At 45.8% G+C, this 72,089-nt stretch overlaps 1 gene segment (V, D, J or C); it reads right to left on the reverse strand.

The window, feature by feature from the left end:
- Positions 1-2,862: 2,862 nt before the first annotated feature.
- Positions 2,863-43,662, reverse strand: LOC145337327 (Ig alpha chain C region-like). The segment is given in 8 exon segments: positions 2,863-2,907; positions 5,241-5,299; positions 5,441-5,560; positions 6,812-7,084; positions 7,177-7,515; positions 42,261-42,590; positions 42,681-43,007; positions 43,608-43,662. Coding segments are annotated over 8 exon segments (1,548 nt in total).
- Between the last annotated feature and the right edge of the window lie 28,427 nt (positions 43,663-72,089).

Raw genomic sequence — 72,089 nt, forward strand, 5'->3', positions numbered from 1 at the left:
TGTACTTAAACACACTCACAAACATACTCACATACTGGCACACACACTCATGCATTTATGCACACTCATGCACACACTTATACACACTCAGACAAAAACACACATGCACTCGCGCACACACAGACAAATTCATACACTGACACAGACTCACACTTACATAACAAGCTGATACACACACTTACTCACACTTTCTCACACATAAACACACTCTCTCGTACACTGACACACACCCAAACACTGATACTTGTAGTCTGCCAAATGTCACGTGAAATCCCCCAGTTTATTCATTGAGATCTCGAGTCTAAAACGATTAAAGTTTGGGTAAGCACATTTGAAACATTACTTGCGTACATTTTCCACATTCCCTTCAGTTCCAAACACCAAACTTCTGGAATGATATTCCTGCGCATATCAGAGGAGATGAATATCAGTCAAAGTGGAAAGTTTGGGGGTGTCGGTGTTGAGTTGCCATTGTTCTCCCGAGATCAGAGAAACTTGAGTGGAGATGTGAAAGAGATGTGAAACATCATGGAAGCTGTGTCGGAGGGAGGGAATATTTCATCGTAAAATACCCAACATAAGGATATCGAGCAGCTAATATTTTACTATAAGGGTTCAGAATGAAATGGGCTTTTAAATAATATAGTAATTGCATTTTCAAAATGAATAATAATAAGAATAATAATAAAACTGCCAGTATTAAATGGTCTAAATCAAGGACTGATTGTGTCAGTAAGTTAGCTAAAACATAAACACATGGGCAGCACGGTAGCACGGTGGTTAGCACTGCTGCTTCACAGCTCCAGCCACCTGGGATCGACTCCTGGCTCGGATCACTGTCTGTGTGGGGTTTGCACATTCTCCTCGTGTGTGCGTGGGTTTCCTCCCACAGTCCAAAGATGAGCAGGTTAGGTTGATTGGCCATGATAAAAATGCCCCTTAGTCTCCTGAGATGTGTAGATTAGAGGGATTAGTGGGTAAAATATGTAGGGATAAGGGGGCCGGACCTGGATGGGATTGTGTTTGGTGCAGATTCGATGGGCCGAAGGGCCTCTTTCTGAACTGTAGGGTTCTATGATAAAACTCTGCTACAAATGTAACTTAAACTTTGTGATCATTATGAAATCGTGCATTGATTAAAGGGATAAAAAATGTAATTTTGCATTGGGTACAAGGAGTGCAACCTGGGAATCCTGCCAGATGATCGGACCCTCATCCAGCAGATGAACTAGTTTTGACTTCCCCACAAAACGCTGAGCAAGTTGTACCAGATTATGTGGGACATGGATAAGGTGCAGCCATTCCCCTTAGTTGAAGACCGTTTACGAGGGGACATAGGTTCAAGGTGAGGGGCAGGAGCTTTAGGGGGGATGTAAGGAGAAGTACTTTACCCAGAGGGAGGTGATGGTCTGCAATGTGTTGGCTGGGAGGTAGATGGCCTCACATCCTTTAAGAAGTATTTGCATAAGCACTTGGCACGTGACAACATTGAAGGCTATGGGCCTGGTGCTGGTAGATGGGATTATTGGGAGTTCGGGTCACGGTGCAGACTCAATGGGCCGAGGGGCCCCTTCTGCATTCTATGATTCTATGAATATAAGCAATGCAGCAAATGGCTCCAAAACCAATTTGCAATTTTTGTGCAGAATGATTTATTTGGACCAGTGAAAAGTGGTGTTAATTTGAACATGCGTCCTCCCATTTGTACCAGAAATTACCCAAGGTTCTTCATTACTTCAGAAACTAGCAATTGGAGGGCAGTTAAGAGTCAACCACATTGCTGTGGCTGTGAAGTCACATGTCGGCCAGGCCGGGTAAGGAGGCAGATTTCCTTCCCTAATGGATATTGGTGAACCACGTGTTATTTTTCAACAATGGCCATCAGTAGATTCTTAATTCCGGAGTTGTTTTTTTTTAAATTTTGTGCATATCTAACCATCTGCCGTGGTGGGATATGAACTCTTCTCCCCATTAGTTAACTTGCCAAATTACGAGTCCAGCGGTAATACCATCAGGCAGCAAGGTGCAAACATTTACTGATAATTAAGGAAAAGAATCAACATTAAAATGGTGATCTGGTGAAAGAGGAATAATTCTCAAGGGCGTTGGGAGACAGCTGAGAGTTTAGACTAAATTGCAAGTTCAAACAAAGGACACTGGCTTGATGGGCAGAATGGCCTGTTTCTGTGCTGGAAATGGCCATAGTTCTGAGCCTCGAGTCCAGGAAATCCACTTACCCGTGTTAGCGGACGGGAATATGGATTGTAGATAATGTTCTTTTAGGATTAAATATACCCGTGTCCAAAAGCAGGGTATATCCAGTTAAGGCTCGGGACATACTTAATCTTGCGGATTTCATATTCATACAGCGGAAATCCCAAAGCAGTTGCTAACATGCCTTATCAGTCCTTAATCCCATTTCCAGCACACACACTCACATTAAAAATGTCTGTGTAAATTCGCTGAAGAGCCACCGGAAACATATTTGTTCGAAACCTTTATAGAAACCGGAATCACACAGCTTACATTTGGTATTCAAAACCTTCTTCTATATTTAGGTAACTCGGACACAGATACATTTTGATGCACAGTTACAGTAGAAAATGCAGAATAGAATTCTAAAACCGCGATGAGAAATTAGAAGCATGGAGAGGTGAAATTGCCCTGCACCCGATATTCCGTCGTAGGATGGTGGACATTAAGAGGAAGTTCATTTTCCGCTTTGGTCGCCATCATAATATTGAGTCGCCAATCTGCCCGGATTTGCACTTTCGGAATTCCCCGTGCAAAAAGAAAAATGTTTCCACAACACTGGAAATCCAGGAAACACGCGGTGAATTCTCTCTTTTCTTTTCTCTCGAGTTAAAGTTTTGGATCCTCGTTAAAGGCCAGGCGAGCGTAAAGTGTCTGTGGATGAAAAATGATCTGTCAGCGTAATACACACCCTTATTATAGTGATAGGTGAGGCCATTGAGTCCCCCCCCCCCACCAACACTATTCAATCGGTCCATGGCTGAAAGTTAGCTCAACTCACAGTCACCCACCAATATTGAATAATCCTTCATCTATTCCCTAATAGAAATCTAACTGTCGCAACTTTGAGAGTTCCAGTTGCCCAATGCTCTACATAGCTTTTTAGTGACAAGAATTCCGCCCCGAGTTCTGTGAAGAAGTGCTTTGACTTATTATTGTCATATGTGTTACTATTCATTAACAAAGTATCGGTTCTTGCCCAGAATACAGACAAAGATCATAGATTCCATTCGGCCCATCGAGTCTGCACCGAACACAATCCCACCCATATCCCTACACATTATACCCACTAATCCCTCTAGCCTACACATCCCTGGACACAAAGGGGCAATTTCTTAGCCCGACCAATCAACCTAACCCGCACATCTTTGGAGTGTGGGAGGAAATTGGAGTACCCGGAGGAAACCCACGCAGAGACGAGAAGAATGTGCAAACTCCACACAGACAGTGACCCGATTCGGGAATCGAACCCAGGGTGCTGGAGCTGTGAAGCAGCAGTGCTAACCACTGTACTACTGTGTCGCCCAAGTGTACCGTGTACCATGCATAGAGAATGAAAGGAGAGGGTGCAGATTATAGTGTTACAGTGGTAGATAGGGGGCAGAGAAAGTTCAACTTGATGTGGGGCAGGTCAATTCTAATGTCTGGTGACAGCAGGGAATAAGCTGTTCTTGCGTGGGTTGGTGCGTGACCTCAGACTTATGTATCTTTCTCCCAAAGGAGGAAGGTGGGAAAAAAAAACATGTCCAGGGTGCGTGGGGTCCTTGATAATGCTGGCTGTTTCTATATAGACACATGGAAGATACCAGCAGGGGGAGGCCATCTGGCCCTTCGAGTCTGCTCCACCATTCGTTACAATCATGGCCAATCGTCCAGCCCAATCGCCTAATCCTGCTTTCTCCCCACAACCTTCACCCCAAGTGCTATGTCCAACCGCGTCTTGAATACATTCAATGTTTTGGCATCGACTACTTCCTGTGGGGATGAATCCCACAGACTCACCGGGTGGAGAAATTTCTACTCCCCTCCGTCCTAAATGATCTACCCCCGATCCTCAAACTGTGACTCCTTGGTTCTGGACTCCCCCCAACTTCGGGAATATCCTCCCTGCATCTACCCTAACTAGTCCTGTTAGAATTTTATAAGTCTCCGTGAAATCCCCCCTCATTCGTCTGAACTCCAGCGAAAACAATCTTAACCTGGTCAATCTCTCCTCATACATCAGTCCCGCCGTCCCTGGAATGAGCCTGGTAAACCTTCGCTGCACTCCCTCGAGAGCAAGAACATCCTTCCAAAGTGAATGCACTTGGTATGTCTCCTGCTCTGTCCAAGACCACAAGAACTGATCCAGTCCCATCACTCAAGCCAGCCTCCCATCCATTGACTCTGTCTACACTTCCCGCTGCCTCGGGGAAAAGCAGCCGGCGTAATCAAGGACCCCCCACACACCCCGGACATTCCTTCTTCCATCTTCTTCCATCGGAAAAAAAATACGAAAGTCTGAGGTCACGTGCCAACCGACTCAAGAACAGCTTCTTCCCTGCTGCTGTCAGACTTTTGAATGCGACCTCGCACTAAGTTGATCTTTCTCTACACCCTCGCTATGACTGTAACAGTACATTCTGCACCGTCTCCTTTCCTTCTCTATGAACCGAATGTCTTCTCTGTAGAATGCGGAAGAAACAATGCTTTTCACTGTATCCCAATACATGTGACAATAATAAATCAAACCTATGTACTTTATGAACAGTATGCTTTGTTTGCATAGAGCGCAAGAAACAATACTTTTCACTGTATCCCAATACACGTGACAATGATAAATCAAATCTATGTCCTCTATGAACTGTATGCTTTGTCTGTATAGGGCGCAAGAAACAATACTTTTCAGTGTATCCCAATCCCTGTGACAGTAATAAATCAAACCTATGTTCTCTATAAACGGTATGCTTCGTCTGTATAGCGCGCGAGAAACAATACTTTTCACTGTATCCCTATACATGTGACAATAATAAATCAATTCAAATATCCCAGGAATGATTTAAACAAAAAAGCTAATTGGCCTTGAAATTTTCTCTGTCGGTGGAAGCCGCCAGGCTTGTTGAGGTTTTCCAGAACTTTCTGTGTTGGTTATGAATTCTAAACCGCGGATTAGTAATTAATGAAAAGTATCTGTGTGGTTTATAATAATTATAATTCCATCTATTCACCTCTTTATTGTGTTTGTGTTCTCTGGATTCTGTCAGATCCTCATCACTGTTCCCGGTTCCTGTTGGAAAGAGGGATTTAAACTGAAATTTAAAATGGATTCATCTCACACCGAACCCGCGCAGAAGTGTCAATAACTCAGTGATAAATGGGTGGATTGAGAGCGCCGCGGAGTAACAGCGCCCCCCCCAACAATCGCTACCTCTCTGCCGGTTCCTGCAGATCCTTCTTCCGGCCACAAGGACCAATCCCAGAAGGAGAAGCGCCGCGGCCGACAAACCCCCGGAAAACACTAAATGACAGGTGGGCGAGAACGGAGAATCTGCAAAAAAGAATTAGACTTTCACTTAACGGAAATCAAATGTGGAAATAATTAAACAAGCGAAGGATTTTGTTCAATCTAACTGTCCGATTTGACTGGAAAATGGCAAAAGTGTTTGCACACTTTCCCATCATGCAATAGAGTAGCACTTTTACAATAGAACACAAGGCGAGGTAGAAAGAGATAGTGACAGAGAGACTGAGCACTTTTTGAACAGGGCACACAGAGAAATGGAGGGAAAGAGTGAAAGATTCAGGGAGAGAGTAACCATATAATCCCACAGTGCAGAAGATCATTCGGGCCATCGAGTCTTCACCACTCTATTCCCGTCACCTCACATATTTACTCTGCTAATCCTCCTGACACTCGACTCAATTTAGCATGGCCAATCAACCTAACCCGTACATTTTGGGCACTAAAGTGCAATTTAGCATGGCCAATCCACTTAACCCGCATATCTTTGGAAACTAAAGGGCAATTTGTCATAGCTAATCTAACTGACCTACAAATCTTCGACACAAAGGGGCAATTTACCATGGCTGATCCACCTAACCTACACTTCCTTTGACACTGAGGGGAAATTTAGCATGGCCAATCCACTCAATCTGCACATTTTCGGACACTAAGGGACAATTTAGAATGGACAATCCGCCTAACCTACACATCTTTGGAATTTAGGGGAAAACAGGAGCACCCGCGGGAAAGCCGGTGGAACTGAATGGGATTGAAATACAGGGAGGCGAAGGGATCATTGCTGTGCTGTGATAGTGTGCGACACTGGGGATATAATCACACATTTCAATTTTACACACTGACACATTGGTCCCTCACCTTCAGGAATGTAATGGTGTCTGAGCCAGATGCAAGAAGTGGGAGACGGGAAGAGGCCATTCGGCCTGTCTCGTCTATTCTGCCATCTAACATCACCATGCCTCACCGTGCACATAAAGCTCACTTGCCCGCCCTTTATCTTCCTCATTCATCTATCCGTTCTCACAAATGTGTCTCAGTGATTGAACATCCACGGTTCTTTACGGTTGCGTAGAAGAGTTAAAATATCAGAAAATGAAACTGGGGGGATTATGATAGGGCAGTGGTGATTTAGATCTCCATGGAGGTGCCCGCAGAGACATTTGTAATTTACAAAGTTGGACTGCTTTTAGTAAAATGTCCCGTTATTATAAAATGGATTGAAAAGTAGTCATTGTGAATAGTTACCTCTCTGAGATGAGACACTGTCACTGAGAATACTTTCACTGGAGTTGACCTGAAGGGCGCAAGTGCAGCGAGCGCCGCTTCTCCAAGTTTCCGCCGAGAGGCTGATGTAACTCCTGACGGTGTAGGTCCCGTCCGGCTCCAGTGTCCCCGAATCGGTCTGTCCCTCGGTATCCTGCCCCGAAACATTCCAGCGGACGGGAAAGGGATCGGGAGACACGCCTCTGACCAAACACAACAACGGGACACTTTCCATGGCGGGAATCTCATCCAGCGGCGGGGTGAGGAGGAATATGGAGGGAGAACCCGCTAAAATGGAACAGAACACTCATTAATTGGCGGAAGAGGACATTTTAATTGCTTTGAGATACCCATTGCAATAGAATAATAATGGAATTTACCTGTAATTACTAACTTGGAGCCATTGCCGAATATTTGGGCCATGTTCTGGTAGTGGCGCTTTGCACAGTAATACATCCCAGAATCATTTACTCGGGAATCTTCAATGATTAGTGAATAAAGACGCCCATTTTCAGAAATCTGGCTGGAAAATCTCCCCTCAGCTCGTCTGTGCTGGGACGCTCTGTAAATGAAATCCATGCCGTTTCTCTCCCTCTGTCTGTACCAGAAGACAGAGCCAGTAGCTTGACCCTGGATGTGGCAGCTGAGATTAACAGGACTCCCCGCAGGGAGCGTCTGAACCGGCGGAGACTGGGACACGGTGACCTGAGACACTGCGACTGGGAAAGAGAAAGAGAGAGAACAACAGTCACCTCAGGTTATGGAGCATTCCCCGAATCCCTACAGTGCAGAAAGAGGCCATTTGGCCCACCGTATCTGCGCCGATCCCAATCCCTCCCATTCCCTCAAACCCACATATTTACACTGCTAATCCCCTGATACGAAGGGGGAATTTAGCGTGGCCATTCAAACTAACCCGCGCATCTTTGGACTTTGGGAGGAAAGAGGAGCACCCGGAGAAAACCCACTCAGACACGGGGAGAACGTGCAACTCTGCAAACCCAAGCCGGGAATCCAAACCTGGCGCTGTGATGTGACAGTGTTCACCCACTGTGCCGCTGAGATGTTCCAGCACTTTCTATTTCCGCTTCGTTTCTTCTTCTCGTCCGTTGACGTTGGGCGCTAAAGTCTGTTCAGAAATTTATAACTGACTCTGAAGTTCTTCTTGAAAAGCTTTCTTCCCAAAGTGACCAGTATTGTTAAGGGAGCCCATTCACACGTCATATCCCAGGAGAAATGGCGGATCAGATTCATTCCATTCTAATCATTGTTATGAATCGAAGTTGCATTTTCTCAGCAACATTTTATTCATTGCTAAGTTAAACTTGCTCGCTAAACACACCTTATAGCACTGCTGATGCCCGGGGTGGGGGACCGTTCGGCCCTTCCAATTTGAGTTGAACCTGTGAAAGATTTCGCTCATATTATTGAATTTCCCCGTTCAAATTTGTATCCAATCCCTCCATTTTGAAAATTCCATTCCCCCCGTTTGAAAGTTGCTGTTGGATCGCCTTCCTCCGCCCTTTCAGGCAGAGCCTTCCAGATCACAACAGCTCAGATAGGTTAAAAAAGTCCCCTAATCTCCCTGTCTTTTACCAAATCCATGTTCCCTTGGTTCCAGGAACTCCGACCAATGGAAACAGTTTCTTCGCTCTATCCAAATCCTTCTCCACTCTATCTCAATACAATGAGGATATCTCACCCTGGAAGAGATGGAACAATGCACAGATACCCAGGAAACTCATTGTCCTTGAGTGAGACCGTGAGACTCTGTGCCCCCAATCCAAATTTCGCTGAGAAATCGCTCCTGTTCTCTCTGTGTGGGGGAGGTGTGGAATATACGCACTGTACACATGAATAAAAACAGGACAGGGGTTTGAAAATAGAACCGAGGTAGAGAGCTCTCTGCGGTTTTCCTGTTTACTACAGGTCCAGGTACTGGCGAGCATTCGGCATGTTCTCCAAAATGCCTGAAAGATCTCACTGACATCAGCTACACCAGACATGGAGTGCAGAGCACGGTTCTTCCCAATCTGGTAAGGATTCCCAGGTAGTGGAAAAGGTGCAGTTCACATTTCAGAACGAATGTTACCAGGAATGAGAGCGAGCAATTGTCAGTGAGTCTTGAAGAGGTTGGAGCTCTTTGTCTCTGAAAAAAGCAATTGAAAATTGAGGGCTGATCCACCGAAACATTTGCAATTGTGAAATGGTTCAGCAAGGCAGAAGTAGGATGTCAAAATCTTGCAGGATGAGTTTGTCGCCAAGCAGGAATTCAGGACAATTCTTGGAAGAATGGGGAGAATATGGAACTCGGTTGCGTACGGAATGCTTTTGATTTGATTTGATTTGATTTATTATTGTCACATGTATTGGGGTACAGTGAAAAGTATTATTTCTTGCGCACTATACAAAGCACACCGTTCATAGAGTACATAGATTTGATTTATTATTGTCACATGTATTGGGATACAGTGAAAAGTATTATTTCTTGCGCGCTATACAGACAAAGCATACCGTTCATCGAGAAGGAAAGGAGAATGTAGTGTCAAAATCATAGCCAGGCTGAAGAGAAAGTTCAACTTAATGCAAGGTGGGCTCATTTTTCGTTGTATAGTCATACATGTGACAATAATAAATCAAACCAAATCAAAATAAAATGTGCCGGTTTAAGATAAACGCACTATTAAAATCGTTCTGATTATGGCGTTAGTTGCCCCATTTTCCTCCTCAAGTCCGCTTGAGACAAATGATAAAGATATATTTTAACTGGGCAGCTGGATAGACACGAAGGAGAGAAAGGAGGAGAAGGATATGTCGATGGGGTGATAGAAAGAAGGAATGGGGGCACCTCTGGAACATTAACAACAGCTGAATGGTACCAATCTGTTCTGTGCTTTTCATGTTAGAAAAGTATGAAATCGAAGCTTCCCTTTTATCCTCTGATATGTGAGCAGTTTGTGCTGCCTCTATGCTTTACATGGGTTGTAACAGGACATGGCCCACACTATTTCAGAGAGATGACATTCGCCTAGCGTAATGTCGAGCCTGGCCCGAGCAGAGGATGTTCCCAAGTTCTTGGTAGCCGGTGATATGTCTTTGCAACTGCACTTCCTTTTGAAATGTAGGAGATTCAGTCAAGTTTACACGAAACAGGAGGGTGAAAACTGACAATTCATAAATCCTTGATTAGTTAACTTATAGAACCATAAACTCCAATAATGCAGCATAAGGGCCATTCAGCCCATTGAGCCAGCACCACCAGCAAATGCACCCAAGGCGCTATCGCTGTGACCCCACATAATTAACCTGCTAATTCCCCTGACACTAACAGACAATTTAGCTCGGCCAATCCACCTAACCTGCACATCTTTAGCCACTAAAATGCAATTTAGCACGGACAATCCGGCATCCTGCGCATCTTTGGATAGTTAGGGACAATTTAGCGTGACCAATCCACGTAACCTGCACACCTTTGGACACTGAGGGACAACTGAGCATGGCCAATCAGAAAACAGGCACATATTTGGCCACTAAGGGACAATTTTGCATGACCAACCCAGAATATCTGTACATCTTTGGACACTAAGCCTAATAGAGGTGTACAAGAGCATAAGAACGTAAGAAATAGGAGCAGGAGTAGGTCATCTAGCCCTTCGAGCCTGCCCCGCCATTCAGTAAGCTCATGGCTGATCTGAATTGGATCAGTTCCACTTTCCCGGTCTCTCCCCATAACCCTTAATTCCCTTGTCTATCAGAAACTTATCTACCCGTGATTTAAATATATTCAGCGAGGTAGCCTCCACCACTTCAATGGGCAGAAAATTCCAGAGACTCACCACGCTTTGAGTGAAGAGGTTCCTCCTCAACTCCGATCTAAACTGCCCCCCCTTATCTTGAGGCTGTGCCCTCTAGTCCTGCTATCCTTTCTAAGCGGGAAGAATCTCTCTACCTCTACCTTATCCATCCCCTTCATTATCTTATACGTCTCTAAAAGATCCCCCGCAGCCTTCTGAACTCCAACGAGTACAAACTCAGTCTAATCAATCTCTCCTCATGGGTTAACCCCCTCATCTCCGGTATCAGCCTAGTGAACCTTCTCTGCACTCCCTCCAAGGCCAAAATATCCTTCCCCAAATGCAGCGACCAAAACTGCACACAGTACTCCAGCTGCGGCCTCACCAGTACCCTGTACAGTTGCAACGAGACCTCCCTGCTTTTCTATTCTATCCCCCTCGCTATAAAGGCCAACATTCCATTCGCCTTCCTGACCACCTGCTGCACCTGCAGACTGGGTTTTTGCGATTCGTGCACAAGGACCCCCAGGTCCCTCTGCACCGTAGCATGCTGCAGCTTTTCACCCTTTAGATAATAATCCCTCCTACTATTATTTCTGCCAAAGTGAATAACCTCACACTTGCTAACTGTATACTCCATCTGCCAGGTCCTCGCCCATTCGCTCAGCCTATCCAGATCCCTCTGCAGACTTTCCACACCCTCCACACAATTTGCTTTTCCACTCATCTTCGTGTCATCAGCAAATTTCGTTACCCTACACTCAGCCCCCTCCTCCAGATCATCTGGTAAATAGCTGAGGCCCCAGCACCGATCCCTGCGGCACTCCACTAGTCAGCAACCGCCAACCAGAATAGCACCCATTGATTCCAATATAAAATTACGTATAAAATTGTGTATAAAATTATGAAGGGCACAGATAGGGTGAACAGTGGGAAGCTTTTTCCCAGGTCGGGGCTGACGAGCACAAGGGGTCACAAGTTCAAGGTGAGGGGGGCAAGGTACAACACAGATGCCAGGGGGACGTATTTTACACAGAGGGTGGTGGGGGCCTGGAATCCGCTGCCAAGCAAGGTGGTTGAGGCGGACACGCTGGGATCGTCTAAGACTTATCTAGACAGCCACATGAACAGACTGGGAATAGAGGGATACAAACGAATGGTCTAGCTGGGCGCATGAGCGGCGCAGGCTTGGAGGGCCGAAGGGCCTGTTCCTGTGCTGTACTGTTCTTTGTTCTAAGGGGCAATTAAGCATGGTCAATCCACCTAACCAGCACATTGTTGGACATTGACATTTAAACTTACAGCGTTCTAATTTACAGATCCTGTCCCAGACACCTCAATCGCCATTTTTATTAATTCCTGTTGTTTCTTTTGCCAAACCCTCTTAAACCAATGTCATGCAACTCTCGATATTTTGCCCTTTTCTACAAATATGTATTCGTTCTTTTTTTACAGAAATGACAAATGGTGTCAGAACACAGAAACAGACAAGGCTCTAAACTCAAAACTAAATAAAAGTAACGCGATTTGTTCTATTTAAGCTAATCTACGTCCTTTACCTTAATATAGGCTATTTTAAGAAAGGGAGAGTAAGAATGTTTATTTATCATTGCGCTTCTAGAAAGCCAGCACACCCTGAACTGTGTGAAAAAACTTCCTTTATACTGACAAACAGGCCTATTTAAATAGCAGTTGCCTGGTTACTTGTTCTCTACCATCCAAGACCATCTCTACACATGCTCAGTCATGGCACTTGCTGTCGACTGTATGTTGGTCAGTTGACATTCCTGATTAACCATCCCTGATTAATCTGTGCACTTGGACACACTACATTTCGTCCCCAACTCCTAATAATCTATCATTGATCCCTTGAACGATAGGGTTGTCCTGTGACGAGAGGCTCGGGAAATTATGTTAACTTCTCTGTGGAACTCTATAGAAAAATGAGACTTCAACTCATTGAAACACAATATTTTGAAGGATGGTGACATGCCAGATCCGAAAGAGTTTGATTCCATTGGCAGGAAAATATGTCACACAGTGACATAACCTCAGGGTAAAGAAATTGCCATTTCAGAATGAGAGGAGAAGAATTCTCTGCCCCGAGAAGATCTTTGGGCTCTACCCAAGTGACCTTTCGATATTCAGTCACTCATAACCCGGTCCCTGGTGCTGTGAGGCAGCGGTGCTGTCCACTGAGCCACCCTGCCGCTCAGGAACTTAGTCAATGTGGTAAAAGTCAACGGTGATTGGCAGAAGCAGGACCAATGAATTTAATGTTGTTACTGGAAAATAGGGGCTCAGATTATGGATCAAACACCTAGGCCCAAAATTCAAATGCTAAAGATCAAAACACATTGTGTAAAAAGTATTTTGAGTAGGAGCTATTCACTCTGTTATGAAACAAGAAACTAGTTAGTATTTTAAACTCATGCATATTAGAGGAACATTTCTTTCAGATGTCCCAGTTAGACATCCCGTTAGGATCAGCCGCTTTAGTGAAACACAGCTCTAATTAGAACACGGTTTTCCGTGATGCTTACTGCAAAACGTCAACATGCACCACCCTAACAGAAGGAAAACACTTAGAAACTGCCGGTGGATGAAATCGTTCATTTTTGGGAGACTCTCATTCGACACTTGAACCAAAGAGATTATTAAAACAACAAAGTCAATGTTCTAGTTTCTCTACAAGACTCTGTAGCAATTATTCCGCCAGGGAACGTTCAAAAGAATGAGGAGGAACAGAGCTGGGAGACCAGAGCTAGATACATATATGTTAAGGTGAAGACCCGAATTAGCGCCCCAACAGGTTCGGAGGTGAACACAGAGGGTGCTCCTGCCAGAGTGATTGAAATGCTCTGCAAAAAATAGCTCTGACCTTTAAAGTCAAGGAAAAGAGTCATGAGATTTTGCAGCAGAGAGCGGGGCTTGGCAGCAGATAGAGACAGACAGAGAGGCGTTGGCTGTGGCCACGCTTGCATGGTCTGACCTTAAGAAAGACGCCTCGCTCACAGCCCTTTCGGGGAGTGTGGAAAGCAGAGCACAACAGAAATCGCTGGTCGAGATTCTGACCACGTAGAGGCAGAAAGTTGTCCGAGGCTACAGCTCAGTGTGGTTTTTCGTTTGTTTACAGTTGAGGTGCTACACCTACCCAACTGCCTCCAGCGATCAGAAGCTGAGATACAATGTTCAACCGCAGACAGTTGGGCATTCGAGATAGATTTAGCTGCACAGAGAACCTGCTGGTTTACAATTAAGCCATGTTACAGGAAACTATTCAAAATAAAATTGGCCACTGTTTGCAAGCATTGCTAGGGTTGAGTACAATTAGCAGAAACCCCCTCTGATTCACAACAGACACTCATCTCATCTGCAGCTCAGAGGAACTGCAGTCTGTACATTCTACACTCAAGCAGCAAATCACTGAGATTTCCAACACAATTTCAATCAAATCACATATAATTCATAGAATATTTTCACTTCTCTTTATGAGGCAGCTTGCAGAGGGTGGGTCATTATAGAATTATCAAATTCTAAAGTGCAGAATGATGCCATTCGAACGATCGGGTCAGCACCCATCACAATTCCACGCAGGCCCGATCCCCATAACCCATGCATTTACCCTAGCTAGTGCCTCTGATACTAAGGGGTAATTTCATTTGGCCATCCACAACCTGCACATGTTTGGACACTAAGGGGCAATTTAACATAGCCAATCCACCCAACCTGCACATCTCCGGACAATAAGGAAAAATTTAGCATGGCCAATCCACCAAACATGCACATCTTTAGACACTGAGGGACAGTTTAGCATGGGCAGTACACCCAACCTGCGCATCATTGGACACTAAGGGGCAATTTAACATGGCTAATCCATCTAACCTGCACATCTTTGGGCACTAAGGGACAATTTAGCATGACCAATCCCCCTGACCTGCACATCTTTGGACACTAAGGGGCAATTCAGCGTGGCCAATCCACCTAACCTACACATCTTTGGACACTAAGGGGCAATTTAGCATGGCCAATCCACCTAACCTACACATCTTTGGACACTAGTGGGCAATTTAGCATGTCCAATCCACCTAATCTGTACATCTTTGGACGCTAAGGGACAATTTAGCACGAGCAATCCCCCTGACCTGCACATCTTTGGACACTAAGGGGCAATTTAACATGGCCAATCCACCTAACCTGCACATCTTTGGACACTAAGGGGCAATTTAGCATGGCCAATCCACCTAACCTACACATCTTTGGACACTAGTGGACAATTTAGCATGTCCAATCCACCTAATCTGTACATCTTTGGACGCTAAGGGACAATTTAGCATGACCAATCCACCCAACCTGCACATCGTTGGACACTAAAGGACAATTTAGCATGGCCAATCCACCTAACCTGCGCATCTTTGGACACTAAGGGACAATTTTGCATGGTCAATCCACCCAACCTGCACATCTTTGGACACTAGGCGACAATTTGGCATGGCCAATCTACCCTAACCGGCGCATGTTTGGACGCTAGGGGGAAATTTAACATGGCCAATCCACCTAACCGACACATCTTTGGACACTGGTGGGCAATTTAGCATGTCCAATCTACCTAATCTGTACATCTTTGGACACTAAGGGACAACTTAGCGTGGCCTATCCACCTAACCTACACATCTTTGGACGCTAAGAGACAATTTACCATGGTCAATCCACCCTAATCTACACATCTTTGGACACTAAGGGACAATTTACCATGGTCAATCCACCCTAACCTGCACATCTGTGGACACTAAGGGACAAATTAGCATGGCCAGTCCACCCAACCTGCACATCTTTGGGCACTAAGGGACAATTTAGCATGGTCAATCCACCTAACATGCGCATCTTTGGACATCATCATTTTCGAAAGAACAATGCACTCTATCCTTGCCAAGGAAGTTCACATCCCGCGAATGAATTGAAATTGAATGAATTGAATGAATTGAAATAGAAAACATTTCACCACACAATTACTGTACTGTAACACTCCCTGAAGACATGCTGCCTGTTCATCGCTGTGACGCACAGTTGGTGACCGCACTGTGTCAAATGAATGTGGAATTCACCAGCACACCGCACCAAACCTGTGTCATACTTTCCATTGCACAGCCCGTCAGAATTTCCACTGTATCTGAAAGGTAGAAAACTCTCTGGGTTTGAGATCAGGTCAACCTGCGGCCATTAACCCTACAGAAACAAACTGGTCACAAAACAAGTTGAAATTGCGCGGAAAGATATCCAAAGAATGATTATCTGCAAGACTCATTTTCTTGCTGTTGCAGGTTTATGGTCAGTAAAAGAGAGTAAAAATTATCAGCTAGAATAATTGTTCGGACAGTAAAAACTGAGACCCCATGTTCAGATGGAGGGAATTATCCTGTTCAGGTGAGTTTGCTTTGTTTTCCTCACATAAATGTTCAGTAAAGGTTCACTCCTGCCCTTTAGGGAAGGACATTTCCCTCCCCCATCTGGTTTGCCCGACATGTGGAATCCAGAGCCACAGTAATGTGATTGATTTTTAAAAGCCCTCCAAAAGCAGCGAGAGATGGGCAATAAATGCTGGCCGAGCCAGTGTCCCCAAAATGAACACACAACAAAACTTGTGATGGCTTCATTTTACTTCCACATCGTAAAATGTGTCTTTATTTGAACCCTACACATCAGAGCCATTGGTTCACTGCACTGTGTTTTCGAAGACGTCATGTTTTCGAAGAGCCAATTTTTCCCTAAATCCTTCGCTCCTTTTCTTAATTTTCCTCCCTAACTTCCCTTTATTTCAGAGGGCATTTGATCGTAAACCACGTGGCTGTGGGAATAGAGACACATGTAGGCAAGACCAGGTGGGAGAACGATAGATTTCCTTCCCGAAACCAGTTGGATTTTACGACAATCCACAATGGTTTAATGGTCATCATTAGACTTTTGAACCCTGATTTTTATTGAACCCAAGATCCCAGTTGAGGCATGGGGAACTTGGCTATGTGTTTGTGCTCGGCGATTGTGGGTTTTCATCTGTCTTGAAGACTGCCTTGGAGAACGCTTACCCGTCACTATAACTCTCTCCACACGCATTGTCTGTACCTGCAAAGACTTGATTGGACACAGGTTGAAGGTTCTGGGGAGTAGGAACAGGGGAGATTTCTGGGGAAAGTTTTTCACTCAGGGTGGTGAGTGAGTGGAATCGGCTGCCGGTGGTGGTGGTAGAGGCGAACTCGTTGGGGTCTCTTAAGAGACTTCTGGATGAGTACATGGGATTTAATGGGATTGAGGGTTATAGATAGGCCTGCTAGGTATGGATATGATCGACGCAACTTGTGGGCCGAAGGGCCTGTTTGTGCTGCAGTGTTCTATGTTCTATGATTACCTGTAAAGACTCGCATTCCAACCATTAACTTGCAATTGTGTCTGTGTCTATGTAGGCCGTGCTTGTAAACCCACCTTCCCGATCACCTGAGAAAGGAGCAGTGCTCCAAAAGCTCATGATTCCAAATCAACCTGCTGGACTTCAACCTGGTGTGTGAGATTTCTTACTGTCCCCTCATGCAATAATGAAAATTCATTTCCATGACAGCGCTGTTATAATTATATTATGCAACTCCCAGAATGGTAGGATGCAATCTTTATGGAGTTTTGCAATTTTTTCTGTTTTATAATTCAGATGTCAAAAGATATGCAGGTTAGGTTGATTGGCCACGCTAAGAAATTGCGCCTTAGCGTCCAGGGTTGCGTAGGTTAGAGGATTAGTGGATATAACATGAAGGGATATGGGGGTAAGGCCTGGGTGGGATTGTGCTTGGTGCAGACTCGATGGGCCGAAGGGCCTGTAGGGTTCTATGATTCTATGTTACTAATTCAAAATTTGTGAAGCTTTGCAAGAAAGTTTCCAGTTAGCGATAAAAGGTTTCTCTGCCCCTGGTTACACTGCATAGGAGACACATCTGTCAAATTGTTTCCTCTTCAATCAAGAGAAACAATCAAATTTGGTACAAATAGAACATTTATAGTTTCAAATATTATGTAAGTTCCGTCTCCCAGACATTGACAAACAAAATGTGTTGTCGATTTAATGGGGCTCTCATTTGACTGTCCCATTCTTGCTAATTGATTATATAATAAATATCAATAAGAGCATAAGAAATAGGAGCAGGAGTAGGCCATCTAGCCCTTCGAGCCTGCCCCGCCATTCAATAAGATCATGGCTGATCTGAAGTGGATCAGTTCCACTTTCCCGCTTCCTCCCCATAACCCTTCATTCCCCTGTCTATCAAAATCCTGTCTTCCCGTGACTTAAATATATTCATCGAGGTAGCCTCCGCCACTTCAACAGGCAGAGAATTCCAGAGATTCACCACCCTTTGAGTGAAGAAGTTCCTCCTCAACTCCGATCTAAACTGCACCCCACCCCCCGCCGCTTATCTTGAGACTGTGCCCTCTCGTCCTGCTATCCTTTCTAAGCGGGAAGAATCTCTCTACCTCTACCCTATCCATCCCTTTCATTATCTTATATGCCTCTATAACATCCCCCCTCATCCTTCTAAACTCCAACGAGTACAGATCCAGTCTACTTCGTCTCTCTTCATAGTCCAACCCCCTCATCTCCGGTATCAGCCTCGTGAACCTTCTCTGCACTCCCTCCAAGGCCAATTATCCTTCCGCGAGTGCGGCGACCAAAACTGCACACAGTACTCCAGCTGCGGCCTCACCTGTACCCTGTACAGTTGCAGCAAGACCTCCCTGCTTTTCTATTCTATCCCCCTCGCTATAAAGACCAGCATCCCATTCGCCTTCTTGATCTTCCAAACCCACGACCACTGCCATATAGAAGGACAAGGGCAGCTTATACAGGAGATCATCTGCATGTTCCCCTTCGAGCCACTCACCATCCTGACTTGGAAATATATTGGCCGTCACTGGGCCAAAATCCTGGAATTCTCTACCTAACGACCTTTTTGTCAACCCACAGTAGGTTCACCGAAGTCTTTCAAAAGGCCAACTCGCTTCATTGGGGCAACTGAGGATGGGGAAAGTATTCTGACCAGCCAGCGGCCCCCATATCCCAGGAATGAATCAAAAAAAGTGAACATTTCGGGTTCATATGAATCTTGTGCTGAATTTGAACTGCTGTGTTGAGTTTTCTGAAACACATCTCAGTTTAGCATGAAGATACTGGGGTTAAAAAGGGGTAGATTGCGAGAACACGTTACACAGAGTAATCTTATTCCTTCCAGCGGATAAGATTATGAGATGGTCTAATCGCCGTGTTTCAGTTTGAAAAATAATTCGATGGGTTGATGGGGGGAAAACAGTTTCCTTTGACCGGGGGGTGGTGGGGGGGAGGTCGGGAGTGGGGGCTGAATGGGGTCCATAACATGGGGTCAGAAATTTTAAGTTACCGCCAGAGTGTTTAGGGGTGATGTCAGGATGCACTCCCCCAGTGTGGACTGGTACTCTGGATCACTGTCCCCCGGAAAGCTCGAGATGCAGGGATAAACCCTACAAATTAGTGCAGAGAGGATACCCAATCCTTCACACTGGTAGAGAATCCCACCCTCCCACCTCCTCTAACCTAATTATAAGTGTGGGGGAAGTTTTTTTTATATATTTTTATTTTTCTGCTGGTAATTGTTTCAGGGATGGCAGTTCAGGCAGTAAGCTGCATCTCCTGTGGGATGTATGTGGTGAGGGGCTCTAGTAGTGTTTCAGGTGATTTTACTTGTAGGAAGTGTGTTAGATTGCAGCTTCTGGAGGAGCGTGTAAAGGAGCTGGAGGTGGAATTAGAGGAACTCCGCATAATTTGGGAGGCGGAGGAGGACATCGATAGGAGTTATAAGAAGGTAGTCACTCCTAGAAATGAGTCTTGGGTCACTGCCAGGAAGAGGGGAAAGAAGCAATTGGGGGGACAATCCCCTGGGGCTGTTCCCCTCCAAAATAGGTTTTCGGTCCTGGAGGCTACAGTTGAGGAGGAATCAACTGGGGATAACCGAAGGGAGCAGGTCTCTGGGGGTGAGCCTAGAGTGAAAGCTCAGGTGGTTAGGGGATGTAAAAGATTGGGCCTCGTGACTGGGGACTCTACAGTTAAGGGGACGGAAAGGAGAGTCGGAAGTAATGGTAGGGACTCAGGGCTGGTGTGTTGCCTACCAGGGGCTGGGGTCCGGGATGTATCGGAAAGGGTATTCGGGACTCTTAGGGGAGAGGGAGATCAACCCCAAGTTATAGTTCATGTGGGGACGCATGACATAGGGAGGTTAAGGGAAGGGGATATTAAGCAGAGATTTATGGAGTTGAGGTGGAAACTAAAGGCCAAGTCAGAGAGAGTGGTTATCTCCGGACTCTTGCCTGTGCCACGGGATAGTTTAGAGAGGAAATGTAAATGTAAATGCGTATAGTTTGGGGGCGTTTAAGAGATCTCTGGATAGGTTTATGGACGAAAAGGGATTGGTATAGGCTAGTGGGTCATTGTTTTTGTAACTGGTCGGCGCAACATCGTGGGCCGAAGGGCCTGTTCTGCGCTGTTATATGTTCTATGTTCTATGAATAGAGAGAGGGAAAGTTTGAACTCGTGGCTGAGGGGATGGTGCAGGAGGGAGGGGTTCAGGTACTTGAGCAATTGGGGCTCGTTCTGGGGAAGGTGGGACCTCGATAAGAGTGATGGTCTACACCTGAATCAGAGGGGGACCAATATCCTGGGGGGTAAATTTGCTAAGGCTATGCAGGGAGGTTTAAACTGATTCGGAGGGGGGGGGGGTGGGATCCTGAATAGAGGGGGTGAAAGTGAGGGGAGCATAGATGGGGACTGCAATGCACGGCATCGTGGGGCTGGGGCGGAGCAGGGTTTGAAATGCGTATACTTCAATGCGAGGAGTATTCGCAATAAAGTGGATGAACTTGCAGCGTGGATCAGTACCTAGGACTTTGATGTTGTGGCCATTTCAGAGACATGGATAGAGCAGGGGCAGGAATGGTTGTTGCAGGTCCCGGGGTTCAAATGCTTTAGTCGGAGTAGAGAAGGAGGTAGAAGGGGGGGAGGGGTAGCATTATTGGTCAAGGACTGTATCACAGTGTCAGAGAGGAAGTTTGATGAGGACTTGTCTGTTGAGGTAGTATGGGCGGAGATTAGAAATAGGAGAGGAGAGGTCACCCTGTTGGGAGTCTTTTATAGACCTCCTAAAAGTTCTAGAGAGGTTGAGGAAAGGATTGCGGAGACGATCCTGGTTAGGAGTGAAAGTAATAGGGTAATTGTTATGGGGGTCTTTAACTTTACTAATATTGATTGGAATTGCTATAGCTCTAGCGCGTTAGAGGGGTCAGTTTTTGTACAAAGCGTGCAGGAAGGTTTTTTGACTCAGTATGTAGATAAACCAACTAGAGGTGAGGCTATATTGGATTTGGTGCTGGGAAATGAGCCAGACCAGGTGCTAGACTTGGAAGTTGGTGTGCATTTTGGTGATAGTGACCACAATTCGGTTACGTTCACCTTAGTGATGGAAAGGGATAGGCATGAACCTCGGGCCAGTAGTTTTAGCTGGGGGAAGGGTAATTATGAGGCCATTAGGAGAGAATTAGGAAGCATAGGTTGGACTAGGAGATTACAGGGACTGGGAACGTCCGAAATGTGGAGTTTTTTCAAGGAGCAGCTACTGCGAGTCTGTGATAGGTATGTCCCTGTCAGGCAAGGAGGAATTGGTAGGGCTAGGGAACCGTGGTGCACTAAAAAAGTTGATTCGTTGGTTAAAAAGAAAAAGGAGGCTTATGTTCGGATGAGACTTGAGGGCTCGGGTAGTGCACTAGAAAACTTTTAGATTGGCTAGGAGGGAGTTGAAGAGTGAGTTAAGAAGGGCTAAAAGAGGACATGAGAAGACTTTGGCTGATAGGATTAAGGAGTTCTATAGGTATGTTAAGAACAGAAGGTTGGTTAGGGCAAGGTTAGGGCCAGTTATAGACAGCAGAGGGAAGTTATGTGTGGAACCGGAAGAGATTGGAGAGGCATTGAACCAATATTTCTCTTCGGTGTTCACGCAGGGGGACATGGATATAGCTGAGGAGGACACTGGGTTGCAGGGGAGTAGAATAGACAGTATTACAGTTGCTAAGGAGGATGTGCTGGATATTCTGGAGGGATTGAAAATAGATAAGTCCCCTGGTCCGGATGGGATTTACCCTAGGATTCTCTGGGAGGCAAGAGAAGTGATTGCAGAGCCTCTGGCTCTGATCTTCAGGTCGTCGTTGGCCTCTGGTATAGAACCGGAAGATTGGAGGTTAGCGAATGTTGTCCCATTGTTTAAGAAGGGGAACAGAGACTTCCCCGGGAATTATAGACCGGTGAGTCTCACTTCTGTTGTGGGCAAGGTTTGAGAAAAAATTATTAGGGATAGGATTTATAGTTATTTGGAGAGTAATGAATTGATTGGAGATAGTCAGCATGGTTTTATAGCGGGTAGGTCGTGCCTTACTAATCTTATTGAGTTTTTTGAGAAAGTGACCAAAGAGGTGGATGGGGGTAAGGCAGTTGACGTGGTATATATGGATTTTAGTAAGGCGTTTGGTAAGGTTCACCATGGTAGGCTTCTGCAGAAAATGCAGATGTATGGGATTGAGGGTAATCTAGGAAATTGGATCAGGAATTGGCTAGCAGATAGGAGACAGAGGGTGGTGGTTGATGGTAAATATTCGTCATGGAGTTCGGTTACGAGTGGTGTGCCTCAGGGATCTGTTTTGGGGCCACTGCTGTTTGTAATTTTTATTAATGATCTGGATGAGGGTATAGTTGGGTGGATTAGTAAATTTGCTGATGACACCAAAGTCGGAGGTGTGGTAGATTGTGAGGAAGGGTGTCATAGTTTGCAGGAAGACTTGGACAGGTTGCAGAGCTGGGCCGAGAGGTGGCGGATGGAGTTTAATGCGGAGAAGTGTGAGGTAATTCACTTTGGTAGGAATAACAGATGTGTTGAGTATAGGGCTAACGGGAGGACTTTGAATAGTGTGGATGAACAGAGGGATCTAGGTGTATGCGTACATAGATCCCTGAAAGTTGGGAATCAGGTAGGTAGGGTTGTTAAGAAGGCATACGGTGTCTTGGCGTTTATTGGTAGGGGGATTGAATTTAGGAGTCGCAGCGTCATGTTGCAACTGTACACAACTCTGGTGCGGCCGCACTTGGAGTACTGTGTGCAGTTCTAGTCCCCACATTACAGGAAGGATGTGGAGGCTTTGGAGAGGGTGCAGAGGAGGTTTACCAGGATGTTGCCTGGTATGGAGGGGAGGTCCTATGAGGAGAGACTGAGGGATTTGGGGTTGTTTTCGCTGGAAAGAAGGCGGCTAAGAGGGGATCTTATTGAAACATATAAGATGATTAGAGGTTTAGATAGGGTGGACAGTGATAGCCTTTTTCCTCGGATGGAGAAAGCTAGCACGAGGGGGCATGGCTTTAAATTAAGGGGGGGGCGTAGTTATAGGACGGATGTCAGGGGTAGGTTCTTTCCCCAGAGGGTGGTGAGGGATTGGAATGCCCTGCCTGCTGCGGTTGTAAATGTGCCTAGTTTGGGGGCGTTTAAGAGATCCGTGGATAGGTTTATGGACGAAAAGGGATTGGTTTAGGTTAGTGGGTCATTGTTTTTAAACTGGTCGGCGCAACGTCGTGGGCCGAAGGGCCTGTTCTGCGCTGCAATGTTCTATGTTCTATGTTCTAAATGTCATTTTATTGGGTTATACTCCAGGGCCCCGTGTACAATTCCCACTCCGGCAAAAGATAAACACAACACAAAACATTTGGAATTAAATTCGAATGTATAATTAAAAGCCGTTGCTGTAAAAAAATGCTGTTGAAAAATGACTTGGCAAGTCACTCAGTTAGTTCAAGTGTAAATAGGGATGGTCAATACATGGTGGTGAACCGGTGACATTGAAGAAATAATGAAGTTTATCCCTTGGGAAAAAAATCCAATGTTTGCAATATCGAAATTGCAACGGAAATACATCATCACCTCAATGAAACGTCCTTTGAATTTCACTTTTATAATTAACTATTTATTTTGTTCTGAAGGCCAATGTCATTTATATCCATTGATGGTCCATTGATGTATCGATTCATCAACTGATTTTGTCTATGCTTCTCTCTACCTCCGAAAAGCAGTGAGCTTGTCTAAGGACCCCACACACCCCGGACATGCTCTCTTCCACCTTCTTCCGTCAGTAAAAAAAATGCAAAAGTCTGAGGTTATGGACCAACCAACTTAAGAATAGTTTCTTCCCTGCTCCCAACAGACTTTTCAATAAACATACCATGTATGAAGCTGATCTTTCTCTACACCCGAGTTGTGGCTGTAACAATACATTCTGCACACTCTCCTATCCTTCTCCCCTGTGTACTCTCTGAAATTTATGATTTGTCGTCAAGAAACAACACTTTTCAGTATATCCCAATCCGCGTAACAAGAATAAATCAAATATCTCCGACAAAGAACTTTCTCATGCTGTCCATGATTTCTTCATTATAAAGTGCACAATATTTCCAGGACAACAGACCACTGTCACAGTGTTTATCATCTACACCAGCCTCCTCTGACCCACACTCTACCATCCCGCCACCCCCCCAGCATAGAACAGTCATAGAACCCTACAGTGCAGAAAGAGGCCCTTCGAGTCTGCACGGACCACAATCCCACCCAGGCCCTACCCTCACATCGCTACATATTTTATCCACTAATTCCTCTAACCCACGCACCTCAAGACAGTAAGGGGATTTTTTTAGCACGGCCAATCAACCTAACCCGCACATCTTTGGACTGTTGGAGGAAACCGGAGCACCCGGAGGAAACCCACGCAGACACGAGGAGAATGTGCAAACTCCACACAGACAGTGACCCGAGCCGGGAATCGAACTCAGATCCCTGGAGCTGTGAAGCAGCAGTGCTAACCACTGTGCTAACGTGCCACCCACATGTTCTATTATTATCTCCCTCTTGTGTTGATCCAATTTCCCCCTAAATGAGTATCTGATATTCAACTCAACCCAGCCCTGTGGTATAGAGTTCCACAATCTCTGCAATGTCTGGGAAAGACATTTTTCTTGAGCTCAACATTGGATATATTAGTGAATATCAGGTGCTGGTGGTCCAATGTTCTTGTGTCCCCTCATTTTCTACATGTCTACACTTTTGAATCTTTTGCACCTTCCAAGACCTATTTTAGGTCATCCCCCAGTCGAATATTTTGTACTGTAAAGAGCATGCTCAGTTTTAACTAATATCATACCATTAAATTATTGGTATCAATCTAATAACATTGTTGCCCACAGTTAAACGTCACCCACCTGTAACCTGGCAATCCAAATCGACTGAACACATTTGGACGGATGTATCAGACAGTTTGGACTCACACACGCGATGCAGTCGAGCCTGGTGTTTGTCGAGCGATATTCATTCATCCGTTGTCGTAGCGTTTGCATGGCCTCCCCTCCCTGTTCCTTTCCTGTTGGCGAACACTTCAGCGGTCACGGGCATTCGGCCTCTGACCTTCGGGTAAGCGTTCTCCAAGGCGGCCTTCACGACACACGACAGCGCAGAGTCGCTGAGCAGAGACTGATAGCCAAGTTCCGCACACATGAGGACGGTCTCAACCGGGATCTTGGGTTCATGTCGCACTATTTGTAACCCCCGTGACTTGCTTGGGTTTGCTAAACCTCACTTACTGTGCTGTCTGGAGACAATACACATCTCTTTAACCTGGGCTTAATGCTCCTTCCACTCACATTGTTAGCCACTTTAAGACTTGAATAGCAGGTTAGGTGTAAAGACTCGCATTCTAACCAGTAATCTGTAAACTGTGTGAACATAGAACATAGAACATTACAGCGCAGAACAGGCCCTTCGGCCCACGATGTTGCGCCGACCAGTTAAAAAACAATGACCCTCTAACCCGTTATATGCTCTGTCTGACGCCAGAACTCTCTATTCGCCTGACGAAGGGGCAAACCCCGAAAGCTTGCGAGTTTACGATCAATAAATCGGTTGGACTTAAACCTGATGTTGTCAGACTTCTTACTGTGTTGACCCCAGTCCAACGCCGGCATCTCCACATCATGACAAATTGCCCTTTAATGTCATGGGGACAAACAGGGTAAAAATGTTGCCTTACGGGATCGGGCCTGGGTGGGATTGTGGTCGCTGCAGGCTCGCTGAGCCGAAAAGCCTCCTTCTGCACTGTAGGGATACTATGGATTTTAACTCTTTGCAAAAAAAACCGACCAATGTGTAGTTGCCACTGTTTAGTTGTATCTGAATCTTAACTTTCTCTTATCCGTCTCTACGAACACACAAATCAATCTCCGAATATCAACATCGCCTCACGCTAACGTTTTGAAAAATATTCTTCCATTCAATTATTTTCCGATTGCAGATATCATAACACGTGACGTAAGACAGAGAAATAATCCTTTTGACACAATCAGTTTATGCTGGTGTTTATTATCCAGTCGGAAATTGCATATTTTTCTCATTTAAGTCCACTCAGATTTGCCCTCTGTTCTTTTCTCCCTCTTCAATTTGCCCCATTCCCGTTTCCTTCATTAGCCCCTGTGGCAGTGAGTTCAAAACTCCTACCGGTCACAATGCAAATACACGGATATTAGAGGGAGGTTTTTCACACAGAGGGTAGTGGGGGTATGGAATGCTCTGCCAAGCAAGGTGGCGGAGGCAGGCACGCTGGAGATGTTTAAGAGAAACTGAGACAGACACATGAGTGGGTTGGAGATGGGGGGATATTGGAGATTGTTTCAAATAACGTTCAGTAGCCTTGGGACGTCCCTGGTAACGTATAAGGATGTGGAATGATACTAATACTCTTTTAATTCACAGGTGCTTCCGTCCGCCTTGTTGTCCAACGAGGGGCATACACGCGATAGGTCGTACGAGGGCTGCTCTTGGTTGTTTCTAGGATAGCCTAGTACTTCATGTCGGTAGTGTACCCTTAGACTGGGACCGGATGCTGGGCAACAGGACAGCTCAGTGACTATCACTGATTGCTGTGCAGACACATGGATTTGGGCCAGTGTCTGTGGGAGTTTGCGCGTTCTCCCCGTGCTTGCGTGGGTTTTCTCCGGGTGTTCCGGTTTCCTCCCACACCTCAAAGATGTGCTATTAGGCTGATTGGTGTACCAAATTGTCCCTAAATTAGTCTTCCCTCAATGTGGAATGCCATAAGCATAGATAAGGGATATGGGTTGGGAGCGGGGGGGGACTCGTAATGTTAAAATGGCGGCGCGGACTCGTTGGGCCGAAGGGCCTGTTTCCCGGGCTGTTTTGTTCTTTGTTCTTTGAATTCCACTTTGGATTAGATGTTGAGTATTTTACATTGATGGCTTCAGATTATGTGATCTTCCGCAACAATAACGCCTCTAAATAATGCTGGGACACGTGGTTCCCCTGGAGTGCCCTGTTTCCGGTGGTCTTTTCCTTCGAACAAAGCAACTGACGAGCAGCCATATTTTCCACACCAGGTGATGCATTTCTCAGGAGCTCCCTCTACATAAAACAAGAAGTAATTTGAATCGGAGGAAACAATGCAGCCACTCGAACTAGCTCTGTTACTCAGTCAGAGCATCCTTGGTCTGTTATCACACTTGTACTTTCCAGTTTGATCCGTATTTTCGTATCTCATGAGACCAGGGATCACAATTCTGTCCATCTCAGCCTTTCATTGACCTCGTAGTATTGCAGCCACATCCAATGCTGTAGGTGGCGCTGTTCGCAGCCATTTCCTCGGCACGAATTAATTCTGGGCAACGCTAGCAGAGCCACGCCAGGCGGCGCTGTTGACAGACACCACATCTCCGTGAGGCGACTCTGTTCACAGTCACTCCCAATTTAATGGTTACTCTGAAAGAGTCACTGCTTCTACAGTTGGTGAATATATTCAAGGTCTTGATTTAGACAATCCTCTTCACTGTCACCCTCTCCGCAGTAGGTGAACGGATCCACCAAATCCCCCTTTTACCATTTCCCCATTTCCGGGAGAAAAAATGCAAGCATCTCCACACTCTCCATGCAACAGAAGAGTCCATTCCTAGTGCTATGATGGCCAATCGCTTCTGGGCACTTCCGACGGCCGTGATACCCTCCCTGTGGTGTATGGTCCATAACCGTGCGCAACATCCCTGCTTTGTAATGACGAGAATTTTCAAAGACTTACATATAAATTGCAGCCAGAATGTTCAATTCCTCTGTCGAGAAACGGATTGAATTTTTTTTAATCAAATGATCCTCTTAATCCATCCTGCCAACTTCAGTGTTTCAGCATCTGCTGTTCTCTATCGCTTCAATCTTTCATCCTCTTTTAAGTTTTGAACCATATTCCTTATTGCTGCCTGAAACTCTTCATAGCGGAATGCATCACCTCATTCCTCTGGGTTAATGTGGATCAGCCAAGTGGCTGGTTATGTTCGCCTGAAGTCAATAAAACCACATGACCATTAGATGTCGAAGCAAAATTAGGCCATTCGGTCCATCGCGTCTGCTCGACCATCCGGTCATGACTGATCAGTTTCTCATTCCATAGAAACCCGACCGTGCAGAAAGAGACCGTTCAGCCCATCGAGTCCGCGCCGATAACAATCCTACCCAGGCTCTATCCCCTATTTTATCCGCTAATCCCTCTAACCTACGCATCCCATGACACACAGGGACAATTTAGCTTGGCTAATCCACCTAACCCGCACATCTTTGGATTGTGGGAGGAAACCAGAGCAACCGGAGGGGACCCACGCAGGCACGGGAAGAATGTGCAAAATCTGCACAGACAGTGATCTGAGCCAGGAATCGAACCCAGGTCCCTGGAGTTGTGAAGCAATAGTGCAAACCACTGTGCTACTGTGCCGCCCATTCTCCCGCCTTTTTCCTGTAATATTTGATTCTCAGATCAATCAAAAACTCATCAATCTGTTAAATACACTCAGTGATCTGGCCTCCAAGTGTCTTCTGCGGCAATGAATTCCACAGATTCACCATCCTCTGGCTGAAGACATTACTCCTCATCTCAGACCTTAAGAATTGTCCCGTTACTCTGAGGCTTTGTCCTCGGATCCTAGTCTTTCCTGCTAATGGAAACATCTTTTCCACGTCCACTCCGTCCAGGCGTTTTAGAATTCTACAAGTTCCAATGAGATTCCTCCCCCCACCCTTCTAAATTCCATTGAGTACAAACCCATAGTCCTCAAACGCTCCTCATATTGTCGAATAGATGCAACCTTCCATTCCTCCCAGGTCATCGGTCCTCCCAGGACCTCGCCTATCCCCTTTTCAGTAAAGCATCCTTCTGCAATGTAGGGATTCTACGGATCTTAAACCTTTTCAATGAAATTACACCCTTCCAGTAATGAGGTGATCTCAACTCCACAAAGTGTGTAAGCTGTGGAAACCTGAGTGCATTCAGCTCCACCCTCAGAACACTCACTCAGGCCCCTTTCCCTCTCAGACCTCGCACTCAGGTCCCCTACTCTCTCCAACCCAAAGCACAGTCCCCTTTTGCCTCACACCTTCCAGTTCAGCCCCTTCCCTGCTCAAACGTCCGACTCAACCCTCTTCTGGCCATGCGTCTTGTCACCGCTGCTCCAGGGAGGACACTGGATTCTGGACACAGCTGTCAACTGCAACCATGCACGAGCACTGATACGATCACCTCAATTGGAAATGTTAGTATTTAGGAATCTGGGACACTTTCTGCATAACAGGTGGAGAACAACTAAGAAAAAAACCCCAAAATGAACAGTACAACGCAAGAACAGGCCCTTCGGCCCACCAAGCCTGCGTGGATCACCGATCTAGAACAACCGCCTCTATCCCTCGATTACCCGCTTGTTGGTGTGCCTGTCCAGATAGATAGATAGGTAGAGGTAGATAGATAGTGAGACAGAGAGAAAGAGAGATAGTGTGTGTGTGTGTGAGAGAGAGAGTTGGTGTGAGAGAGAGACAGAGAGAGAGAGACAGACAGACAGAGAGGGAGAGAGTGACGTGGTGAAAGAGAGTGAGAGAGAAATGGTGTGAGAGAGAGACAGAGGGAGACATGGTGAGAGAGAGAAAGAGAGAGATTGAGAGAGACATGGTGAGTGAGCGACAGTGGAAGAGAGAGAGAGAGACAGAGAGAGAGAGAGACAAAGAGAGTTGGTGAGAGAGAGAGATGGTGAGTGAGAGAGACAGAGAGAGACATGGTGTGTGAGAGAGAGAGACATAGTGTGTGTGTGTGAGAGAGAGCGAGACATCGTGTGAGAGAGAGAGAGATGGTGAGAGAGAGAGAGAGAGGGACATGGTGAGAGAGAGAGAGGCATGGTGAGAGAGAGAGAGAGAGAGAGATATGGTGAGTGAGTGAGTGAGAGTGAGACAGAGACAGAGAGACGGAGAGAGAGAGAGATGGTGTGTGTGTGAGAGAGACAGAGATGGTGAGACAGAGAGACAGAGAGAGACATGGTGAGTGAGTGAGTGAGAGAGAGAGAGGGAGAGATGGTGAAAGAGAGAGTTTTCAATCCTACCAATCATTGAACTTTAACGTTTTCCCTCATTCCAATGTGATTCAATGGTTGGAGGGGGGCCAATCTTCAGCATTCCCTCACTGCAATCATGTACTACAGCAGTTACTATCCACACCATCCAATCTGTACAGTGAGGCCTTTACCCCTTGTCCTCCCTACTTGCACCATGTCCTCCTGTCCCCATCATTCCTGCCTTCACAGCATCGATAGAATCCTTCTGGATTTGCGGAAAGTGGCAAAGGCCAAAGGTTTCCTCCAGTCAGAGGTGTGAACCCCCGGGGAAGTTGTGCTGCATTGAGTGAGACTGGCACTGTTTAGAATCTGAACTTCCATCACGCTCTTTGTTAAGTTCGAACAAATTTCCAGGGGCGTTAAAATCATCCAGTGACTTCTGGATAAGAAAAGAAAGAACAGCTGGCATGACGGGATAGCGAGCCTCGTTCTTTTTGCAGTTTCCCCTGTGTGTCTCAGGACTGCGGCTTGTTCTGATATGAATCGGAGGGGGGGAGGGATAGTGAGGAAAGGGGGTGAAAGTGAGGGGGGCATAGTTGGGGAATGCAAGGCACGGCATAGTGGGGGTGGGGCGGAGCAGGGTTTGAAATGCGTGTACTTTAATGCGAGGAGTATTCGCAATAAAGTGGATGAACTTGCAGCGTGGATCAGTACCTGGGACTTTGATGTTGTGGCCATTTCTGAGACATGGATAGAGCAGGGTCAGGAATGGATGTTGCAGGTTCCGGGGTACAAATGCTTTAGTCGGAGTAGAGAAGAAGGTAGAAGGCGGGGTGGGGTAGCATTGCTAGTCAAGGACTGTATCACAGTGTCGGAGAGAAAGTTTGATGAGGACTTGTCAGTTGAGGTAGTATGGGCGGAGATTAGAAATAGGAGAGGAGAGGTCACCCTGTTGGGAGTCTTTTATAGACCTCCTAAAAGTTCTAGAGAGGTTGAGGAAAGGATTGCGGAGACAATCCTGGTTAGGAGTGAAAGTAATAGGGTAATTGTTATGGGGGACTTTAACTTTACGAATATTGATTGGAATTGCTATAGTTCTAGCTCGCTAGAGGGGTCAGTGTTTGTACAAAGCGTGCAGGAAGGTTTTTTGTCTCAGTATGTAGACAGGCCAACTAGAGGTGAGGCTATATTGGATTTGGTGCTGGGAAATGAGCCAGACCAGGTGCTAGACTTGGAAGTTGGTGTGCATTTTGGTGATAGTGACCACAATTCGGTTACGTTCACCTTAGTGATGGGAAGAGATAGGCATGAACCTCGGGTCAGCAATTTTAGCTGGGGTAAGGGCGATTATGAGGCTATCAGGAGTGAATTAGGAAGCATGGATTGGATTAGGGGATTACAGGGACTGGGAACGTCTGAAATGTGGAGTTTTTTCAAGGAGCAGCTACTGCGAGTCCTTGATAGGTATGTCCCTGTCAGGCATGGTGGATTTGGTAGATCTAGGGAACCGTGGTGCACTAAAAGAGTTGAGTCGATGGTTAAAAAGAAAAAGGAGGCTTATGTTCGGATGAGATTGGAGGGCTCAGATAGTGCACTAGAAAGCTTTAGATTGGCTAGGAGGGAGTTGAAGAGTGAGTTGAGAAGGGCTAAAAGAGGACATGAGAAGACTTTGGCTGATAGGATTAAGGAGAATCCTAAGGCGTTCTATAGGTATGTCAAGAACAGAAGGTTGGTCAGGGCAAGATTGGGGCCAGTTACAGACAGCAGGGGGAAGTTGTGTGTGGAACCGGAGGAGATTGGAGAAGTATTGAACCAATATTTCTCTTCGGTGTTCACGCAGGGGGACATGAATATAGCTGAGGAGGACATTGGGTTGCAGGGGTGTAAAATAGACAGTATTACGGTTGATAAAGGGGATGTGCTGGAAATTCTTGAGGGGCTGAAAATAGATAAGTCCCCTGGTCCGGATGGGATCTACCCTAGGATTCTCTGGGAGGCTAGAGAGGTGATTGCAGAGCCTCTGGCTCAGATCTTCAGGTCGTCATTGGTCTCTGGTGTAGTCCCGGAGGATTGGAGGATAGCGAATGTTGTCCCATTGTTTAAGAAGGGGAACAGAGACTTTGCCGGGAATTATAGACCGGTGAGTCTTACTTCTGTTGTGGGCAAGGTTTTAGAAAAAATTATTAGGGATAGGATTTATAGTTATTTGGAGTGTAATGAATTGATTAGAAATAGTCAGCATGGTTTTGTAGCGGGTAGGTCGTGCCTTACTAACCTTATTGAGTTTTTTGAGAAGGTGACCAAAGAGGTGGATGGGGGCAAGGCAGTTGACGTGGTATACATGGATTTTAGTAAGGCGTTCGATAAGGTTCACCATGGTAGGCTTCTGCAGAAAATGCAGATGTATGGGATTGTGGGTAATCTAGGAAGTTGGATCAGGAATTGGCTATCAGATAGGAGACAGAGGGTGGTGGTGGATGGTAAATATTCATCATGGAGTACAGTTACGAGTGGTGTGCCTCAGGGATCTGTTTTGGGGCCACTGTTGTTTGTAATTTTTATTAATGATCTGGATGAGGGTATAGTTGGGTGGATTAGTAAATTTGCTGATGACACCAAAATTGGAGGTATGGTAGATTGTGAGGAAGGGTGTCATAGTCTGCAGGGAGACTTAGATAGGTTGCAGAGCTGGGCCGAGAGGTGGCGGATGGAATTTAATGCGGAGAAGTGTGAGGTAATTCACTTTGGTAGGAGAAACAGATGTGTCGAGTATAGGGCTAACGGGAGGACTTTGAATAGTGTGGATGAACAGAGGGATCTAGGTGTGTGTGTACATAGATCCCTGAAAGTTGGGAATCAAGTAGATAAGGTTGTTAAGAAGGCGTACGGTGTCTTGGCGTTTATTGGTAGGGGGATTGAATTTAGGAGTCGCAGTGTAATGTTGCAACTGTACACTACTCTAGTGCGGCCGCACTTGGAGTACTGTGTGCAGTTCTGGTCCCCGCATTACAAGAAGGATGTGGAGGCGTTGGAGAGGGTGCAGAGGAGGTTTACTAGGATGTTGCCTGGTATGGTGGGGAGGTCCTATGAGGAGAGACTGAGGGATTTAGGGTTGTTTTCGTTGGAAAGAAGGCGGCTAAGAGGGGATCTTATTGAAACATATAAGATGATTAGAGGTTTAGATAGGGTGGATAGTGATAGCCTTTTTCCTCGGATGGAGAAAGCTAGTACGAGGGGGCATGGCTTTAAATTAAGGGGGGGTAGCTACAGGACGGATGTCAGGGGTAGGTTCTTTACCCAGCGGGTGGTGAGGGATTGGAATGCCCTGCCTGCTGCGGTTGTAAATGCGTCTAGTTTGGGGGCGTTTAAGAGATCTCTGGATAGGTTTATGGACGAAAAGGGATTGGTACAGGCTAGTGGGTCATTGTTTTTGTAACTGGTCGGCGCAACATCGTGGGCCGAAGGGCCTGTTCTGCGCTGTAATGTTCTATGTTCTATGTTCTATGAATTACCTGGAAACATTTCTTCCAGCTGCTTCTGGGGAGCCTGACCCTTGCGTGAAATCACCCTTCCCATTCCTCTCCCTGATTTGATGTGGGACTGTGAATGAAGGGAGTCCCAGGAGGTGTTCCAACATCCACCACACAAGTTAGAGTTTGATGGGTGTGACCTTAGTGCTTTTTTAAGAAAGGTTTTTTTAATTTAAATCATGATCTCTGCAGCTCTCACAGCTCGCGTGTTTCTCAGCTCGCGGTGATGTCATTGGTATGAGGAGAAAAAAAAAGTGTGCTGGTCAGGTGACAAGGGTTGGTTTTAAATTGTTTTGGCTGCTGTGTTATCAGCATAGCCAAATGAAGTCTCTCTGTCTTCTGTTTTATTTTATTTATTGGTCAATAGAAACATTTGATGCAGCGTTGTAATCGAAGAAAAATTGATTTTATTTACATAAAGGAATTTTCAACCAATTAACAATCGCATCAGTAACTGGAGTTACAGAATATGCCATTGAATGTTTCAAGAAAAAAACGGAGGATTACTTAGTGTGTTATTTCACACTTGCATGACCTTAATATAGTGGAATATCCTTCACAACGCTGAAGAAAGTCGTTACACATTTGACAAAATGAGCCAGTCTTTCTAATCTGTGGCCAGAATGCGAGGAACATTCAGCTGTTTGACGGGAATGTACTTGCTTCCATGTTAATTCCCAAAGGGCCCAGCATGCATTGGTAATTCCAGTCTCCTGTATAATACGTCACAGACAAAACACCCCGATTCTCATTTCCGGTTCTTCTGTTTTGACCTTTTTTCCAATGCAGCCAAATCCAGGGAGGCGTAGAGAGGTCCACCCTGAGACTGGGAAATATATTCAACAGAAATGATTAAAATAAAGGACTGATTCCCAAAATTCATTTCAATGCATTTTATTACAAGGTGTTCAATGCACTCACCTGTATTCCACGCTGCGTTTTCAAGTTTGCCTCAGTTTGACCATGATCCCCTGTGTGTTAAGGGTTAAACTATGAATTGAAATGTCACCCAATCTATAGAATCTGTAAGTACATAGAAACATCGGGCGCCAATGACCACCTGAATGTCAACAGTTTAAAGTCTAATTAATACAGTCACAAGCGGGCTTACATTAACTCTGCAAAGACGTTAGTGTAAAAATCTCCTTCTCGCCATATCCAAGTGCTTGTTTTCCTGCACGAATTTATCGTCGCTAATGCACCTAACTAGCACATCTTTCAGACTGTGTTCGGAAACCAGAGCACCCGGAAGAAACACACGCACAGACAAGGAGAACATGCAGGCCGCACACAGACAGATACCCAAGCCAGGAATCGAAGCCAGGTCCCTGATGCTACCGGACAGCAGTGCTAACCACTGTGCCACCGCTGCAATAGGTTGTCAGGCTACAATCATTAACAAACATTCCACTTAAATTTCGTTAACACGACAGATATTCCACAATTCATCAGAGGAAATTAGATATGGCATTGTAGGTGAAGGGAACCAAAGGATCCGGGGAGGAGGCGATTGAATTGGGTGATCAGCCATGATCATGGTGAATGGCGAAGCAGGTGCAAAGGACAGACTGGTCTCTCCCTGCTCCTATGTTGAATGTTTCTATGTTAAGTGGCCAATGGATGAATGAGGACAATCTCACACCATTATCTGTCCACCTGGTATACTACAGGGCGGCACTGTAGCATCGTGGTTAGCACTACTGCTTCACGGCTCCAGGGACCCAGGTTCGATTCCTGGCTTGGGTCATTGCCTGTGAAGTGTTTGCACATTCTCCCCGTGTCTGCGTGGGTTTCCTCCGGGTGCTCTGGTTTACTCCCACAGTCCAACGAGTTAGGTTGGTTAGTCGTGGTAAAATTACACTTAGCATTCTAAGATGCGTATGTCAGAGGGGTTAGCGGGTGAATAGGGGGCTGGTTGGGATTGTGGTCAATACTGACTCGATGGGCCAAATGGCCTCTTACTGTACGGCAGGGTTTGTATGATCTGTGTTAACATCAACAATTTCCCCGTTTATGAAACCAACCGCTGCAAGAGTGATTGTTGCACTTGCTGAAGATAAGGGACACACCCTGTGGACAGAAATAGTCAGTGTCCACATTGTGGCGAATCCAAAGAAAGAAAGGAGGGGACAGACATTGCCTGCTTCATTCCTCAGGCCAATGCTTTGACCAATCAGTCAAACGACCTCTTTTTAACTGCTCAGCAGGAAGTTAATAAGGCAAACGGCATGTTGTCATTGACAGCGAGAGGATTTGAGTACAGGAATGGGATATTTTACTGCAATTGTACAGGGCGTTGGTGAGAAGCGATATGCGCAGTTTTGGTATCCTTATCTGAGGAATGATGTCCTTGCTTTAGAAGGTGAATGTTTACCAGCTGATTCCTGGATGGCGGGTCTGTTATATGAGGAGAGACTCAGTCGGTTAGGATTGCAGTCACTGGAGTTTAGAAGAGTGAGGGGGGACTTCATGGAACCTCTGACAGGATTCAATAGGGCAGATTGAGAAGCAATGTTCCCGATGGTGAAGGAGTCCAGAACAAGGGATAATAGTTTGAGGTTAGAGGGGAAACCTTTTAGAACTGAGGTGAGGAGAAATGTCTTCACCCAGAAGGTGGTGAATGTGTGGAATTCACTACCACAGAATATAGTTGTGGCCGAAACGTTTTGTGATTTCAGGAAGAAATTAGACATAGGTCTTGGGACTAAAGGGATCAAATGGTATGAGGGAAAGGAGGATCAGGATGTTGAGTTTGATTATCAGCTGCGGTCATAATGAATAGCAGAGCAGGTTTGAAGGGCCGAATGGCGTCCTCCTCCTAGTTTCTATGTTAACAAGTGTCGGCAGATAACTGGCAATTATCAGTTAACTGGAGCATTCTCCATCAAAAGGCTGCAACCAATCAACATCATTTTGCTAAACCAGGAAATATTCGCCTCAGGAAGAATGCATAATTGTTTCCATTATAAATGTTATTCTTGTTTTTTTTGTGCCAAAGAATACAAGGCCAAAAGCCTCGATGATTTGTTTTTGTTTGGCAAAGCTCAAGTACTCCGTTTGTTCAAATTTTCTATCAAACACGCCTCAACAGTTAACTGTCAGTACCAATCAACTGGTGCATTCACCATAGAAACGCCTCTACCAATCAATTTCCACTTCATTTTTAAAAACAATTCTGACATTTAATCGCTGCCAACATTTCAAAGAAACTTATCCATTTGACGCTCCGTATGTCCCTTTCGCTGCCTTTTCTCGCTCAAGCTAAAATTGGATGTGGGAAAAGAACACCAAACAAATGTTACATCTTGTCTATCATATTTCAGATGCTGCAAATTGTTGAAAGTAGGATTGTCCAGTGATCTTATATAAATCATAGAGAATAGAGGCACACACGCTGGAATCAGTTATCGGATTGAAATAAGTCTGACAAAATATAAGATAGAGAAGGAGGGGGCAATGAACAATGTTGAACTTTGCACATTGTTCTATTACTCACGTGTCATTCTGGGATCCTACATCTCTGCCTTCTAAAATAGAAGAACATATAATGAGCTCATTAAAAACTGCAAAGAGGAAATCACACTGAGAAAAAGGCATTAAAGTGTCTCAGATAATTATTAATCTTCACCTAATCTGCCGTGTTTACAAATCCAAATGGAAATAAGGACCGACAGTAGAATCAATATGACCAGGGCAGTGATTCCAACAGGAACCGTCTCTCTGCACCATTCTATAGAGAGAAAACAAAACACTTAAAAACTGCCATCGCTCACATGATTCTTTTCCGGGCTTCTCTGACCAAGTTAAAAATGCAGAGTCACCAAAATAGGGGGTGAATGTGGGAAATGAAACATTGCTGGTGGGATGGATAGTGGAGAATGAACACACAGAATGGAATTGATGAGACAATATTTGCTAGTGGAGATCAACTAAATGGCAGCACTGTCAGAGTTATCCCAAATTCACAGTGTGTCAGATTGTATTAGCGTGTAAGACTATAATACACAGGAGCAGAATTAGGCTACTCGGCCCATGTGCCTGCACCGCCATTCAATTATAGCTGATATGTTTCTCACCCCCATTCTCCTGCCTTTTCCCCATAACCCTGATCCCCTTATTAATCAAGAAACTATCTGTCTTTGTCTTAAAGATACTCAATGACGTGGTTTCTACAGCGTTCTGCGGCAACGAGTTCCACAGATACACCACTCCCTGGCTGATTCCTCCTCACCTCTGTTTTAGAGGATCGTTCCTTTCGCCTGAGTTTGTGCCTTCTGCTTCTAATTTTTTCCACGAGTGGAAACATCCTCTCCACGTCCACGCTATCCAGGCCTCGCAGTAACCCGTAAGTTTCAATAAGATCCCCCCTCATCCTTCTAAACTTCAACGACCACACACCCAGAGTCCTCAACCATCCTCATACGTCAAGCTCTTCAATCCAGGGATAATTCTTGTGAACCTCCTCTGGATTAGCACATCCTTCCTTTGAACACTGAAGGCATCATGGAATTTTTTTTATTTGTGAACACAATCATACAAGGTTAACGCCCAGAAGGAAAGTATTCGGCCCATCTTTCCAAAGTTGTCTCTTTGATTGTCCCAACTCCAAATGCTCATTTTTCCCATGGCCCTGAAAACTATTTGCCCAATTCTCCTTTTGGAAGTTCCTATTGAATCTGTTTGCACTGCCTTTTAAAATCAAATCCAAATCCCGAGGCATTGTTGTGTAAAAAAAATCAGAACATTGAGTATAGAAGTTGATACGTTATGTCGCGACTGTACAAGAGATTTGGAAGGCCACAATTGGAGTTTGCGAATAATTCTAGTCATAAAGTCGTAGAGTTTTACAGCATGGAAACTGATCTTTAGAACCAACTTTTCCATGCCACCTTTTTATTTGAACCCCTAAACTGAACCCCATTGCCCACATTTGTCCCATATCCCTCAATACCCATCTTACCCATGTAACTATCTAAATGCTTTTTAAAAGATAAAATTGTACCCGCCTGTACTACTGGCAGCTCGTTCCAGACACTCACCACCCTCTATGTGAAAAAATGCCACTCTGGACACTTTCGTATCTCTCGCCGCTCACCTTAAACTTATGCCCTTTAGATTTAGACTCACCTACCTTTGGGAAAAGATATTGACTACCTACCTTGTCTATGCCCCTCATTGTGTTATAGACCTCTTAGGTCAACCCTCAGCATCCTACGCTCCAGAGTCTATCCAGCCTCTCCTTAGAACTCAATCCATCAAGTTCCAGTTGCATTCTAGTCAACTTTTTCTTCATTCTTTCTAGATTAATAATATCCTTTCTATAAAAGGGTGACCAGAATTGCACACAGTATTCCAAGTGTGGCCTTGCCAATGTCTTGTACAACTTCAACAAGACGTCCCAACTCGCCCTATGATAGGAAGGATGTTATTCAACTAGAAATGGTGCAAAGAATATTTACAAGGAATGTTACCAGGACTGGGAGGTCTGAATTATAAGGAGAGACTGGATAGATTGTGACTATTTCCTGAGCGTAGGAGGATGAGGGGTGACCATATAGAGGCTTACAAAATCATGAGGGGCATTGGTAAGGTGAGTCGGCAAGGTTCTTTCCTCACAGTAGGGGAGTACAAAACTAATGGGCGTAGCTTTAAGGTGAGAGGGGAAAGATTGTAAAGGGACGTGAGGAGCAACTTTTTTCCACACAGAAGTTGGTGCATGTATGGAATTATCTTCCAGAGGAGGTGGGAGAGGCAGGAACAATTGCAGCGTTTAAAAGACATTTGAACAGGCACATGGATGGGAAGAGATTAGACGGATATGGGCCAAACGCTGGCAAGTGGGACTCGCTCAGATTAGGAAGCCTGGTCGACATAGATGAGATGGGCAGAAGGGCCTGTTTCAGTGCTGTGTGTCTCTATGACTCGATGTCTCCCTTTCGCTCTTTGTACCAATCATCTTCAGTCTGTGTCCCCTTGGTTACTGACCCTACTGCCAGTGGGAAGGATTGTCATTTTTTAAAAACTAATCAAATGCTCTCTTGTTTTGGGACTGCGATTAAACGCCTTAACCTTGACTGCTGTAAGGTGTACAAACTCAGCTCTTCCCTTCTCTCCACTTTTACTAAATTCACTCATTCCCGGTACCATCCTGGTAATTGTGCTTTATGTCTCCTCCAAGTCTTTGATATTCTTCCCAAAATATCGTCCTCATCATTGAAGGTAATGCTGTAAAGGTTATAATGCTATAAAAATGTTGTCTCCACTTCCATTGTCTGTACCTTTAAGGCTTGATTAGATGTAAAGACTCGCATTTCAAGCATTATTCTGGAAATTGAGTTTGTGCCTTTATATGCCTTGTTTGTGAAAAGATCTCCCACTTACCTGATGAAGGGGCAGCAAGCTCTCCGTAAGCTAGTGGCGTTTGCTACCAAATAAATCTGTTGGACTTTAACCTGGTGTTCTAAAACTTCTTAAACATGGCCAACCAGTCATTCGAATACATTTAAAATAACTTCTGAGCTTTATTTCTCAATTCTAAAATTTCAGGATGCCTGTTTATGCCGTCAGCAGCCACTTGAGTTTATCCTTCCATAGAACATAGAACATAGAACATAGAACATTACAGCGCGGAACAGGCCCTTCGGCCCACAATGTTGCGCCGACCAGTCTTTCTTTTAAAAAAAAACATTGACCCACTAATCTAAACCAATCCCTTTTCGTCCATAAACCTATCCGCCAATCTCTTAAACGCCCCCAAACTAGGCGCATTTACAACTGCAGCAGGCAGGGCATTCCAGTCCCTCACCACCCTCTGGGTAAAGAACCTGCCCCTGACATCCGTCCTATAACTACCCCCCCTTAATTTAAAGCCATGCCCCCTCGTGCTAGATTTCTCCATCCGAGGAAACAGGCTATCACCATCCACCCTATCTAAACCTCTAATCATCTTATATGTTTCTATAAGATCCCCTCTTAGCCGCCTTCTTTCCAGTGAAAACAACCCCAAATCCCTCAGTCTCTCCTCATAGGACCTCCCCTGCATACCAGGCAACAGCCTGGTAAACCTCCTCTGCACCCTCTCCAAAGCCTCCACATCCTTCCTGTAATGTGGGGACCAGAACTGCACACAGTACTCCAAGTGCGGCCGCACCAGAGTTGTGTACAGTTGCAACATGACGCTGCGACTCCTAAATTCAATCCCCCTACCAATAAACGCCAAGACACCGTACGCCTTCTTAACAACCTTATCTACTTGATTCCCAACTTTCAGGGATCTATGTACACATACACCGAGATCCCTCTGCTCCTCCACTCTATTCAAAGTCCTCCCGTTAGCCCTATACTCAACACATCTGTTATTCCTACCGAAATGGATTACCTCACACTTCTCCGCATTAAACTCCATCCGCCACCTCGCGGCCCAGCTCTGCAACCTCTCCATCTCCCAAGATTTAGGGAGTCTCAGGATAGCACACACATAGAACATAGAACATAGAACATTACAGCGCTGAGGGGCGACTGGGTAAAAGTTTATCAAGTTATGAGGGCCATTGATAAGGTGGAGAGTTAGAAGCCTTTAGCCAAAGAGATAAATGTCATGTAGAAGGGGACACCAGTTCAATGTAAGGGGCGAAATGTTCTGTGGAGATGTGCAGGGGAACTTTATTTTTACACGGGGGTTGGTGAGGGCCTGGAATGCACTGCCAAATGTTAGCGACATTTATGACTCATCTGGATAGGGGGTGGGGGGGAGGGGGTGGTGCTTGGGGGCATACAGGCCGTTCGTCTAGATGAACCAACGCGTTCAGTGCATGTTTGATGGGCCGAGCGGCCTGTTCCTGTGCTGTACCCCTCTTTGTTCTTTGTTGTTTGATATCTGCACTACAATTCTGCAACAACAACTGAGTTTACCAAATCCATGTGTCTGCACAGCAAACAGCGATAGTCACTGAGCTGAAGCGTTGCCCAGCATCTGGTCCAGTTTAAGCACACACTAACGACATGAAGCACTAGGCCAATCTCGAACATTCAAGAGCAGCCCAAGTACGACCCATCGCGTGTATGCCTCTCGTTGGACAACACTGCAAGAAATTATACTTTTCACTGTATACTAATGCATGTACGATAATACATCAAATGAAATCAAATGCACATATGTTCAGAGATATATCTGTGTGCGCGCACACACGTACACTCACTCACACACACAGACGTACACTCACTCACACACACACGTGCACACATACACGCACACACTCACACAAACTCACACTCACACACGCACACACACAACCCACACAGAGTCACACACGCATACACACACCACATACTCACACACACACATATACACACACCACACACACTCACACACACATACACAAACAAAAATACACTACACAGTCTCACACAGACACACACGCACACTCACCCTCACACACGCTCACACACACACACAAACACACACACACACACACATACACACACACACCTCACACACACGCACACACTCACACATACACACACACAGACACACACACACACACGTATATGCCCAGATGGCTGGGATCGACTGAACTAATCTCGTTGTCTCCAAAGTTGAATAGAAACCTTCAAAATACAGGGTAGCATCTCACCTTTCCGATTTTCAGTTGCCTTAGGATACGAAACACTTTTTGTCCAGTATTTCCCTGGAGTCCCCAGTTGAACAATACAAGTGCAGACAGCGCCGCTTTTCCAGGTTACCCCCGACACCATGACATGACTCCTGATGCTGTAGGTCCCGTCCCCCTCCATTGTCCCGGGATCACTCGATCCTTCAGTGACCAGACCGGAAATACTCCAGAAAACATCAATCTGATTGGAAGAAACTCCACTGACCAAACACACTAAGGGCACGGCATCATTCACATCCGGCTCAGACAGCGGGACAGATACCAGCAGGGCCGTCTTGTTGGTAGACCTGTCTGGACAGAAAATGGGGCGCAGTTAATGATTTATTTACACCAAATGGTATTGCTGTGCACAATCCGAATTCATTTCACTTGCTCTCTTACCTCCAACCAGCAGTGTGGGTCCATTCTGGAGCGGTGCATAGCCATACTTACGAGCACAGTAGTAGGAACCCGAGTCATTTGCCTGGACATTGTGAATTTCCAGTATCAATTCATGTTTGCCGTGGCCTTTTTTAGAAATAAACTTACAATCGCCCCCCGGACAGGATTGGATATCGATTACTTTCGGGATTTCACCAACGCGTTGTTTGTACCAGAAATAGCTAGTCACCAATTTGAAAACGTAAATATTGTGACACGTAAAATCCACCGTCTGGCCGACTCCAGCTGTCACGGTGAAGGGCCTTTGAGTTAGCAAGGGTTCGGAATCTGTAACTGGAGAGATTATTCAAACATTACCACATATTTCGACATAGAAAGTTGCCCTTTGAAAAAAAAATCGCCTGTAAATCAAGAACAATCTCATTAATGTCTTCAATGATACTTCCTGAGATTATTTCCCAATTTGTGTTTTCTTCGCTTGAAAGGAGGAAGTGGAAAATCCCTTCGACCGATCACTAAGTCGCATTTGCAGTGCTGTCGCCGGGCGGCATGGCTGTTGGCAGCACTGCCTCACAGCGCTAGGGACCCAGTTTCAATTCCTGCCTTGGGTCACCGTCTGTGCACGTTCTCCCCGTGCCTGCATGGGAGTTTCCCCCCACCGTTCGAAAGCTGTGCTGGTTCGGTGCATTGGCCGTGCTAAATTCTGCCTCATTGTACCCGCACTGGCGCAGGAGTGTGGCGACTGGGGACTTTTCATAGTAACTTCATTGCAGTGTCGATGTCAATCTTACTTGTGATTATTAGTCACAAGTAAGGCTTACATTAACACTGTAAAGTGAAATTCCCCTGGAAGCTGACTTGTGACACTAATGCTTAAAAACTAACTTGGCTGAGCCATTTTCAATGTCTCACCTGGCAAATACTCACCATGAGCCCACAACGCATGGAGAATGAGTATCAGGGATAAAGATTGCTGGGGCATTTTGCACAGATGGGTAATATCTCCCTGTTTCCACTCACACTAGTTTGTTTTTGCTGAGCGGTCAAGGATTGACCTGGTCTCGGCCCCAGTTAATTGTTACACTTTGTGATTGGGTGGAAACTATGACAAGGACAATGGAAAGTATGACGTAGTGCTGGTGACGTTGCGCTGCTGGATACCACGTGCATTTGACGCACTGTGGTCGCCGCCTACGTGTCACAGGGGCCAAGTGATAGAACATCTACAAAGAGCTTGACTGGTTTGACATACCGAGGGGACCACAAGCGAATCATTGTGTGGGTATGTGCTGAATATGTTAATTTATTCTCAGGATATGCGATACGGCGGCTGAATTGAGAAGGTTGAGGGCGGAGATCTCAGTGAAACTTACAGAACACTGGAAAACCTCGTAGAGTGGACATGGAGGAGATCTTCGGAATAGAATAGAATAGATTCACTACAGTGCAGAAGGAGGCCATTGAGCCCTTTGAGGTTGCACTGACAATGACCCCCCCAGGCCATATATCCGTAACGGTACCTTACACTCCGACCCTCCCCGACACTAAGGGACAATTTAGCATGGCCAATACAGCTAAACCATACATCTTTGGATTGTGGGAGGAAACTGGAGCACCGACAGGAATCCCTGGCAGACACTGGGAGAATGTCCAAACTCTACACAGTCACCCAAGGCCGGAATTGAACCCGAGTCCCTAGTGCTGTGAAATAGCAGTGCACACCACTGAGCCACCGTCCATTATTTGGAGAGACTGGGCTCCGAGTGCACAGACTCAGAGTAAAAGTTTGACCCTTTCGCACCGAGAAGAGGAGGAATTCCTTCAGCCAGAGAGACGTTAATCTGTGGAATTTATTGCCACAAAAGCCCCTGGAGGCCAAGTCATTGAGTGCATTTAAGACAGAGATAGGTAGGTTTTAGACAAGAGATAGATTGGCAAGTGGTTCAAAAGTTTAGAGGAAAAGTCGGGAGAATGGGGTTGAGAAACGCATCAGCCATGATCGAATGGCAGAGCAGACTCGATGGGCAGAATGGCCTAACTAATGTCCTTTATCCTATGGGCTTATTGCTCGGTAACATGTATTAACCATCTCTACGATCCGATTGATTGGTGGCGTTGAGTTGTCTTTGTAGAATATAGTGTATATATTATAGAAGTGTACAACACTTCGATGTTGTGCTGAACATGACGGGAGTTAAACGAATCCCTTCTGCCTGACATTGGTCTATATCCGTCTGTTCTTTGCATACTCATGCCCTTATCTTAAAGCCCCTTAAACGCCCCTATCAGATCTGCCTCCAACCCCACCTCAGACAGCGCGTTCCAGACACCTACCACTATCTGTTTAAACAATTTGCTCTTCACATTTCCTTTGAACTTTCCCCCTCTGTCCAACAAAGGACATACACGCTGTGGGTCGTGCGAGGGCTGCTCTTGGATGTTGCTCCCAGAGTTGCCTAGTGCTTCACGTTGTTAGTGTACGCTTAAACTGGACCAGCTGACAGGCAACGAGACAGCTCAGTGACTATCACTGTTTGCTGTGCAGATACATGGATTTGCGCCAGTGTCTGTAGGAGTTTGCACGTTCTCCCCGTGCTTGCGTGGGTTTTCTCCGGGTGCTCCGGTTTCCCTCCACACCCCAAAAACGTGCTCTTAGGCTGATTGGTGTAACAAATTGTCCCTAAATTAGGCTTTCCTCAATCTGGTTATCATTCCATTATTGTGGAGTCCGATAGGCGTAGACAAAGGTCATAGGTAGAAGAGGGCACTCACAATGTTTAAACGGCGGCGCGGGCTTCTTGGGCCGAAGGGCCTGTTTCTTGTGCTGTGTTGTTCTTTGTTCTTAAGTGCACGCCCCTTAGTATTTGACATTTCAAATCTGAGAAAAATTATTTTGAGTGCCAACTCTGTTCATGACTATTATAATTTTTATAGACTTCTATGAGGTCTCCCCTCAGCCTTCAACACTCCAGCGAAATCAAATTCTGCATCTTCTCTGTGGTTGTCCATGTTCTATATCAACAGTGCTAAATCAGGAGCGAAGACCACCATTTTGACCACGTCGTAGTGAAGGGACGACAATAGGTTTCCAACATATTGCCTCTGATTGGGAGGGCAGTTGGCGGCGATGGTGTACCCATGAGTCCACTCTCTTTGTCCCTCAGGACCAATAAGGTGTGGATTTGTAAAGAGAATGACAGAATACAGATAGAATGTAATAGTATACACTATGAGCCATTCTGAAAAAAAGGCTTTATTTTTACAATTATTGTTATAGAAACATAGGCAACATAAGCAAGAGGAGGCCATTTGGCACTTTGAACCTGCTCTGCCATTCATTCTGGTCAAAGCTGATCATCAAATTCAATGTCCTGAATCCCCCCTTTCCCCCATATTCCTCGTTTGCCCTAAAAACTATTTCATCTCATTCCTTGAACTCCATCTTGAAATCACAACACTTTTTGGCCTCAACGACGGTCTGTGGTAGTGAATGTCACACATTGGCCACCCTCTGGGTGAAGACATCCCTCTCCATCTCAGTTCTAAAAGGTTTACCACTTATCCACAAACAATCACCACCAGTTCTGGACACCCCCACACTCAGGAACATTCTTTCTGTATCTACTCTGTCTAAACCTGATGGAGCTTTATAAGTTAGAACGAGACGCCGTCTCACCCTCCTAAACTCTGAAGAGTTGAAAGAACAAAGAACAAAGAACAACCCAGCACTGGAAACAGGCCCTTCGGCCCAACGAGCCCGTGCCGCAGCATCACCCTACACCTATTCTACCCTGCATGTCTACGAATGGAACCCCTAACTTAGCCAGATTCAGGGGAGAATAGTGTCAATTTGGTAAAACCAATCAGCCTAAGAGCACATCTTTGGGGTGTGGGAGGAAACCGGAGCGCCCGGAGGAAACCCACGCAACCACAGGGAGAATGCACAAACTCCCACAGACACAGGCCCAAATCCATGTATCTGCACAGCTGGCAGTGCTCGTCACCGAGCTGTTGCGGCGCCCGTCTACCGGTCCACGATCAAGCACACACACCGACACGAAGTACTAGGCCACTCCCGGAACTTCCAAGAGCAGCCACTCACGACCCACCGTGTTCAATCCGAATCGACTTAGTCTCTCCTCACTTGCCTGACCTGTCATGTGAGGAATCAGCCTGGTGCACCACCGCTGTCCTTCCTGTAAAGCAAGAACATGCTTAAGGGAAACCAAAATTGTACACAACACTCCAGGTTTGTTTTTGAAGTCACATAAGTCATGTTGCAACTGTACACTACTCTAGTGCGGCCGCACTTGGAGTACTGTGTGCAGTTCTGGTCCCCGCATTACAAGAAGGATGTGGAGGCGTTGGAGAGGGTGCAGAGGAGGTTTACTAGGATGTTGCCTGGTATGGTGGGGAGGTCCTATGAGGAGAGACTGAGGGATTTAGGGTTGTTTTGGTTGGAAAGAAGGCGGCTAAGAGGGGATCTTATTGAAACATATAAGATGATTAGAGGTTTAGATAGGGTGGATAGTGATAGCCTTTTTCCTCGGATGGAGAAAGCTAGCACGAGGGGGCATGGCTTTAAATTAAGGGGGGGTAGCTACAGGACGGATGTCAGGGGTAGGTTCTTTACCCAGCGGGTGGTGAGGGATTGGAATGCCCTGCCTGCTGCAGTTGTAAATGCGTCTAGTTTGGGGGCGTTTAAGAGATCTCTGGATAGGTTTATGGACGGAAAGGGATTGGTATAGGCTAGTGGGTCATTGTTTTTGTAACTGGTCGGCGCAACATCGTGGGCCGAAGGGCCTGTTCTGCGCTGTAATGTTCTATGTTCTATGTTCTATAACGTTTTGGCCTCAACTTCTCCGTGTGGTAGTGAATTTCGCACATCCACCACTCCCTGGGTGAGGACATTTCTCCTCACTTCAGTCCAAAATCTGGGGCGGCACAGTGGCACAGTGATTAGCACTGCTGCTTCACAGAACCAGGGGCCTGAGTTTGATTCCCGGTTTCCCTCACTGTCTGTGTGCACGTTCTCCCTGTGTCTGCGTGAGTATCCTCCGGATGCTCTGGGTCCCTCCTGCACTCTGAAATACGTACTAATTCGGTGCATCGACCCGAACAGGCGCCCGGCTGTGGCGATGGTGGGGGTGGGCGGGGGGGAGGGGTCTCAAACTTGACAGTAAGTTGATTGCAGTGTTAATATAAGCTTTACTCAAGGTTAATAAATTAACTTTAAACTTGAAAACGTTTACCCAAAGGTAGGTTCTTTACTCAGAGGGCAGTAAGGGCGTGGAATGCCTTGCCTGCAGCAGTTGTGGACTCGCCAACTTTAAGGGCATTCAAATGGTCAGTGGATAGGCATCTGGATAAGTTTAGGTTAGAGGGTCATTAGATTGGTTCCACTGGTCGGCGCAACATCGAAGGCCGAAGGGCCTGTACTGCGCTGGAATGTTCTATGTTCTATATTCTCAGGTATGATCCCTCCGTGATGACACAATCTGCTTGCACAGAAACTGTAAAATACCGGGTGAACTGTGGGTGGATACATTTGAAATGCACAGTTGCAGCCTTAGTGTGTTATTTCAATGCTCCCTGTACGTAGAGAATACACTGCCCGCTAACTGACACAATACTTCATTTGTGAGTAAATCTGGGTATCTTTAACTTGTCTTCCAAACTGGGCCTTGAAGAAACACATGGACCTGGTCTCGCATTCATGAGGACATTGTACATAAGGTCATTCATACAGTAGCCTGGTCTTTGTTCATTGTATCAAAGCGGGCAGCAGACAGTCTGCTGCTTGCGGTTTCAAGCTGAGAGCCAAGGTGTGCCCTCCCCAGGCAGCTCTGAGCGTGCAGCGTCTCAACTGTGAAAACAAGCAAACCACTGAGAGCTTCTGGCTCGAATAATTTTCCATCAGTGGTGTAAAGTGGATAGAATCTTGGCTGGCGACCTCTGCCCCTCGATATCTTCTGCACACCGCGGAACATGCGAGCCGTCCTTGTGCCGGCAGAAGCTCGGAGCCGTGGCCAGAGAGAATGGGCCTCTTTGCTGCCACACCAAACCCTCTGTTGCACGGTCGACTGACTCGCTTCATTTTCATTCCAGGTCATGCACTAATGCAGGACAGTTCGGGTACTCAGTTCCCAGTAGTCAGAAGCCATTCTACAAATTCATTCTACTAATCTCTTCATAGTAAAGAAGGAGAAGTGATGGGCGAGTGGTATTATCGCTGGACTATTAATCCAGACACTCAACTGGTGTCCTGGTAACCCTGGTTCTCATCCCGCCACGGTAGCTGGAAGAAAATGAATTCAATAGAAGATATCTGGATTCAAAGTCTACTGATGACCATGAAACCATTGTCGATTGTCAGGAAAATCCCATCCAATTCACCAATACCCTTTAGCGAAGGAAATCTGCTCCCCTTATGTGTTCTGGCCTACATTTGACTCCAGACTTAGGGTAATGTTGTTGACTCTCAACTGCCCTCAGGCAACCAGGGATAGGCAAAAAATTATTGGACAGCCAGCGATGCCCACGGCCCATGAATGTATGACCCTTTTGTGGCAAAGTGCGTTCCCCATCATTCTACTCAAGATTATGTGACATGGGTTCCTCAGGGGTGCTCATTTCACTGAATTCACTGCAGAACTAGGTCATGTTTCCAATGAGAGAATCCAATAGCATCAACATTTGCCCCATTAACAGTTCCAAGACTACGCGGATAAATGCGTAGTCTCCATTTTGGCAGAACCAACGGGATGAACGAGTACACTATCAAGGGCAGGAGTCTTGGTAGTGTTGAGGAGCAGAAGGATCTTGGGGTCCGGGTCCACAGGACTCTTAAATCGGCCTCGCAGGTGGAAGCGGTGGTCAAGAAGGCGTATGGTGTACTGGCCTTCATAAATCGAGGGATTGAGTTTAGGAGTCGGGAGGTAATGCTGCAACTTTATAAGACCCTTGTCAGGCCTCATTTGGAGTACTGTGCGCAGTTCTGGTCGCCTCACTATAGGAAAGACGTAGAAGCTATTGAAAGGGTACAGAGGAGATTTACAAGGATGTTGCCTGGACTGGGAGGCATGCCTTATGAAGTTAGGTTGAGGGAACTGGGTCTCTTTTCCCTGGAGAGACGTAGGTTGAGAGGCGACCTGATAGAGGTTTATAAAATGTTGAGAGGAATAGATAGGGTGGATTCTCAGAGGCTATATCCCCGGGTTGAAATGGTCGCTACGAGAGGACACAGGTTTAAGGTGCGGGGAGGAAAGTACAGAAGTGATGTTAGGGGTAAGTTTTTCACTCAGAGGGTGGTGAGTGAATGGAATCGGCTGCCGTCAGTGGTGGTGGAGGCGAACTCGCTGGGGTCTTTTAAAAGACTTCTGGATGAGTATATGGGGTTTTATAGGATTGGGGGTTATAGGTAGGTGTTGATGTGATCGGCGCAACTCGTGGGCCGAAGGGCCTGTTTGTGCTGTAGTGTTCTATGTTCTATGTGTTCCGTCTGGTAGAATGATGTATATTGACCCTTTGCAATAACTGCCACGTTGATCAGGATTCTACTCTTTATTCTCATTGGGATTTGAAGTCTTAAGACAGCTGATGAGGTGAGAACTGATGTTTAGCAGGTACATTTTAAAATTAATGTTTTGTTTCAATTTGCATTGGTTTGAAACGTCACTTGTAGCTCGTTTGTCCACACACCCCTCACCCCCACCAGAAATCTGAGTGAACAGCTCCCTGAAGGAAAAGTGAGCGAATGATCCATTTCATAATGTTGACCAGTAACATTGTCACTCTTTTGGTCGAAAGCTTCAACTTTCTTGTGTCCAGATCACCTTCAATCTGTCCTGGTCCCTCCATGCCGAAGATATGGTTAGGAAAGCCCCACCAACGCCTCTACTTTCTCAGATGGCTAAGGAAATTCTGCATTTCTGCTCGGCCTCTCACGAACTTTTACAGGTGCATCATTGAAAACATCCTTTCCGGATGTCTGACAGGTTGGTACGGCCCCTGCTCTGACCAAGACCGCAAATAACTACACATGGTTGTGAATGAGGTCATCTGCATTTTATTGTTATCAGATAATTTAACCAAATCTGATGAACTCATTTATCTGTCATATTGGCAATTCCTGCAATAGGCTGGGGTGCTTCATCCACTGGACACTTCTAGTTGAGAGCTTCCTAACCTGTTAACTATCGCATTTAATACCTCCATTCCCGGCAGGACTGCAGTTGACAATGACCTGCTCATTGTGGGGACATTTAGCTTTGTCTATCGCATGCTGTGTTCGCTGCTGGTCACGCAAGTCTTCCTGTGTTTTACCTGAACGACGTTACATTTTATTTTTTGATGTTCTCCTCCAGTCAGTGCATCCTTCAAGTGGATTTGAAGATGGAGGAATATTGATGCATGAGCTGAGGCGGACAGTATGAGGCAAATAGCAGAACGTTTCCATGCCCATGGATGTGCTGTTGGCAAGTAACGTCTTGTGCTCCTGAGAAGATGTTGGGAACTCAATGTGTAAATCTGTGTCTCTGTCTCCGTTCCGACTTCATAGTACTCTAGCGCCACCTCAGGGATGGTGTTGGTAGTGTCTAGGATCTCCTCTGCCGGACGTGATTTCCTGAGTATGACGATTTACAGCGTTTTCCTACTCGGGGGTAGGGGTCGGTGGGGGAGGGGGGAGTGGTCGGGAGGGATATGGGGTAGGAAATGCATTTCCTCTAAACTTGGAAGAGCCCCCCCCAGATGATATTAAAGGACTACGTTGAAACGTCAACAACGTCGACTTCGCATTTTCCTCTGCTGCTGTTTTTGGTGTCTCGATCAATGTTGGGCGATTCTTCTTGATCTATTCTTATTGTACCATTTTTATAGAATGCGGTGACATAACAGCTATCTCAAAGGTCCGGAATCATAAGTGGACAAGGTCAGAGTGGGCGCAGAGTGAAAATATCATCCCCTAAATGAGAGTAATTTAGGCAATGTTTCTTCATGACCATCAGAGAACAAAGAACAACACAGCACAGGAAACAGGCCCTTCGTCCCAACAAGCCCGCGCCGCCATTTTAACATTGTGAATGCCCTCTTCTCCCTATGGCCTTTGTCTACGCCTATTGGGCTCCACAATAAAGGTGTGCAAGTTTAGAGAATTATAACCAGATTGAGGGAACGATCACGGTTTCAGGGTCTCTGTAACCAGGACGTGTTTCTGGATGATTATTCCAGTTATTTCCGTTATTAACTAAATTTTAATTTCACAGTTTCCGAATTCTATTCTATATCGCATACACATTTGCCTGGACATGTCGAAGGGTATTACCATGGGTGCACTGTGTCTCTGTTTTACAAATCAAGTAGTCTACTTCTCTTAAATGACATTTTGATTTAAAAAATTAATGGCATGGTTTTTCATTTGAAGCATTTCAGACAACTGTATATATAGATTTGCTTTAATCTATTTCCCAGGTTCAGTGGGGGCGCACAACCAGGCACTTAAAACATTTTTCTTCATTGAACAAAGGCCGATAGAAAGACAAGAAGGAGGCTAGAAGTGGATTATCTCACATTTCCAAACGGGGCCACTGCACTCAGGGACAGGAACTAAACGGTCAGTCTAAATATCGAAGAGCCTCAACAACCAACTAAACAATGTTAAGATAAGAACATAACATAAGAACATAAGAAATAGGAGCAGGAGTAGGCCATCTAGCCCTTCGAGCCTGCCCCGCCATTCAATAAGATCATGGCTGATCTGTCGTGGCTCAGTTCCACTTTCCCGCCCTCTCCCCATAACCCTTAATCCCCTCTCTTATCAAGAACCCATCAACCCGCTTCTTAAAAATATTTAGCGAGGCAGCCTCCACCACTTCAACGGGCAGAGAATTCCAGAGATTCACCACCCTTTGAGTGAAGAAGTTCCTCCTCAACTCCGTTCTAAACCGCCTCCCCTTTATCTTGAGGCTGTGCCCCCTAGTCCTACTGTCTTTTTTGAGCGGGAAGAGTCTCTCCACCTCTATCCTATCCATCCCATTCATCATCTTATACGTCTCAATGAGATCTCCCCTCATTCTTCTAAACTCTAACGAGTACAAGCCTAGTTTATTCAGCCTCTCCTCATAGCTCAACCCCCTCAACTCCGGTATCAGCCTAGTAAACCTCCTCTGCACTCCCTCCAGGGCCAAAATATCCTTGCGCAGGTGCGGCGCCCAAAACTGCACACAGTACTCCAGCTGCGGCCTCACCAATGCCCTATACAGCTGCAGCAAGACCTCCCTACTTTTATATTCAATCCCCCTCGCTATGAAGGCCAGCATCCCATTCGCCTTCCTGACCACCTGCTGCACCTGCAAGCTGGGTTTTTGCGACTCATGCACAAGGACCCCGAGGTCCCTCTGCACCGTCGCCTGCTGCAGTTTTTCGCCACGTAAGTAATAGTCCTTCCTACCATTCTTCCTACCAAAGTGGACCACCTCACACTTGCCAACATTAAATTCCATTTGCCATTTCCTGGCCCATTCGCCCAGCCTATCTAGATCCTTCTGCAGACTCTCCACACCCTCCGCACAATTTGCCTTTCCCCCAATCTTGGTGTCATCAGCAAATTTCGACACCCTGCACTCGGTTCCCTCCTCCAGATCATCTATATAAATGGTAAATAGCTGAGGCCCCAGCACCGACCCCTGGGGCACCCCACTAGTCACCAACCGCCAATCCGAATAGCACCCATTGACCCCCACTCTCTGCCTCCTATTTGACAACCAATCCTCTATCCACGCTAACACCCTACCCCCAACTCCATGTCCCCTGACCTTCTGCAATAACCTCTTGTGAGGTACCTTGTCAAACGCCTTCTGAAAATCCAGAAAGACCACATCCACCGGCTCTCCTCTATCCACTGCCCTAGACAATGGGTTTCTATTAGAAATATCGATAATAATAATTTTAGAAAGACATGATAGATTTCAATGCGTTTGGAACTTTCCACAGACGAGTGAATTTGAGAATCTTTGGACGTTTCTTCCCTACATAACCACTGGGTGGCTTGTGGTAATATTACTGGATTTATTTTATAGATTAAGTTTCTATAGGAACTGCACCCCGAAGGTGTGTTTATTGATGAGTCTAACCAGGTAAAAATTTTTGGTGGAAAATGTTCTGTAAGATTATTATTAATGGCGTAATGTAATTTTCTGTGCGTAATTTTTGTATCATTTCTAATAAATGCATAACATTAATATTTAAAAGCATCAAAAGTGTTGTGGAATTTCTGGCACCTGACCTCGTAAACTCACCTTCTTGTAGAAAGGAGCAAGTAAAAGAAGGATGGAATGATGTGATTTTTCGTTGTCACATGTATTGAGATAGAGTGAAATGTGTTGTTTCTTGCGCACCGCATAGACAAAACATACTATGAGTATGTAGAGATAAGGAAAAGAGAGGGCACAGAATATAATGCTGCAGTTACCGATTTTGTGTAGACAAAGTTCAGCTTAATAAAAGAAGATCAAAGATCAAAGAACAACACAGCACGGGAAACAGGCCCTTCGGCCCAACGAGCCCGCGCCGCCATCTTAACATTGTGTTTTTCGTCCTCTACCTTTGACCCACGTGATGGGACCATTCTAAAGTCCGATAGCAGCAGGGAAGAAGCTGTCCTTGAGTCGGTTGGTACATGTCTGCAGATTTTTGTGTCATATCCGGCATAGAAGATGATGAAAAAGAGTATGTCCAGATGCATTGGGTCCTTGATTATGCTAGTTGCTTTCTGAGGCTGCGGGATGTCTTGTCCATAGAGTGAATAGATGGGAGGCTAGTTTGCCTGGTGGACAGAGCGACGTTCACGACTCATGATAATTTCTTGTAGCCTTGGAGCAGGACATATCCCAAGCTGTGGTACATAGACAATAGATGCTTTCCATGGGCCTTCTGTAAACTTTGGTGAGTTCCACAGTGGACATAATGAATTTCCATAACATCTTGAACCGTTGATGGGCTTTCTCAACTATCGCATGAGCGTGGAAGGATCAGGACATGTTGCTGGTGATGTGAACACTAGAAATTTGAATCTCTCGTCCATCCCTTCTTCATCATCTTTGATGTCGACAGGGGCACGTCATCTACTATGCTTTCTGAAGTTGGTGACTACCTTCTTCCTTTTGCTGACATTGATGGAGAAATTACCATAGTAACCAATGTGCCACCGTGGGTGGAAAAATGTTTCCCTGAGCAGACTTTCAGGGCCGTTTTGCAAAACGCCTCAGCGCCAGAATTTTCAAGCGAGATTGCCTAGTGGTGAGAAAAACAACACCGCCCCCCCCGACCCTCCCCCCGTTAGATCCCTCCAACATGCCGGCAGACTGGGTCGAACAACATGTTTCCCTCCACATGACTGTGAAGGGGAAAAGGCTAATATCCATTTCTTTTGCAAAGAAACTTCTGGAGAGAGATGATGTGTTCTTTTTAGCTTTGGTTCATTTCTGTGACACAGCACTCTGTGCGCACGGGGCTGTTCCCAGGGATGCACACCAAGACGACCATCAACTGTCGCTGCAGGATAGCCAATTTAGTGAAAAATGTTCTTTTGTCTGCCTGGAATTAGTTGGTCTATTTTCTTATTATTCATGCGTGGGACATGGGCGTCGCTGGCTGGCCAGAGTTTATTGTCCATCCCTCGTTGCCTGAGGGCATTTGAACGTCAACCAAATTGTTGTGTCCTTAGAGTCACGTGTAGGTCAGAATGTCAATGTAGGGACGGCAGATTTCCTTTCTGAAGGACACTTTTGAACCGGATGAGGATTTCCTGCAATCGACAATATTTTCAGGGTCATCAGTAGATTCTTAATTCCAGATTTTTTTAAATATCTAATTCAAATTCTGTCAGTGGCTGTGGCGGGATTCGCACCTAGTTCCCCAGAACACTAGCTGAGTTTCTGGATTAATAGTCCAGCGACAATGTCACTAGGCCAACGCCTCCTCCATCCAGGACAAGGAGTTGTACACGACTGATTGTTGCAGGCTGGCATAGCCCAGGACTATGTGCTGAGGAAGGCTCTAAAGGTTGAGACAGCCGCTGCAGTGATGCAATTGGGAACGGTCGATATCTTAGTACCCACAACGAGACAGCAGTGAGGAGAGAAACGAACCTCCTATCCCCAACTCCAGTCTCTATGTCTCACATGGAATGCATGCGCTGAATATCACTTGTATCGCAATCGCTTAGGAACAACTCCGAGCATAACCTGATCAATGTAGACAACTTCAATCTCGTTGGCTCATTTGTAATGACCATTTGAAATAGCCTGTAAGGTTTCTTTTTGGTTATGTGGAAGTGCTCCCGAGACCAACATGAAGTACTGGAAGAATTTCAATATTTTTGCTCTTTTGATGACGTCCATTTTGAAATGACGTGATGTTCTCCCAGATATTTTGCCAATAAAGTATTGTTTTGCAACACACAAAAATACGGGAAGATCCTCCAATTTGATGAGGCCCAGGGTAGCCAATGTGATTGAGATCATCATCTATTCCATCGCGGTTCCAAGTTTGCTTTCTTTGAAATGCGGGGACCTCTTTGTTGACACTGCATTCCTGTTTAGGAACGGTTCCTGCCAAGCCGCTCCCACCTCAGTCCATCAGATTATCAGCGAGCTGTGCCAGTGTCTGATTCAGCATCATTCCCGGCCCTCCGATTCTCTGTCAAATGTACATTTAGTCCTATGTGCCATTATTGGCAAAGAACAGGAAATGGGAATTATTTGAAGTACTTGAACCCTTCAGAATGCCCCAAAGATGATGCATCCGCTCCATCTCTACTTTGCTCATACTTTTATCATGCCATATCCCTCAATTTGATCTCCCCTCATTCTTCTCAATACCAGAGAGTATATGTCTAAACGGTTCAATCTCTCCTCAACCGACAAATCCCACCTCACTGGAATCACTCTCGTGAACCTCCTCTGACCTGCCTCCAATGTCACTACAGCATTCCTCAAATAAAGGGACGTTCACAAAACTCCATGTGCGGCCTCAACATGGAGGCATACAAGATGATCAGAGGGTTAGTTAGGGTGGACAGTGAGAACTTTTTTCCTCGGATGATGATGGCTAACACGGGGGGACATAGCTTTAAATTGAGGGGTGGAAATTATAGGACGGATGTCGGAAGTAGGATCTCTGCTCAGAGGGTAGTAAGAGCGTGGAATGCCCTGCCTGCAACAGTTGTGGACTCGTCAACTTTAAGGGCGTTCAAATGGTCAGTGGATCGGCATATGGATAACATTGGAATAGTTTAGGTTCGAGGGTTATTAGATTGGCTCCACTGGTCGGCGCAACATCGAGGGCCGAAGGGCCTGTACTGCGCTGTAATGTTCTATGTTCTAACAATGCCTTGTCTCGTTGCTTCAATACTTCCTTACCAATCCATTCTATTCGTTTAGCTGCAATATTCCATTTGCTTTCGTTGTTATCAGCTGTAACTGCATGCTAGATTTCTGTGATTCATGAACGAGGACATCCAGATCGCTCTGTACCAGAGCACCCCGAAATGCCTCCCCACTTAGATAATATATCGCCTTCCCTTTTTTTTCGGACTAAAATGAATAACCTCACACTTTTCCACGTTAATCTCCATCTGCCACCTTTTGGCCTACTCTCCTGACCTATCCACATCCATTTGTTTGTTTCTTGTATCCTCATTCCAGCTTACCTTCCCGCCCATTTCTGTAACATCTGCAAATTTGGCTACTGAGTCTTCTATACTTGCATCGAAGTCGGAAATAGGGATTGTAAATAGCTGGAGTCCAAGTATCAAACCCTGTGGCAAGCCATTAATTACCTTTTACCATCCCGAACTAAAATATCCAGATTCTATGTCTTCTGTCCATTATCTAATGATTAATACATTACCTGTAATCCCATATGACCTAAGTTTGTGAATACACGTTTTGTGCAGCACCTTATCAAATGCCTTCCGGAAATCAAGATATATCACATATTTCAGATCCCCATTGCCCAATTTGCTTGTCACATCTTCGAAGAACTTTAGCAAATTTGTCAATCGTGTTTTGCCCTTCATAAAACCACACTGACTCTGATGGATAACCTTTTGACTTTCCAAACGTCCTGATATTGCTTCCTTAATAACACTTTCCCAACAACAGGTGTTAAATTAACTGGTTTGCCATTTCCCACATTTTCCGTCCCTCCCTTTTTGAATAAGGGCGTTACATTAGCAATTTTCAAATCCACTGGAACCTTTCCTGTGTCCAGGGGGAATATTACAACCAATGGTTATTGCAATATTACAACCGGCGGACTATCTCCGTCACGACTCCGTTAGTACCCTAGGATGTAATGCAACAGGCAAAGGGAACTTGTCTGCCCCCAATCCTTTCAGTTCTCTGATACACCTTTCCTATAGATGTTGATTATTCCAAGTTCTACCCTTGCTATTACCTTTGACTTGCCCGTTCCTGGAGGAATGGTACTAGTGTCCTCCATCATGAAAACTGAGGCAAAGTCCTGGTTTAACATTTCTGACATTTCATTCTTTCCCATTATTAACTCCCCAGTTTCATCTTCCAAGAGGCCAACATTCACCCTCGTGACTCTCTTCCCTTTTCGATACTAACGGAAGCTTTTGTTACCCTTGTTAATATTTTACACTCGTTTTGCTTCTAATTTACCTGAGCACTTTTTATTACTTTCTTTTCGTATCCCTTTGTTGATGTTTGAAAGTTTCCCAATCTTCCAGCCTGTCACAGGCCTTTGAAATATGATGTAACTTCATTTTAGTCTTTATATTGCCCTTGAACTCCTTGCTTCACGATGCATTTCCAACCCCCCCCCCACCCCCACCCGCCATTTACCATCTTTCATTCTCTCTGGGATATAATTTAGTTGTGAGGAATTGAGTATCTTCTTAAACAACTGCCACTGCTCATCCGCTGTCCTCACTTTTTGTCTTCCTGCCCATTCCACTCACGCCAAACCTGTCCTCATGCCTTTGTAATTCTATTTGTTTAATTCCAGAACGGTCGTGTGGGACTCCACTATTTCACCCCAATCTGAATTTTGAATTCTATTAAGCTATGGTCACTACCACCGAGAGGATCCTTAACCATGGGGTCATCAATAAATCCCTCCATATTGGAAGAAACCAAATCATAAGAACATAAGAACATAAGAAATAGGAGCTGGAGTAGGCCATCTAGCCCTTCGAGCCTGCCCCGCCATTCAATAAGATCATGGCTGATCTGTCGTGGCTCAGTTCCACTTTCCCGCCCTCTCCCCATAACCCTTAATCCCCTCTCTTATCAAGTACCCATCAACCCGCTTCTTAAAAATATTTAGCGAGGCAGCCTCCACCACTTCAACGGGCAGAGAATTCCACAGATTCACCACCCTTTGAGTGAAGAAGTTCCTCCTCAACTCCGTTCTAAACCGCCTCCCCTTTATCTTGAGGCTGTGCCCCCTAGTCCTACTGTCTCTTTTGAGCGGGAAGAGTCTCTCCACCTCTATCCTATCCATCCCATTCATCATCTTATACGTCTCAATGAGATCTCCCCTCATTCTTCTAAACTCTAACGAGTACAAGCCTAGTTTATTCAGCCTCTCCTCATAGCTCAACCCCCTCAACTCCGGTATCAGCCTAGTAAACCTCCTCTGCACTCCCTCCAAGGCCAAAATATCCTTGCGCAGGTGCGGCGCCCAAAACTGCACACAGTACTCCAGCTGCGGCCTCACCAATGCCCTATACAGCTGCAGCAAGACCTCCCTACTTTTATATTCAATCCCCCTCGCTATGAAGGCCAGCATCCCATTCGCCTTCCTGACCACCTGCTGCACCTGCAAGCTGGGTTTTTGCGACTCATGCACAAGGACCCCGAGGTCCCTCTGCACCGTCGCCTGCTGCAGTTTTTCGCCACGTAAGTAATAGTCCTTCCTACCATTCTTCCTACCAAAGTGGACCACCTCACACTTGCCAACATTAAATTCCATTTGCCATTTCCTGGCCCATTCGCCCAGCCTATCTAGATCCTTCTGCAGACTCTCCACACCCTCCGCACAATTTGCCTTTCCCCCAATCTTGGTGTCATCAGCAAATTTCGACACCATACACTCGGTTCCCTCCTCCAGATCATCTATATAAATTGTGTATAGCTGAGGCCCCAGCACCGACCCCTGGGGCACCCCACTAATCACCAACCGCCAATCCGAATAGCACCCATTGACCCCCACTCTCTGCCTCCTATTTGACAACCAATCCTCTATCCACGCTAACACCCTACCCCCAACTCCATGTCCCCTGACCTTCTGCAATAACCTCTTGTGAGGTACCTTGTCAAACGCCTTCTGAAAATCCAGAAAGACCACATCCACCGGCTCTCCTCTATCCACTGCCCTAGACACATCCTCATAGAACTCCAGCAAATTTGTCAAATCCAGGGTAGCCTGCTCCCTGATTGGCTACACAACAATAATTCCAAGAAACAATCTACCCTTTGCTGGATAATGTCAGAATCATCCACCCTCGCAGACACACAGACAGCCAGAATTTCTCTCTCTCTCTCTAACACACTCACACACACAAAGACACACACACACACACACACACACACACAAAGGCACATACACACACACAGACACATGTACACACACACAAGCACACACACCTTTACAAATCTACCCTCTGCTGGATAATGTCAGAATAACACACTCATACACAGACACACAGATAGCAGGAATTTTTCTCTCTCTCTCACACACACTTACACATACACACACTCCTTTACCACTCTTCCCACTACTGGATGATGTCAGGAACATTTGCACTTCCACAATCTCTGCTGGGACTGTCAGAATTTCATTGGACGCGATATTACCGGAAACAACTTTGCTTAAGGGTATTTCGTTGTGTGTTGAACGTATCACGTGCTTTTCACATCACATCGAAAGTAAGATTTCAATCTCCGCCAGCAGTGGTTGTACTCTTATTGAATCCATTTGTGATTCGCCTCTCTCTGATTCGCAGCGTTTTCAATGAGGCAACATCCACCTCTCAGTAAAGAGTCCGGGGCTGCAACTCCGCCCTAAACCCGGAAAACATTTCATATTAGAGAAATGTATAGATATGGAAATTAGATTCGTATCAATTTATTCAGTCTGTACCAAACACAAATCTGCTTTCAGTGGGGATGATTATTAATAAGAACATATTTAAAATTGAATTAAATAAGATTACTTTTTCAGATCAAAATATCCAGTCAGAAAACGGGACTATTTGGCAGTTAGACAGGACCAATCAATACAAGTAGACAGTTCTCCCGTATATCTGTCAGTCTTTGCCGTCCCATGTTGAAGGGAAACTGTTCCCAATTTCTCACACAGTTCATTCCTTCGAAAAAAAGAAACCGCTTTCCTGGCTCCCCTAGTGGCGAGAGAAGAATTTGTTCTGTATGGGATATGACTGAGAGAGAGAAAAAGGCTTCTTGCTGGTTCGAAGGGTCAAGCTCACTTCTTATTGTTTTGAGTAACAGCGTCTGCTAACTAAGTACACAGATACAGACATACACACTCATACATTTGCACATGCTCTCTCTCTCTCTCTCTCACACACACTCACACACACCCTTACACAGCCACTCACAATCACTTGCACATACACTCATACATTTACACACACACACATACACACACACACTCATATGCACACATGCACATACTCTCCCCCTGACACATACACGCACGCACACACATAGACACGCACAAACACACATACACACGAACACACATGCGCGTACACACACACACAGATACACACACACACACAGAAACATACTGACAAGAAAATATTAGATTAAAGAGGCATCAGTGTCAGCACAGATTTGTTGGGCCGAAGGGCCTCTTCCTGTGCTGTGCAGTTCTATGTTGTTTGTTTACACACACACACACACACACATACACAGTTAAACATACGGAAACACACACACAAACACACTCATGTACTTAAACACACTCACAAACATACTCACATACTGGCACACACACTCATGCATTTATGCACACTCATGCACACACTTATACACACTCAGACAAAAACACACATACCCTCGCGCACACACACAGACAAATTCACACACTTACGCAGACTCACACTTACAGAACAAGCTGATACACATACTTACTTACACTTTCTCACACATAAACACACTCTCTCATACACTGACACACACCCAAACACTGATACTTGTAGTCTGCCAAATGTCACGTGAAATCCCTCAGTTTATTAATTGAGATCTCGAGCCTAAAACGATTAAAGTTTGGGTAAGCACATATGAAACATTACTTGCGTACATTTTCCACATTCCCTTCAGTTCCAAACACCAAACTTCTGGAATGATCTTCCTGAGCATATCAGGGGAGATGAATATCAGTCAAAGTGGAAAGTTTGGGGGAGTCGGTATTGAGTTGCCATTGTTCTCCCGAGATCAGAGAAACTTGAGTGGAGATATGAAAGAGATGTGAAACATCATGGAAGCTGTGTCTGAGGGAGGGAATATTTCATTGTAAAATACCCAACATAAGGATATCGAGCAGCTAATATTTTACTATAAGGGTTCAGAATGAAATGGGCTTTTAAATAATATAGTGACTGCATTTTCAAAATGAATAATAAAAATAATAAAACTGCCAGTATTAAATGGTCTAAATCAAGGACTGATTGTATCAGTAAGTTAGCTAAAACATAAATACATGGGCAGCACGGTAGCACAGTGGTTAGCACTGCTGCTTCACAGCTCCAGCCACCTGGGATCGATTCCTGGCTCGGATCACTGTCTTTGTGGAGTCTGCACATTCTCCTCGTGTCTGCGTTGGTTTCCTCCAGGTACCCCGGTTTCCTCCCACAGTCCAAAGATGTGCGGGTTAGGTTGATTGGCTATGCTAAAATTGCCCCAAAGTGGCCTGAGATGTGTCGATGAGAGGGATTAGTGGGTAAAATACGTAGGGATAAGGGGGCCGGACCTGGATGGGATTGTGTTCGTTGCAGATTCGATGGGCCGAAGGGCCTCTTTCTGAACTGTAGGGTTGTATGATAAAACTCTGCTACAAATGTAACTTAAAGTTTGTGATTATTATGAAATCGTGCATTGATTAAAGGGACAAATAATGTAATTTTGCATTGGGTACAGGGAGTACAACCTGGGAATCCTGGCAGATGATCGGGCCGTCATCCAGCAGATGAACTAGTTTTGACTTCCCCACAAAACGCTGAGCAAGTTGTACCAGATGATGTGGGACATGGATAAGGAGCGGCCATTCCCCTGAGTTGAAGACCGTTCACGAGGGGACATCGGTTCAAGGTGAGGGGCAGGAGCTTTAGGGGGGATGTGAGGAGAAGTATTTTACCCAGAGGGTGGTGGCGGTCTGCAATGCGCTGGCTGGGAGGTAGATGGCCTCACATCCTTTAAGAAGTATTTGCACAAGCACTTGGCACGTGACAACATTGAAGGCTATGGGCCGAGTGCTGGTAGATGGGATTATTGGGGGTTCGGGTCACGGTGCAGACTGAATGGGCCGAGGGGCCTCTTCTGCATTCTATGATTCTACGAATATGAGCAATGTAGCAAATGGCTCCAAAACCAATGTGCAATTTTTGTGCAGAATGATTTATTTGGACCAGTGAAAAGTGGTGTTAATTTGAACATGCGTCCTTCCATTTGTATCTGAAATTACCCAAGGTTCTTCATTACTTCAGAAACTAGCAATTGGAGGGCAGTTGAGAGTCAACCACATTGCTGTGGCTGTGAAGTCACATGTCGGCCAGACCGGGTAAGGAGGCAGATTTCCTTCCCGAATGGATATTGATGAACCACGTGCTATTTTTCAACAATGGCCATCAGTAGATTCTTAATTCCGGAATTGTTCTTTTAAAAATTTTGTCCATATTTAACCATCTGCCGTGGTGGGATATGAACTCTTCTCCCCATTAGTTAACTTGCCAAATTACGAGTCTAGCGGTAATACCATCAGGCAGCAAGGTGCAAACATTTACTGAGAATTAAGGAAAAGAATCAACATTAAAATGGTGATCTGGTGAAAGAGGAATAATTCTCAAGGGCGTTGGGAGAAAGCTGAGAGTTTAGACTAAATTGCAAGTTCAAACAAAGGACACTGGCTTGATGGGCAGAATGGCCTGTTTCTGTGCTGGAAATGGCCATACTTCTAAGCCTCGAGTCCAGGAAATCCGTGTTAGCGGACGGGAATATGGATTGTAGATAATGTTCCTTCAGGATTAAATATACCCGTGTCCAAAAGCAGGGTATATCCAGTTAAGGCTCGGGACTTATTTAATGTTGCAGATTTCATATTCACGCAGCGGAAATCCCAAAGCAGTTGCTAACATGCCTTGTCAGTCCTTAATCCCACCTCCAACGCAAACACACTCACATTAAAAATGTGTCTGTAAATTCGCTGAAGAGCCACCGGAAACATATTTGTTCTAAACCTTTATAGAAACCGGAACCACACAGTTTACATTTGGTATTCAAACCCTTCTTCTATATTTAGGTAACTCGGACACAGATACATTTTGATGCACAATTACAGTAGAAAATGCAGAATAGAATTCTAAAACCGCGATGAGAAATTAGAAGCATGGAGAGGTGAAATTGCCCTGCAGCCGATATTCCGTCATAGGATGGTGGCCATTAAGAGGAAGTTCATTTTCCACTTTGGTCGCCATCATAATATTGAGTCGCCAATCCACCCGAATTTGCACCTTCGGAATTCTCCGTGCAAAAAGAAGAACGTTTCCACAACACTGGAAATCCAGGAAACACGCGGTGAATTCTCTCTCTCTCTCTTTTCTCTCGAGTTAAAGTTTTGGATCCTCGTTAAAGGCCAGGCGAGCGTAAAGTGTCTGTGGATGAAAAATGATCTGTTAGCGTAATACACACCCTTATTATAGTGATAGGTGAGACCATTGAGTCCCCCCCACTCCACCCCCCCCCCCACCAACACGATTCAATCGGTCCATGGCTGAAAGTTAGCTCAACTCACAGTCACCCAGCAATATTGAATAATCCTTCATCTATTCCCTAATAGAAATCTAACTATCGCAACTTTGAGAGTTCCAGTTGCCCAATGCTCTACATAGCTTTTCAGTGACAAGAATTCCGCCCCGAGTTCTGTGTAGAAGTGCTTTGACTTATTATTGTCATATGTCTTACTATGCATTAAAAAAGTATCGGTTCTTGCCCAGAATACAGACAAAGATCATAGATTCCCTTCGGCGCATCGAGTCTGCACCGAACACAATCCCACCCACATCCCTACACATTATACCCACTGATCCCTCTCGCCACACATCCCTGGACACTAAGAGGCAATTTCTTTGGCCGACCAATCAACCTAACCCGCACATCTTTGGAGTGTGGGAGGAAATTCGAGTACCCGGAGGAAACCCACGCAGAGACGAGGAGAATGTGCAAAATCCACATAGACAGTGACCCGATTCGGGAATCGAACCCAGGATGCTGGAGCTGTGAAGCAGCAGTGCTAACCATAGTACTACTGTGTCGCCCAAGTGTACCGTGTACCATGCATGGAGAATGAAAGGAGAGGGTGCAGATTATAGTGTTACAGTGATAGATAGGGGGCAGAGAAAGTTCAACTTGATGTGGGGCAGGTCAATTCTAATGTCTGGTGACAACAGGGAATAAGCTGTTCTTGCGTGGGTTGGTGCGTGACCTCAGACTTATGTATCTTTTTCCCAAAGGAAGAAGGTGGGAAAAAAAAACGTGTCCAGGGTGCGTGGAGTCCTTGATAATGCTGGCTGTTTCTACATAGAAACATAGAAGATACCAGCAGGAGGAGGCCATTTGGCCCTTCGACTCTGCTCCACCATTCATTACAATCATGGCCGGTCGTCCAGCCCAATCGCCTAATCCTGCTTTCTCCCCATAACCTTCACCCCAAGTGCTATGTCCAGCCTCCTGTTGAATTCATTCAATGTTTTGGCATCGACTACTTCCTGTGGGAATGAATCCTACAGACTCACCGGGTGGAGAAATGTCTCCTCACCTCCGTCCTAAATGGCCTACCACGAATTCTCAAACTGTGACCCCCTGGTTCTGGACTCCTCCCACCATCGGGAACATCCTTCCTGCATCTACCCTAACTAGTCCTGTTAGAATTTTATAAGTCTCCGTGAAATCCCTCCTCATTCGTCTGAACTCCAGCGAAAACAATCTTAACCTGGTCAATCTCTCCTCATACATCAGTCCCGCCGTCCCTGGAATGAGCCTGGTAAACCTTCGCTGCACTCCCTCGAGAGCAAGAACATCCTTCCAAATTGAATGCACTTGGTATGTCTCCTGCTCTGTCCAAGACCACAACAACTGGTCCAGTCCCATCACTCAAACCAGCCTCCCATCCATTGACTCTGTCTACACTTTCCGCTGCCTCGGTGAAAAGCAGCCAGCGTAATCAAGGACCCCCCCACACACTCCAGACATTCCCTCTTCCATCTTCTTCCATCGGGAAAAAGATACAAAAGTCTGAGGTCACGTACCCACCGACTCAACCTTGTTGTCTAACGAGGGGCATGCACACGGTGGGTCGTGCGTGGGCTGCTGTTGGATGTTTCGAGAGTGGCCTAGTACTTTGTGTCGTTGTGTGTGCTTAAAACTGGACCAGCAGACGGGCACCACGACAGCTCAGTGACTATCACTGCTAGCTGTGCAGATACATGGATTTGGGTCGGTGTCTGTGGGAGTTTGCACATTCTCCCTGTGGTTGTGTGGGTTTCCTCCGGGTGCTCCGGTTTCCTCCCACACCCCAAAGATGTGCTCTTAGGCTGATTGGTGTAACAAATTGTCCCTAAATTATTCTCCCCTGAATCTGGTTTCCAATGGGGGTACCATTCACATACACACGGGTCAAGGTAGGTGTAGGAAAATGCTTTGTTAAGATGGCGGCGCGGGCTCGTTGGGCCGAAGGGCCTGTTTCCCGTGCTGGGTTGTTCCTTGTTCTTTGTTCTTTGTTCTAAGAACAGCTTCTTCCCTGCTGCTGCCAGACTTTTGAATGGACCTACCTCGCATTAAGTTGATCTTTTTCTGCACCCTCGCTGTGACTGTGGTGGATAGAGGAGAGCCGGTGGATGTGGTCTTTCTGGATTTTCAGAAGGCGTTTGACAAGGTGCCTCATAAGAGGTTATTGCAGAAGGTCAGGGGGCATGGAGTTGGGGGTAGGGTGTTAGCGTGGATAGAGGATTGGCTGTCAAATAGGAGGCAGAGAGTGGGGGTCAATGGGTGCTATTCGGATTGGCGGTTGGTGACTAGTGGGGTGCCCTAGGGGTCGGTGCTGGGGCCTCAGCTATACACCATTTATATAGATGATCTGGAGGAGGGAACCGAGTGTATGGTGTCGAAATTTGCGGATGACACCAAGATTGGTGGAACGGCAAATTGTGCGGAGGGTGTGGAGAGTCTGCAGAAGGATCTAGATAGGCTGGGCGAATGGGCCAGGAACTGGCAGATGGAATTTAATGTTGGCAAATGTGAGGTTGTCCACTTTGGTAGGAATAATGGTAGGAGGGGCTATTACTTATGTGGCGAAAAACTGCAGCAGGCGACGGTGCAGAGGGACCTCGGGGTCCTTGTGCATGAGTCGCAAAAACCCAGCCTGCAGGTGCAGCAGGTGGTCAGGAAGGCGAATGGGATGCTGGCCTTCATAGCGAGGGGGATTGAATATAAAAGTAGGGAGGTCTTGCTGCAGCTGTATAGGGCATTGGTGAGGCCGCAGCTGGAGTACTGTGTGCAGTTTTGGTCGCCGCACTTACGCAAGGATTTTTTGGCCTTGGAGGGAGTGCAGAGGAGGTTTACTAGGCTGATTCCGGAGTTGAGGGGATTGAACTATGAGGAGAGGCTGAATAAACTAGGCTTGTGCTCGTTAGAGTTTAGAAGAATGAGGGGAGATCTCATTGAGACGTATAAGATGTTGAATGGGATGGGTAGGGTAGAGGTGGAGAGACTCTTCCCGTTCAGAAAGGACAGTAGGACTAGAGGGCACAGCCTCAGGATAAAGCGGGGGGGGGGGGGGGGGTAGAACGGAGTTGAGGAGGAACTTCTTCACTCAAAGGGTGGTGAATCTGTGGAATTCTCTGCCCGTTGAAGTGGTGGAGGCTGCTTCGCTCAATATTTTTAAGACGCGGGTTGATAGGTTTTTGATAGGCAAGGGGATTAAGGGTTATGGGGAGAGGGCGGGAATATGGAACTGAGCCACGACAGATCAGCCATGATCTTATTGAATGGCGGGGCAGGCTCAAGGGGCTAGATGGCCTACTCCTGCTCCTATTTCTTATGTTCTTATGTTCTTGTGTAAGACTACATTCTGCTCCCTCTCCTTTCCTTCTCTATGAACATTATGCCTTCTTGTCGAGTGCGCAAAGATCAATACTTTTCATTGCATCCCAATACATGTGACAATAATAAATCAAATCAATGTACTCTATGAACGGTATGCTTTGTCTGTATAGCGCGCGAGAAACAATACTTTTCACTGTATCCCAGTACATTTGACAATAATAAATCAAATCAAATATCCCACGAATGAATAAAACAAAAAAGCTAATTGGCCTCCAAATTTTCTCTGTCGGTGGAAGCCGCTAGGCTTGTTGAGGTTTTCCAGAACTTTCTGTGTTGGTTATGAATTCTAAACCGCGGATTAATAATTAATGAAAAGTACCTGTGTGGTTTATAATAATAATAATTCCATGTATTCACCTCTTCATTCTGTTTGTGTTCTCTGGATTCTGTCAGTTCCTCATCACTGTTCCCGGTTCCTGTTAGAAAGAGAGATTTAAACTGAAATTTAAAATGGATTCATCTCACACCGAACCCGCTCAGAAGTGTCAATAACTCAGTGATAAATGGGTAGATTGAGAGCGCCGCGGAGTAACAGCGCCCTCCCAACAATCTCTACCTCTCTGCCGGTTCCTGCAGATCCTTCTTCCGGCCACAAGGACCAATCCAAGAAGGAGAAGCGCAGCGGCCGACAAACCCCCGGAAAACATTAAATGACAGGTGGGCGAGAACGGAGAATCTGCGAAAAAGAATTAGACTTTCACTCAACGGAAATCAAGTGTGAAAATAATTAAACAAGCGAAGGATTTTGTTCAATCTAACTGCCCAACTTGACCGGAAAATGGTTAAAATTTTTGCACACTTTCCCATCATGAAATAGAGTAGCACTTTTACAATGGAACACAAGGTGAGGTAGAGGGAGATAGTGACAGAGAGACTGAGCACTCGGCGCAGTGAGACATCATAGAATCATCATTAGAAACCCTACAGTGCAGAAGGAGGCCATTCGCCCCATCGAGTCTGCACCGACCACAATACCACCACGGCCCTACCCCCTCCCCCATCCCTACATATTTACCCGCTAGCTTATACATCTCAGGACGCGAAGTGGCAATTTTAGCATGGCCAATCAACGTAACCCGCACATCTTTGGACTGTGGGAGGAAACCGAAACACCCGGAAGAAACCCACGCAGAAACGAGGAGAATGTGCAAACTTCACACAGGCAGTGACCCGAGCCGGGAATCGAACCCAGGTCCCTGGAGCTATGTAGCAGCAGTGCTAACCACTGTGCTACAATTGTTGCCACCATGTTGCCCAATGGAGAGATTTTTAAGAAAAGCACTTTTCCAATAGGGAGAAGCAGAGAGAGACAGATAGTGACAGAGGGACTGAGCACTTTTTGAACAGGGCCCATATAGAGAAAGGGGGAGAGTGTGTGAACACTTCAGGGAGGAGAAAGAACCAAGATGTTCCAAAGCTCAGTTTAAACAGCAGAGAAATGAAGCAGTAACTCAGAGTCATAGAGGCTGACAGCATGGAAACAAGCCCTTCGGTCCAACCTATCCAACCTATCCTCCTTCTTAGCCACTAAGCTATTCCCATTTGTCCGCGTTCGCCCATTTCTCTCCATAGCCATCCTGCCCAGGAAACTTTCCAAGTTTAAAAGATAGATTTGTACCCACCTCTGCTACACCCCTGATAGCTTGTTCCAAACTCTCACCACCGTCTGTGTGAAAAAACCGCCCCAGATATATTGACGGAATAAATGATTCAAAGTTAGTGGAGCGATCTGATGGAACACCGTTCAAACAGGACAAGGGATAGAGAGATAAGCAGAGCAGATAACTCGTACAGAAGTATTTCGCTCAATTTCAATTGGGAAACATAGAGAGAGCTTTAGAGATAGAAATGAAAGGAGAGAACAAAGTAAATAATGCAGAAAGAGATGGGTAAACATTTAGATGGAGCACCATGTAACTAGCATAAAAATAGTGACGATAGAACGCTGGAGAATACTTGGTAACAAAAAAGAGGAAGAGAGAGACGGAGAGAGCGAGAGATGAATAGCTGAAGGTAGAGTGAGAGTGAAAGAGATACAAACATTGGGTGAGGACAGACCGACCAAGAAAACTACACCATGGTAAATTGAAGGATTGATACACAGAAAGTGGGGAGGGGAGGTAAACAGGGGAACATAAACAACTAGACAGATCAAACAATCCCTACAGTACATGACAAGGCCGTTAGTCCATCGAACCAGTCCGACAACTGTCCGAACCAGGGACAAACAACGCAAGCCCAAATATTTACCTTAACAATTTAGCATGGCCAATCCACCTAACCTACACATCTTTGGATACTGAGGGACAATTTAGCATGGCCAATCCACCCTAACCTACACATCTTTGGACACTGAGGGACAATTTAGCATGGCCAATCCACTTAACCCGCACATGTTTGGACACCAAGAGGCAATTTAGCACGGCCAATCCAGATAACTTTCATTCCTTGGACACTAAGGGGTAATTTACCGTGGTCAATCCACCTGACCAACACATCTTTCAACACTGAAGGACAATTTAGCGAGATGGAGCCACATAACCTGTACTTCTTTGGAGTGTGGGAGGGAACCAGAATTCCCGGAGGAAACCCGATGCAACTCAAAGGGTTAGAAGTGAAGACAGACGGAGGGATAAATAAATGGTTCACCGGCAACGCTGAGAAAGAGCAACACTGGGGATAGAATCACACATTGTCAGTTTTACTCACTGACTGACTGGCCCCTGACCGTCAGGAATGTAACGCTGTCTTAGCCAGACACAGGAAGTGGGAGAGGGGAAGAGGCCATTCGGCCTATCCAGTCTAATCTGACATTCAGTAACACCATGGGCTAACCGGGTGCATCAATTTCACTCTCCCGCCCTTTCCCCTGACCCATTAATGTATCCATTTTCACAAATGTGCTTCAGTGATTATTATTTAAAGGGCGAAAAGCTGCAGCAGGCGACGGTGCAGAGGGACCTGGGGGTCCTTGTGCATGAATCGCAAAAACCCAGTCTGCAAGTGATCAAGAAGGCAAATGGGATGCTGGCCTTAAAAGCGAGGGGGGATTGAATATAAAAGCAGGGAGGTCTTGCTGCAACTGTACAGGGCACTGGTGAGGCCGCAGCTGGAGTACTGTGTGCAGTTTTGGTCCCCGTATTTGCGAAAGGATATATTGGCCTTGGAGGGAGTACAGAGGAGGTTCACTCGGCTGATACCGGAGATGAGGGGGTTAATTTATGAGGAGAGATTGAATAGCCTGGGTCTGTACTCGTTGGAGTTTAGAAGGCTCTTATAGAGACTTACAAGGTAATGAAGGGGATGGATAGGGTAGAGGTAGAGAGATTCTTCCCGCTTAGAAAGGATAGCAGAACTAGAGGGCACAGCCTCAAAATAAGGTGGGGGAGGGGGTGCAATTTAGATCGGAGTTGAGGAGGAACTTCTTCACTCAAAGGGTGGTGAATCTCTGAAATTCTCTGCCCATTGAAGTGGTGGAGGCTACCTCGCTAAATATATTTAAATCACGGGTAGATAGGTTTCTGATAGACAAGGGAATGAAGGGTTATGGGGAAAAAGCGGGAAAGTGGAACTGATCCACTTCAGATCAGCCATGATCTTATTGAACGGCGGGGCAGGCTCGAAGGGCCAGATGGCCTACTCCTGCTCCTATTTCTTATGTTCATATGTTCTTATGTTCACGGTTTTCTACAGTAGTGAAAAAGAGTTTAAATGTCGGAGAACAAATCTCTGAACGATTGGAGGGCTGTGATAGGGCAGAGATGAATTGGGCCTCCGTGGAGACAATCGCAGAGACACTGCTAATTTACAAAGTTGGACTTTCTTAGTAAAGTGATGTTAATGTTCAATTAATTGATAAATGGTCATTGTGAATAGTTACCTCTCTGAGATGAGACACTGTCGCTGAAAATACTTTCACTGGAGTTGACCTGAAGGGCGCAAGTGCAGCGAGCGCCGCTTCTCCAAGTTTCTGCCG

This window comes from Carcharhinus amblyrhynchos, unplaced genomic scaffold (assembly GCF_965287045.1).
Source record: "Carcharhinus amblyrhynchos unplaced genomic scaffold, sCarAmb.v2.hapA scaffold_46, whole genome shotgun sequence".
Classification (NCBI taxonomy): Eukaryota; Metazoa; Chordata; class Chondrichthyes; order Carcharhiniformes; family Carcharhinidae; genus Carcharhinus; species Carcharhinus amblyrhynchos.